A 64,175-nucleotide genomic window follows, 5' to 3' on the forward strand; every position below is an offset into this window, starting at 1 on the left:
ATAATTACAGCAATTAGCATGATTATAAAAGATTTGTGTAGTATACTTACAGTAATTAGCATGATTATAGGAGATTTGTGTAGCATAATTACAGCAATTAGCATGATTATAGGAGATTTATATAGTATAATTACAGTAATTATTATTCTTGTCTAAATTAGCTCATATTCTCATGTCTAAATAAATGTAATATCTCTGTAAATAAGATACAGATAAATAAACAATCATTTTGTTCATTACTTATATTCTTTTTTCTAACAAAATATATATTCGATTTATGATGAATCATATTTAAATAAATTTATTTAAAAAAAATTAAATACAACTCAATAAATAAGATAAAATATGTTCATTAAATTATATATTAACATAAAGAATTATTGAATTATTGCATATAGTGATTAGGCTAATGATTTGGTAAATCCAACAATGAAAATCTAAAAAAGAAAATATTTTAGGTTTGGGTCGATTGATTGTGGATGCAATCCCTACGCATGCATCACAAGATATGGCGGACACCATATTCAGCACCATCAACGGTTCAACTTTCACAACACCCTCGAGATTTTATGATGGTAGGGACCACATCCACCATCGGCGTCACGGTATGCTGACAAACCACGTGGACATTTTCTATTGGCTATGCTCATGCAAAACCAAAAGTGGCATTGGCCCACTCTATTTTGTCCCTCGAAGCCCACAATCTCCATGCATGAAGGAAACTTTAAAACAAACGCCTTGTTTCGTCCAGGGATCGTCATGGTGACGGCGAAAGTGTAATTCCATTCCGATGATTATGTCATCAGTAATGAGAGCCAGAGGTCCCACCATGTGTCCATGTCCTAACTACACAGAGTGGGGGTGGTTTTTGGTATGAAGGTTCAATCCTGTGGTTCCACGTAATAAGTCAATGTGACGTAAGCTTCGTTTACTTTGTAAGCAGTTAGTTAATCACCTTCACCACTCCACGCCTCCGGCATCTGTCCTTCATTTCCGAACCACGGTTTTACGTGACGACAAATGTTGCCTTCCTACAACCTGCTTCTCTTCGTGACATTCACGCTCCAATTATTCACGTTTCCCCTCCTATTTTCACCTCTTTATGGGATTGCAATTAAGGATTGCAACGATTGAGGTATTGGGAAGACCACTAAAACCTAAACTTGGGGCCTGTTTAATTTTTTATATTAATAATTTATATAAAAAATTATTTTTTATTAATAATTTATAATTTAAAATTTTAATAAATTTATAAAATATTTAAATTTTATTTTATTTAAATAAAAATATAAAATTTATAAATATTATTATAAAAAAATATATTTTATATTTAATTAAATATTTATATAAATAAATATAAATAATAAATACCTAATATTTAAATTTTTTAATAATTTAAAATTATTTTAAATTTAATTATATTATTTAAATTTATTTTATTAAAATTTAATCAAATTAAATATTTATTTTATCAACTTTCTCTGATCCCTTTCTGATTTAATTTGGAATTCTTATAAATTTTTTCTGCTACGTCTAACTCATCAATTGTACTATATTTTTATGCTGCCTCCAATGAATAAGATAATTTAAAATTTTTATACGGTTGCAATGGCGCGTGGGCAAGAAAAGTGGGAAATAATATTGATCCCAAAAAAGTAAATAAATAAATTTAGTTAAAAAAAAAGTAAATTAAAAAAAAAAAGGGGAAAGTAGTGGAAATGCAACAGTAGTTTGTGATGTAAGCAACCCCACCCTCACCTTCTGCTCTCCTCTCCCTCATTTATAAATAAAAACTCGCTCCTTTCAGTACTCCCCACTTGCCCCCGTTGACATCAACACTCTCTCATCTTTTCACTTTCTCTCTCTACTAGCAAAATCACTCTCTGGAGATGCAAGGACTGCGACGTTGCTCCAACGACGCCGTCCACCTCGACCTCACCCCTCCTTCTCCTCCTCCTCCTCCTCCTCCTCCCCCAACCTCTTCCACTTCTTTATCCTTTGACGCTGTCGAATCTGCTGAGACTCGAATCCAACGCCTTATATCAGAGCATCCGGTCATCATATTCTCTCGATCTTCGTGCTGCATGTGCCACGTCATGAAGAAGTTGCTCGCCACCATCGGTGTCCACCCTACTGTCATCGAGTTAGATGACCATGAGATCTCTGCTCTCCCTCTTCCACCTCCCTCTCACGATAACGATGATGCCCCTCGCAATCTTGCTCCCGCCCTCTTCATTGGTGGAACTTGCGTTGGCGGCCTCGAGTCCCTCGTCGCTCTCCACCTCAGCGGCCACCTCGTCCCAAAGCTCGTCGAAGTTGGAGCTCTGTGGGTATGATGAATATTAATTACAAAGCCAAGTGAAATATGTGATTTTCATGTTAGATTTGGGTTTCTCTATGACTGTTTACTGTTAGTGGACATAAAATTAGCTAGGGCAGGAATAATTTTTCTGTTTAATTATTATTATTATTATGTTCGCTGTTTGTTGGTCAAAATACTGAAAGATAGAGAGATGCGTCCATTTAATTAGCATAAGAAAGTCTGTGATTATATATATATATATATATATATATATATATATATATATATATATATATATATATGTAATTGTTTTGTTTATCTACTTTTGTTGTCAACTTGTAGATTCAAGTTTAAAAAATCCATTTCTTTCTTCTTCCTGGTTTTTTTTTTTTTTTTTTTTTAATTAGCTGGGATTGAAATTCTAATTTCAATATAAATACGACTCCATTACCATTGAGTTAAATTTCAATAGTTGGAATTGGTTGTTCTCAACCGTCAGTACCCATGTGGGGTCTGTACCATTTGTTGAAAGATCAGGGCCATTGAATTTGATGTTGTTGGAGATTGGATAATCGATCTGATTTTGGGGATACAAGTATTGGTGTTACTAGTTGTGACAAATTTTTTTTCAATAAATGGAAGTAATCTTCCAAAATCATGCAAAGGCTTTTCTGCTTCGCCATTTACAATTTTCATGAGCTTACATTACTAGCTACCAAATCCAAATGCATTTCAATTTTCACATGGACTTGTTGTCTATCAGTGGCAAGCAAATATTACCAAAAAGCATAGAATAAGAAATTTAATTCAACTAGAAAACTTAAGGATGATGATATTGATTGAAATCTGAATCAAGAATGTGGAAAGATGAGTAGCATATGGTATCAAAATTTGTATCATCAAGGAAACTTACAAATGGGTGTGTAAAAATTACAAGGTTGGAGGGTACAATTTTGGGAAAGGTGGCAAGAGGGTTGGCCTAAAATTGAAAGGCAAAGAAGGGCCAAAATTGTCACCGTGGCATGAGACATTTTCTGTAACGGGTTGCCATGGCTGTGCCTTCTCTCACCCCCCACGTCATAACAGGCCTTTGCCATATTCATCGGTCTGGCAGAATTGAGCTCTGGTATAAATTTGATTGAATTAATTTCAAGTTGGCAGGAGGGTTTACGTCACAGTACCCTCGTTTTTCCATCCTTGTTATTTGTGGACACCTATTATTTCTTTTTTTATTATATGCAATAATTAAATATTAAATTGGCCTTGGAGTTGATTTTAAAATATCATTGTTTACAATCACTTCACTGATAGCTAAAGAAATTGAGATTCTTGGATCAATAAAACTTGACATAAGAAAAAGCGTAGGCGACAACTCCTACTCTAATTCCTCCATCTATAGACCACTCTTGCTATACTACCTTGAAATTTCTTTGCTAACCATTAATTTCATAACGAAGTACTTTCATTATATTAAGAGTTAACCGTCCCTTTTAATATATAGATAATTCGTATATGTCACTACAATAATGAGATTTTTAATATACTCTGACCCTGTATTGAGGACGTTTTTCTTTAAAAAAAAATTAAATTCATTTATGATATCCCTCGCTCAAAATGTCAGTTAAATGATCAGCGTTTGAATAAAAAATTCAATGTAGCAATCAAAATGTTAGCACACGGTCAAATAGTCAAATCGAGCAGAAAATTGCTTAGGTAGCCCAACCCGAGCAAAAGAGCACTCAAGTAACCCAGACCAAGTAGAAGACTACTAATAAAGAAGAACAGAGTGATAACGTTCGTCCAGTAAGTTAAGCATTAACTCTATCGAGCATCAGCAATGCTAGTTAATGATAAGGCCGGATCTTCAGGAGAGGATCTCATGATATTAACCCAATATCTGAGATTCATGCAATTCATACAGATAGTTATAATGGCTACTTAACCCTTTGATTTATAAATATGAGAAACAAGTATTAATCAGGTACACTTACTTTATCACATTTTCTACAGAAGTTTTAGTTATTCAATCCATATTACTAACTTAAACGTCAGAGTGGCTAGCTAAAAAGGCACTAATCTCATTATTTCTTTCTGTTTACATGCTTACTTGGCGTTTTAACTGATCTTCAGATACTTACAACAACATCGGTTTATAAAAAAAAAAAAAGAAAACCAACTACCAAGGTTCTTGCCTTGCTATTACTTAGAGAGATGCAACATATCAATTATTTTCTTCAGTCACATTTATATCAAATTAAATGAAATTATAAAAATCAATGAGTTTTCATATATAAAAATGTATTATTATTATTACTATTATTATTATGGAATGAAATGAACATTCATCATGCACCTGCAAGCAATATAGGAATTTCCACTAATTAATACAAAAATATATTTAAAAGTCCAAACATATTATCATCAATTAAATTGCTTTAAATATTAAAAAGAAGCAGCTTCAATATCAAAGAAACAATGGGTATCTGCTTAAATAATTCACATAGGTTTTATAGTGCTCGACGAAAGTGAAAATGCTTTTCTTGAGCAGAAATTAAGAGTGTTAATACACTTTGTATTGTGCATTCACAGGCAGATTGAAAACATATCAAATTCAAAAGGTGGTGAGAATGAAGTGCTCTCAAATATGGTTTCCCATTTAGGGAAAAGAAGGGATTCCAGTCATTAAAATTATTAATTTTTTTGAAAAATTATTATTAAAAAATAAATTAATTAAGGTCATGCTAAACATATATTAATGGGACCAATTTCCTTTGGAAGTGGAAAAGACAGCCATAATAAGTGATGATGATGATGACATTAACATAAACCACAACCACAATCCCAATAAACCTAAGAGTGGATTCTTAACTTTATAATAATTTTATTTTCACACGTGGCACCCATGCAATGGTCACTTATGATGGGACCCATCTAGAATCTTTTAGAGCCCAACTTAAAAAGATTCTACTTGTGATTCTCTCTCTAATTAAAATAATACAAATAATAAACAAAATCAGCAAATTTCTTACAATGATTAAAAAAAAAAGAAAAACTATATTTTTAAGAGGGTGAAAAGGGAAGAAGAATTAGGCAAATCCAAAGTACCCCACTAAATGGTAGGGTTTTGAGGTTAGCACTTTGTCTAAAACTCTAGTCTAAAGTTCTAAAAGCATCTTTCCCTTTATTTCTTTATTTTCCTTTTCTTCAATGATGAAGTCTTTGCTTATTTGCTTTCCCTTTTTTTCTTTTTAATTGAGGATGAGGAATGTGGAGGACTTCCCACTTTACTTGCACAATTTTTTTTAATAAAATAATAATTTTCATCTCATATAGAGATAGTAATTTTTACTTCTCATTCTAAAAAGTGAATAATTTTATAATAAATAAATAAAAATACTTAAATTTGAAACTTTTATATTTTTTTATTTTACTTTTAGATGGAAGAAGATTTTTTAAAATAAGGGGAGGTTTTTCAATGTTGAAAATATTCAACATTGAACTTATGTTTAAAAGAGTACAAAATTTTTAAAAATATGATTTTTAGAAATTTTTAAAAATTTTTATTTTTCAATCTATTAAATTCATGAATTATAAAAATTTTCTATTTAAAACTTTTAAATATTTTAAAAAAATCTTCATTTTCTTTCAACGCTAAAACATTATAAAAATTTAAAATTATAAAAAAATTTCTTTAAAAAATTTACTTTATGAAATTTTACTTTACTACACCCTCTCCAAACAGAGCACTAGCTAGGCAATTTTAGCTTAAACCCTAGGCACAAAAACTATTCAAGGCTTCCAATGGCGTCATTTCCACTTTCGAGTTAAAGCCTACCCCAGATAGTTGGCCTAACAATGACCAATTGCCACGTACGGAATAAGACTCAAACCTTACGTCACTCCACATGCACAAACAATAAAAGAGGCACCATTCAACTAAATACCCTAGTCTGGCCCAACCACACAATTGGATGATTGAAAATTGTAAATGTAAATATTTTTCATTTTTAGAGTAAGTGATTTTATTTTATTTAATAAGTTTTCTTAATAGGACGTAAATCATTTACTTTTATAGTAGGACTAAAAAAGATAAGAAAAAAAAAATCCAGCTAGACATTGCAGCAAGAAAGTCCATGGCATATTCTTCTTTCCCTTCTTGTTTTCTTCACTCTAATATGAGCCCACTGCCATTGATACTGAGTACTGACATAAATTTTGTCCAATAATTCAATTGGTTATTGTTGTAGTTATTATAGTTTCCACCATCTTTTCAAATGAAATGAGAGGTTTCACCTCGCTGAAGTTAACTTTTAGTTCTCATCAGTTGCACCATGGATTGAAATTTGCAGCCTGCAATCAAAATTCAGATCCATTGTCTTAAATGCATTATGCTGATGTGAAAGAATGTCTTTATAATCGCCTTATAATCATTGCAAATATATACAAAACAGAATAAAAAAATAGAGATGAGAGTTCAAATACAGCTCAAAAGATCAACAATGAAGATCAATAAACTTTATATCAACCATATTCAACTCTTTATTTGTTAACAAAAAATAAAAAATCAAGGGGCAAATTTCCAGAGCTTCAAAAGTTGACATGGTTAACGAATGGCATCTAGGACGTGTTACACGTTAGCTGCGAAGAACTCATTTCCGCTTTTCTATATTTTCCTTCTGTAATTCTCATTATACTCTAGTCTTCTTGTTTTCAGATGAAAAACTAACAAAAATGACTACCTGCTACAGTCCACCCCATTTCATAAACTTCTTGACCTCATCGTACAAAACCAATACGGCAGCTGCTCCTGTACTCCTAAACATACTTGACAGTGCCCCACGATAAAATGAGGCCACCCCCTCTGTCCTGTGAATTTTCCTCCAGCAATCAAGTGTGCCACGATACATTGGTTGTTCCAGTCCAGCTTGCATCATCATCCGCCTCCGAATTGTGTCCCAACGGATATGACAACAGCCCAGAAGATGTTGTGACTGCTTGTGCCACTACCCAACGTTTCCACAATGCCAATTCAATTTTAGCTTCTGCAGACAAAATCTCCTTCATTGTATCAAAGCCCCTAGCATCCCTTGCAGATGCAGAAAACCCTCTATAAATTTCTGCAATCCCATCTTTCTTGCAGATGATGGTTAGGAAAGGGTAGATACCTTGGAATTGTTGAACATCAGTTCTTCCAATGTCAGCAGTGAGGCGTGTGTGCAATATCAAGTGGATAGATTAAGGTTAATGTTGTGCAGCCAGCTGCAGCCCCTGCAATGAAATTGGCAGATGCACCGGACAGAAAATGAACATCTTGATGAGTGCATTTCTTAGTATGTTTCCATAAAGATCTGCAGCAAAGGAGGTACTTAAGACGATATAATCGTGCAACATAACATAAAATAGAGATGTTTCGGATTTACTTGGAACTAATGAATCAACCATCACAGCATCAAGTGGTTTACAGAACAAATTGATTGTATCAAATTTTATTTAATAATCTTTAATCACATTTCATAGATTTACTAATATCATGACCAGTGACACTTTGGAATTAGCTACTAAGAAAAGCTACTACACTACTCCAAGACACCAACAATAGGCTGGTTTAGCAATAAGCAATTTCAAGCAATGTACATTTGTGTTCTACTTATTATGACCTGGGATTGATTGTACATCTATGTCAAATAACTATGCACATGGAGGCATCCCATGCTTCAGCTCCAATACTTGTAAGGGTCCATTTAGATGTATGTTGGTGCAAAAGGCTAATATTCTTTACCAAAGAGTCTGAGGCACCCTACCTTCCTTCGTTTTATGTAAAAAAATGGACAAATTTCATTTTCAATGTCTTAAGAGTTTAAACTGAAAATGCTATCAGCTGGAGTGCTGGACTAAACCGACTCCCAGTGTCAGATCTTGCAAACGACTGAAATAGCACATAGGATACATGGATTACCTAACTTCATGCCCTAAGAAAAAGGTTCTGCACATTCTTGTGTTCCTGAATCCACAAAAACATCAATGAGACTTGAAAGTTTACTTAGTGAAATAAAAAGTCAAACAATCAACCTGAATAGATGGGTCGAAGGTTTTAGTCTCTTTGTGACATTTAATATCAAAGAATATAAAATTCTTAAGTTCAATCGTATTTCGTTTAAACTCTTTCGCCCTCCCTTTCATGCACAAAAATGATGTCTTTTATTCAAGCTATGCAAGGTAATTATTTGATTTTTATTTATAACATATTTCAAAAATATTGTATAACCTGAATTAAACTCATCCCCCCTACAGCTCCACCTCAGTGGATTGTTCTCATTCATTCCTTGCTAAAACACACATATTGGTGATATTCCCAGAAAGACATTTTGCAGGGCCAGTATTTAACATAATTTTCAATGTAACCGACTATTTTGTAAGAAATAACAATTAAAAAATTTTTAAATTTTTTAAAAGTGAAAACTTAATTGCTTCTAACATTTTAAATTTATTTCCAGAGTGAAAACGCATGCATGTTATTCTCTGTATTTTTCTGTCAACAAATCCTTCCTCGTTCAAATTTAAGAGAACTTTCTTGAATTTCAACAGCTCTGTTAGTTAATAAATTTTGTTAACCTCATTTTTGTATGATTATTCATAAAACCCTTAATTATACTGCCAGTTAAGCAGCAAAGATCTTTTCAAAACAACTTTACTCCATCTCAGACCATGTTTTGCATTAAATGAATAGTTAAATTTCTCCAATTTGTTCCATGATACTCCCAAATAGTCCTTCATTCCATGATAACCAATTGGAGCTCTTTTTTTTTAAAAAACAATTATCCAAGGAAGATATTTTTCTGATGAAATTTCCATAGAAATTTTTCTTGACATTTATTATATGATGCGGTTGACAATTTTATCCCACACCTTCACGAAAATTTTCATGTTCTCTATATTGCTATGACTACAACAAACCAATGCTCCCCATGATATAATACATAGCTACCGAAAATAAAGAAATAAAATTTGCAATTTAGACGCAACGTTCCAATTACTGAAGATCAGCAATGCATTGTCCTTCCAGGTCGAATCCACAAGTTGAGAAGTTTCAGAGCAGCAATAGAATGCTACTTAATAAAACAAACAAGAAACAACAAATAGAAAATATCCTGACAGTAAGTTTTTAAGGGTCTTTCCCACCCCCACCCCCCTGGCCTTTGACAAAGTCCATGTCCATCTAATCTCTTCCTTCTGAGTACCCAAAACCTTGCTGTAAGATTAATCTTGCAAAATTTTGTTGTTTCGTTACTAAGGCTTAGATAGAGCAAAATAAGATTTTAACCGAAAAACCAAAATGATTTAATTAGGTTTTGGTATGTATATATGTATATAAAGACCCTAATTCTCTAAACTCTGTTTTCGCACAGCACTCCTGCCTCCTTTACTCTCAAATCTCAACTTCTCACCTTTTAGGCCTTCTGGATTTTAGTGAAGCCAGAGGCCTAAAACCCAGAAGCTTCTTCTAGTTTGTTTCTCTCTCTCCCACCTCCCTCCTTGTCCCTCTCTCTCTCTCTTTGTCCATAGACCCACCAGACACTGCTCTTCTTTATCCACAGAACCAGGCCCATAGGCTTCGTCCTTCTTCCTATCTTGCGTTGCTTCTGTTATCTTTCTCTTCCCCAATCTGTCTGGGCTCATCATGCTGGCAGCATCTGATCATCAGCATATCATCATCCCGGCGTCGGTTGTTCTTCATATTTGCTCTGTTGGTGCTCACTTTCTGTTGTTCTTCACTTCTTCCTGATGGATTTGTAATGGCACCCAAAATTAGTTAACATGTTTTTTCCTCTAATTGTTTTTGTTATTGTTGCATTGCTTGAATTTTTTGCTCTATGATTTTTCATTGGATTGACGGATTGGGTTTGTTTGCTACGAAATTTCAACAATTGTTGTGTAGGATTAGGTTTGTTTGCTTTGGAATTTATAAATTTGTTTGGAAAAAAAAGGGTAAATTTGATTTTGTTTAGAGTCTGATTTAAATGTTGAGATTCAATCTAAATGTAAGCTAGGAAGAAAAATGAAGGTATTGTAGATGGAAGAACCAATGAACCAAACTGAACCAATTTATTTCGGTTGATCTCTATAGATTGGTTAGGTTTGATTTTTCAGTTTCTTTTTTGGGTTTTTTGGTTTGGTATGGAACTAAATCAGTTGATTGCACACCTCTAACTAAGGCTTCCACATTGTGCTCTGATACCCGAACAGATTGTCAGGTAACACCAAAAAGTTTCCTTTTCTAGAAAATTAATTGTCACACTGTTAAGGATAAATTTTACCCTGGTCTTCAATTAATCTATCGTTATCCTCCAAAAATTCCTTGCCAATATGTTATCCTCTTCTCTACTACCAACTAAGAGCAGGTACCCTAAATATCTTGGTTACAACTAGATAAAATAAAAATGAAACAGCAAAAGATAAAATAAAAATGTCTATACATTGGTGGGAAGAAAATGTCCAAAAGAAAAGTTTTACCAAATGAAGGCAGCAAAAGATCATCTCAAAAGCTTGAAGGAGAATGATAATGGGAAAAAAGTATTGACTCTATTATAGATTTTTACAGGTAAACGCTAAGCAATATATATGCCTAGAAGGTTAAAAGATTTCTACTGTGAATATAAGATTTCCAAGAGTCTGCAGTCAAGGAAAACATTTCCAATTTACTAAATAACACAAGCAAGTGAAATATATCAGGAGGAAAAACCTTACAAATTTGGGCTCACAAAAGTTAACAAGTTCTATGAAAGCGAGCATTTTTTTAACAAGCGAATTGCACAAAACTTTACAAGTCACGCTGTAAATCACAGGAAAACTAGACCCCCATGACATGACAATCAGCAAGAAACAATTGATTAACATAGGAAATTTACAGACAAAAGTAATTAAGCATGCTTGCTTAACCTATTTTCCATCTAATTTTCTGAGTACGTGAATTAAGAAAAAATGACGGATATCTACATCCAAATTGGGGACCGATGAATGGGAATATCACATATTCCTTTCGCATTGACTTTTTATCAATCACCTTACATGCATAACAGAATATAATTTGGCAAGTTACCTTGATCGTGAAATTTAGAGCGACAGAAGGATAGTAGCGAAGAACACTACTGCCATTCTCTTCATAGAGAAAGAAACCCTTCTTCCCTAATGGTACGGACGATACAATCGATCATGCCCTTAAATGTCCTGCGCCCACTGCCCATAATTGCCGGGTTACTCTCCTGGTTTTGTATCAACAGCTTGGCCCTCTCGATTGGGGCGATGATCGTGTGCACCTCTCCTCCCATGAACGCACCCGCCATCAGATCTTTTTGGAATTTGGTCAGCCACATGTAAGGTCGTGATCGTGTAGTAGCTGTGGGTGGTTTTGAGTGGCGCCATTCTCCTGGGTCAACATCATCTCTGCTCATTCCTTGGACTCCTCTAAGAAAAAACCCAAAAGGAGAAATCTTTATCCTCCTATATCCAAAACACACTCATTTTTTGTAGTGTGGTTGAAATGAACAAAAGCCCTTTGATATTTGGGAGCAGCATTACCGTTCTACGACCTTGATTTAATCATTTTATTTGGGGTGGGTTTCAGATTCAGCAAACAAGAGAGTCCTTTCAATGATCGTTTTCTCTCAGAAACTCCCTCTGCATAAATTAAAATTAAATAAATGAAATTTAGAGGCCTTGCGATAAAGCCCCTCTTTGTGTTTCTTTTCTTAATTCTTTTGTATAGTTTTGCCATGTTTTAAGGTCTGTTTGTTACTACCGATGAAATTACTATAAAAAAAAATTACTTTTATATATATATATTTATTAAAAAATATTAAAAAATAATTTAAAATTAAATTTAATAAATTTTAATTATAAGAATACTGAAATAATAAAATAATTTTTTTAAATTACTTTTTTTAATAGTATTTAAAATGATATATTTATCAAAAAAAGTAATTTTAAATCTCTAGAAACAATGCTAAATAAGCACTAAGTCTTTTTTGTGAGAATCGGAAAAAGAAATAAACTTTCACGCTTTGTTGTTTTGAACCGATGAATCGGAGATTTTAAATTGGATCGAATCGATGATTTTGAATTGGATCAAATTAACAATTTAAATATAAAAGAATTTAATAAATATTTCACCATACTCCTAATTCATTTATATAAATCATTAATTCTCTATATAATTATTTTTTACACTTTCTTTAATCGTTAATACTCTTTTAATTTCTCTCAAATTCTCTAAATAATTATTTTCTACATTCCTTTGAATTTCCAACACTCTCTCAATTTTTCTACTTTATTATTTTATATGCTCACTGAAATTTTCAATATTATCTCAATTATTCTGTTATTACTTTTATTAAAAAAAGTAGTTTTGAACCTCCAGATGCAATGCTAAATATGCACTGAGTCTTTTTTGTGAGAATCAGAAAAAGAAACAAACTTTCATGCTTTGCGGTTTTGAACCGATGAATCGAAGATTTTGAATTGGATCGAACCAATGGTTCTGAATCGGACCAAACTGACAATTTAAATACAAAAGAATTTAATAAATATTTCACCATACTCCTAATTCATTTATATAAATCTTTAATTCTCTATATAATTATTTTTTACACTCTCTTTAATTATTAATACTCTTTCAATTTCTCTCAAATTCTCCAAATAATTATTTTTTACATTCCTTTGAATTGCCAACACTCTCTCAATTTTCCTATTTTATTATTTTATATGCTCACTAAAATTTTCAATATTATCTTAATTACTCTATTATTATTTTATATCCTCAATAAAATTTTCAACACCTTCTATTTTAATTTTTTTTTCTCTTTTATACTTTTTAATTATCAATTATCATATAATTTTTGGAAAAAGGGCAAGCAATAGAATTGAAAATTTTGATTCCTCTAAATCCTGAAGGGATACATAAACAAAATTAAGTTCATGCATATTTTTCTAATTTCTTAAAAAAAAATTAATTTCACCTCTAGTTTTTAATAAGTTCAAATCTTTGCTTATTAAATTTTTCTTAAAGATAAATTATTTTCATTTACTCTTTTTTCTTATTTTATTTTAATTGAAAGATTTGTAAGAAAAATTAAAATATTTTTATAAATATAACTTAAATTATACATCAATAAAATTTTTTTCTAATTTTTTTTGTCTAAGTCGCCCTTATATCGCTCCCAAACCGTCCTCCAAACTATTTTGAATTGTTCTTCAACCATTTTAAATTGGGGCTCGAACCAGAACCGGTGGTTCAGGAACTGTATTCCAAACCATCACATGGCCATTTGATTCAAGTTCATGATTTCATTAAACCTGAACCATGAACCTAAACCGGCAGTTCAAAAACCATAACTGACAATTTCTGAACCGTTGCTATCCCTTTTGATTAATATTTTTGAAAATTTTATTTTTTTTAATTTATTCAATTAATTTAATAAAAAAAATAAATAAACTTATACATATTACCTTATGAAACCCTAAATCCTTTCAGCCATTGGCTCTTCTCCCTCCCTCAATTCTCTCCCCCTTGAAGGCTTTCTCCTCTCTGTTTCAAAACTCAATCACAACTTCTCCTCTCTTTTCTCCTTCTGAGTTCTGATTTCTTTGTTTCACAACTTGTTCAATCCTTCCCTCCTTTCTAGTTCACGAGAATCATGACTTCCCTTTCTCCTCTAGATCTTCCAGAACCTATGTTCTCTCTCTCTCCCCCATAGAGTCCATGTTTTCTAAAGTGAGATTAGAGATGCCGAAGCTCTAGCTCTATGGTGAAATGCAATTCTATGATTCTTCTTCATTCTCAGAAAGTTACATGTATTGCAAATGCAATTCCTGAAGTACTCTCATGTGCCTTAAATCTAATTCATTAAAATTCTAGTGACCTGCTATTATAGATTTTTAATCAATTTATGGCTAAATTTCACTTATTATCTTAATACTTATTTTGCATGAATTATAAATTTGATCATATTTAAATTCTCAATACATATGCATATGTATATATGCAAGAGTGTGAAGTGATTAGAGGAAAGGCAAACCTACCAAAAAAAAATAACGATAACAAAACATATCGACAGTGTATTTCCAAAAACAACTGCTCTCTTCTAATTATTTTTAGCTCGACAAGTAGTGTAAGTCCTTTCAAGGTGGGGACGAACCCACGAGGGCTACCTTATGACCAAATATTCTCAGCCTTGCCCAAGTATCATTTCTTTGGATCAAATCAGTCCCTATACTAATTTATTCATTTGTCACGTTCATTAGGGGTTTTTGCTTAGCAGCAATCAACATTAATCCACAAAAATTTTTTTATTAGGTTCAATTTATGGAAATTTCAAGACAAAATATATAATAATACCTATATATAAAAAAAGTGATATTCATATATTTATGTTTTAAATCTAAGATAAATCATATATAAAAAAAATTCCCTTAATCCTAATTAGTTAATTGTAATAAACTAATTAATGAAGGGAGTGGAGATAAGGTAATTTTTGTTATTTGTGACCTTGATATTGAATAAGTTTTTTTTTTAATATTTTTTTATTATACACTTGGGAGAGGAGAGGAAAGAGTTGAACATAAAATTTTCGGATTCAATATATATACAGTTATTGTTAAGGAAGGAATCACTCAACTGAAAAATTTAAATTTGTAGATGAGGGCTCCAAAAATAGTTTTATATCTATCTGTTATACCATTACATGCAAAAGCCCACTAGGGCCACTTTGCCTTATGCTGAGATATTATACTGATAAAAGGGGTGGCTAGGATTCGAATTTAGACCTTTTAGTTTGAGAGACCCTTATACCATATCATATCGAAGAGAGTGTTAGTCAAATTATAATTTAATTCATTTTTATTCGGGCTTCATAAATAATTAAATTGCTTTACATAGTAAAATGACTAGTTAAGTTAATATTGTAATCTAACAATTTATATTTATTGTTTTATATTGATACTTTCCCGATATGAGATTTACAATCCTAACACTCCCCCCTCAAGTGCAATTACATGATTGTCACTTGATAATTAGTTTGTATTTTTAATCTTATGGGCCCAATTAATTTGCTTTAAGGTTTTGGGTTGAATGTGCTGATAAGACCATAAGTGCATTAATAAGAGTTATCACTTGACTATAATATTAATTTTAATATTCCTTCCAAGTAGGGTTATGTTTGATTTATTATTAGCTATGCGTTTTTTGTTATGTGGCTTGAAGTTTTTTTTCAATGTGAATGCTAACTTTATTAGGTCAATTACATGCATCCAATGTGTTAAATGTGATTCAATGTATAGAGTTTACAAGTAGAAAACTTTCATAAAGTTCAAAAGAGAAAAAAAAAATGTGAATTGATACATATTCCTTAGGATTCTTTTTGGTTTTTTTGACTCAAGAAAAAGAAATCTTAACCGACATGTCCCTCATCCTTCTTGCCAAATGACCTATTTTGCCAAGCGCATGCCACATCCTCTCTCTCTCTATATAAATAAAACAATTGGTGATGGGTTGGGCAGCATTGGGGGACCAACTAGCTACTATATAATTTTACCTTTTTGATTGTGAAAACGCATAAAATAACAGGCTTAGATTTTTGTTTTAACGAAAACAAAACATTTATTATTAAAGAATTAATGTTAGTATATATAAACAAGTGTGAAAAGAATTGCAGGAACAAATTCCCAATAGCATGTCTGCTGAAGCTGATCGATCACTAATCATGCTTGTGTAAATGCACAAAAAGGAAAGAGGTTTGCTTTTTTTAAGTCTTTTACCTACCATGTTAATTAAAAGTCTGTTATAATCATATAAATTTCTTGTCATATATGATATATATATCACTTTTTGTGTTACTGTTTAGTTTTTTAAAAGTTCAGTGACTCTCCTTTTACTTGGATAATTTTTATATTCATGGGGAGGGAAAGGTGGTGTGAGTAAAATAAGGTTTTCTTTAAAGTTTTTAAACTTTATAATACAGGAGAAATTATTTGATAAAGCTTACCTACAATAATCACAGAAGAAATTATTTTCTAGTACTACTGGAAAGAAACAAAGGAAACGACAGAAAGTGCATGTCGGATACAAGCACTATTGGCTTTTGTTTTGGTTTTTGAATGGATGGAGGAGAAAGTTGGAAGGAAAGGAATCTCTTCTCATCCGCACCTCTCTCTTTCTCTCTCTCTCGCTCGCTCACTTACTTTCATTATGTAGAATTCAGATTTTAATTGATTTGTACATATTTATGCTACTTTTGTTGAATCTTCTTTGATATTAGAAATAAGGAAGCAGATTCAAGTTACTTTCACGAAGAAGACTAGTAGCTTTAAGGTTTGAGTTTGATGATACTTGATCCATCTAGGAAATTGTTTGTTTTTCTTTTTATAAATTTTCCTTCTTGAGCCTCTTCTATTTTCAAGGGTTTGAAGAATAGACAACCAAGATCATCAAGAAACTAAGGCTAATGAGGGAATTAAGGGAAGTACTACAAATGAAGTGAAATTTGTATGAGGAGCTTAATCCCCATTTAGCTTTATCACTTTCCACTTTTACGAGCCTTGGTAAATTAGGGTTTCTACTTTAGATTCTAGGACATTTTGTCCTAGATGTAAATGTAAAAGTTGATCTGTGGTTCTCATGAAGTTGGTGTCATCATCCACAGTATTGTGAAAAATCACACCCACACAAAATAAAGAATACAAAATTTAACATGGTTCGGTATAAATCTACTCCACCAAACAAATCCACTATCAAGGAAAAATAATTACAACCACTAATTATTTTTCTCACCCTCAAATTTGTTGAAACAAAACTCACGGAATTCAACACATCTCTCCACTTTGTGAGCTCTCTGTAATACATTTCATATAATGGCCAACCAACTATTTATATATACAGACCACTAAAACCTAGTCCTTTTATGACTCTAATTATTAAACTTTATAATTTAAATTTTACTAAACTTCCTAAACTAATTATACTTTCTAAATTAATTATATTTTCTAATTTCAATTGGACTTGGACTCTAACAATCTCCACCTCCAAGTCAAATGGAATTAATCTTTACAATTTCTGCAAAAGTCAATTTTTTATTGGGTATTTCCTTACACTCTTGATTATTGATGTTACTTTTTGCTTTTACTTGTATTTTTTCAATCAATGTGCTTCCTTCCAATTTGTAGAGATTCTTTGTATCAATCTTCTCACTTTCATGATCACAAGAGCACCTTGACTAACTCTCATGACTCCACAATGAATTGAACATTCATAACCCAAAGAATCCAATTTATCTAAGGAAATTAAGTTCCTTTCAAATTTAAGAACATACCTCACTTCATCAAACACTTTTGCTCGATCACAATGCAGCTTGATCTTCACTCTTCCAACACCTTTAACTTCCATTTTGTTCGCATTGGCTAGCTTCACTTTTTCTCCTTTCTTTTCTTCAATTACATCAAACCACTACTTCTTTGAGCAAATATGGAATGAGCAAGCAGAATCCATTAATCAGTCATCTTGTAATGGATCTTTTGCCTTTTCCTTATCATCATCCACATTCAAACATTCACCATCAACACCACCATCCAATGCAATTACAGCAGTTCCTTCTTTTTCTTTTCCATGGCTCTTTTTGAATTGTTTAAACTCTATGAGATCTTCCTTCATCTTCATACAATGGTATTGAATGTGACTCTTCTCATGACAGTAGTAGCATTCTCTATTTTCATGGTCCACTCGTGGTCTCGAGCTTGATCTACTATTGCTTCTCCAATTGTTTCCACGTAGATTGTTTCTACCACAGTTAGAACTAGCAATAAAAGTTCTACCTTCATTGCTACTACCTGTCTTCTTGAATTTCTCATCATCCAGGATAACTGTGGTAACCTTTTTCACCTTCAAATTCTCCTTCTCAACTGTTAGAGCTGTCACCAAGCTTTTATAAGAGTGTGGGAGAGAGGCTAAAAGTAAGAGGGCTTTATCTTCTTCATCAACCTTCACGCCAACACTAGCCAATTGAGTAATTAATTTATTAAAAATATTAAGATGATTTCTCACATCAGTACCTCCATCCATTCTGAGTTGGTACAATTCCTTTTTCAAGTACAAATGATTTGTGAGTGATTTTGACATGTACAAGCTCTCCAATTTCTTCCACAAAACAACTAGCGATGTCTCCTCCAAGACATTGTACTTCACATCTGAAGCTAATGTGAGTCTAATCGTACTCACAGCTCTTTGTTAAAGCTCCTCCCAATCATCATCTTTCATGGTCACCGGTTGCTTCTCGTTCAATGCTTTAATTAATCCCTGTTGTACAAGAACATCCTTCGAGGTGCTTTACAATAAACTGAAATTATTTTTCCCATCGAATGGCTCCACCTTATATTTTGTGCTCTCCATCTTTGACATCTCAAATCACAGCTCTGATACCACTTGTTGTGAAAAATCACATCTACACAAAATAAAGAACACAAAATTTAATGTGGTTCGGCGTAAGCCTACTCCATCAAACAAATCCACTATCAAGGAAAAATAATTATAACCTCTAATTATTTTTCTCACCCTCAAAATCACTCAAACAAAACTCACAGAATTCAATGCTTTAATTAATCCTTGTTATACAAGGACATCCTTCATGGTGCTTTGCTATAAACTGAAATTATTTTTCCCATCAAATGGCTCCACTTTATATTTTGTATTCGCCATCTTTGACATCTCAAATCACAGCTTTGATATCACTTTTTGTGAAAAATCACAGCCACACAAAATAAAGAATACAAAATTTAATATGGTTCGGCGTAAGCCTACTCCATCAAATAAATCCACTATCAAGGAAAAATAATTATAACCTCTAATTATTTCTCACCCTCAAAATCACTCAAATAAAACTCACGGAATTCAGCACACCTCTTCACTTTGTGGGCTGTCTGCAATACATTCCATATAATGGCCAATCAACTATTTATATATATAGGCCACTAAAATCTAGTCCTTTTAGGACTCTAATTATTAAACTTTAGAATTTAAATTCTACTAAACTTCCTAAACTAATTATACTTCCTAAATTAATTATACTTCCTAATTCCAATTGGACTTGGACTCTAACACACAGTCATGTAATTTAATATATGGGAAGATGATGAAAGTCTTGATAATGGATGAGAACTTGTCCAACTTGACATCTGCATTTGGTGATCCAATAAGTGCTTCTTCAGTTAGGACTAAAACTACTAGTACTATGTTCTCACAACGGTCCTTTGATTCAACAAATCAAGCACCACCACCAAAGAAGAAGAGAAGTCTTCTAAGCAACCCGGGTTTCTAATTCACCCCAACATTAGTGTCCTAGCTACAAATTGGTTATAATTTTTTAATTATTCTTAATTTTTATCATCTGGATTTTTTTATTTTTATTGGGTTTTGAAGCAGACCCAGATGCAGAAGTGATAGCTTTGTCTCCCAAAACTCTACTGGCAACCAACAGATTTATATGTGAGATCTGTAATATAGGATTTTAGAGAGATCAGAACCTTCAACTTTGTATAAGAGGACACAATTTGCCATGGAAGTTAAAGCAAAGAGTAAACAAAGAGCCCAGGAGGAAGGCATATGTAACACCCTCACTTTAGATAGTCCGTATGTTCTACTGTTCCGGTGACTAATGTTCATCTAGAGAGCCAGAATGTTTGGAACTATTATTAGACTAGAGTAAGGAGTCATAAATAATTTAAATAAGTGCAAGAAAAATTAAGAAAAAATTTTAGAAATAAAATACAACAAAGTTAAATGAGTCAGTGCCCCAGTGATGGGTGACCCTAATGAGAAGTAGCGGTGAAGATAATTAGTAACTCTAAACCCAAGGGAAATCCCGTGAAATAATTTTTGAGGTGTCAGAGAAGAGTTACGGAGCCCTAGGTAGTATTATAATGCCAAGAAAAGGTTAGGAGAATTTTATCAATCGGTACAGACGATTTTAGCTCCTTAAGCCAAACGAAGGGTATTTTGGTCATTTCGCCTTCAGAGACGATTTTTGATCAATTTTTCCACTTAATTAAGTGAATTATATGACATAAAATATGAATAAATATTGCTAAAAATTAAATTAAAAAGAGTAGAAAAGAAAAGAAAAGAAAACGAATAAAAATTGAAATTATGACATAAGATGATGTCATTTAACATGCCTCCACTAATCACAATGCAATAAGCTTTCTTAAAATAATTAAAAGAGATAAAAATCAAAGAAAAAAAAATCAGATTTTCCTTCTTCTTCTTCAGCTTGCCGAGACACTTCCATGAGCCTTCCACCATTGATGAATTTTTGAGCTTTATTTCCTTCCTTATCTCACCCCAAACCTACTAGTTATCTTCATAAAAATTAATTCTAGAACCTTGAATAACCCCTAGGCAGCAAAAAGGAAGGGAAACCAAGAAGTTTATCAAACTTGGGGTTAGCTTTGAAAGAGGTTAGTGCTATTTCTCTTTACTTTCTCTTTAGATTTCATGTTGGGAGCATGAATTGAGTTAGAAATTTAAGGAATTGAAAGAAAATAATCATGTATGGACCAACTTCAATTTTTGGTAGCCTTGATGATTGAAGTGTTTGTTGAGTTTTGAATGAATTAAAATTGTTTATGGGTGGCTTTGAATGTGAATATGAGACTTATAACATCACTAAGTATGTTGAATTGATGTATGTGCATGAATGGATATTTGAGAATTAGGGTTTGAGGCATGAAGTTAGGTTTTTGCTCATGTGTTGGTGAAAGGAAGTCCTAATGATCAATTATTGATCATTTGGCTATGTTTGATAAGGAATTGAAGTGAATTATGGCTTTGAATTTGAAGTTGGGTATGTTACCTCATAGGACCTGCAGGGCTGGATATGAAACTAGACACATAATGGCACAACTTTGACGAAAAAACCATACCCAGAAAACTAGCCTAAGTTGCTTTAAAAATTAACCTAATCCGGGTAACACACATACTATCCTAAAAAATTGACCAAATGAATAGTATTTATTCATTTGGCCATAACTCAGTGTAGAAATATCCAATTGATCTGAATTTTATATCAATGGAAAGATTAGACAATTTAGAACAACTTTCATGAAGAATACAAACTCAAATTCTGAACCTAACTAATTCAAATTGCTAGTCCAAATTAGGATACCAAATTTGGCAGAACCAAATTTGCCAAGAAAATCTGGGTAAGGATCAATCCGGCCAATTATGGTAAATTGACCATAAATTGAGCTAAAAAAACTCTAAATGGAGTGATTCAAAAAGAAAAATAAGGAAGACACATAAAGGAACAACTTTGATGGAGAGAATTTTGTCAAATTTCCACTGTAACAATGACCAATGGAATAGTAAACTTAAGGCATGAAATCTGAAAATTTTGAATAATATAAAATAAGCTTTGAAATGGTATTGTAAATCAATGCCAACAAATATAAAATGCAAAATGTGGTATCTTGGTGAACTTGGGCTTAACAAATTTATTATGAATTAAAAAGTCAACTTTTATATAGGAATGGTCAAGTGAATAGTAACAACCAAAATTAATGAAGTGAAAGGTACCCCACTTAAATGATTTAATGAATATTTAAATTATGTAAATGTGTAGATGAGGGTTGTATTCTCATCACAAGTAGAACTTAGGGGATATTGTTAATTTAATTTGAAATGTGATTTATAAATGACTATAAATGAAATATTAAAGGTATAAAGGATGTGCAAATAATATTTGAGACTTAGGTTTTTTTTATGAATACAAATGAAAATACTTGAATCTAGGTACATATAAATGAAAATTCTTGAACCTAGGCACTTGTAAATTGGTGTAATAAATTAGCTAAATAATAAATAGATAGTGAGGTTAATATCCATGAAATGTTCATGGATTACTTGATAATTTATATATAAATAGTGTAATGAATAAATGAATTATATTAATGTATTAATGAGACATTAGTTCTCATTATTGTAGAAATGAAAAGTATTTTGAATACAATGGTATATGGGAACCATTGTTGTGAAATGTGATCAACACAAATAATATAATGAATAAATATATGAATTATGATGAAGGTAAAATTTATATAGAAATGTATTTTAAAAATTTATACTTCTGTTAGGAATAGAATTGAAATGTTATAAATTATAATTGGAATTTGTCATGAAATAATGAAGTCATAAAAAAAACAATATATTAACATTTAATGGTACTATGTGCCCATGTATTGCCTAGATACGTGTGTCAGATTGAATAGATTGGCATGCCAATAGGGTATTATTTTAGCAGTATTGCGTAAAGCTTTATGCTTATATTCATGGCTTTATACCCATACTCATGGCTTTATTCCCACACTTATGGCTTTTATGCCCGATTATATGTTATCATGGCTTTTTTAGCCATACTGACTGCATACGTGGTTGACATTCTGTGTCCCATGGTATAACGGCCCAAGGCACCGCGGTGTCCCGTGCTAACGACCCGTTATCCAGTTTATTCAGCCTATCATAGGTTGCCTGGACAGTGTAAATTATTAAAATTATTTAAGAACATTAATAATTAAAAACATTAGAAAGTATTGAATGAAATGAGGAGAAAGATTAGCAATGGAAACATAACTGAATCAAGTAGTACAAATAAAATTTTCAAAATTGTAGGACCAAAAATATAATACTCTTAGAATTAATCTGTATATCGAATATTGTTACTGTATAAACTCAGTACTTCCAAAGAGGGACAAAATAGAATATAAGATAGTTGATATTAAAAATATCATACCAAATTTAATTGATACCGGATGATCTAAATTATACTTTAGAATTATACTTCAGTCTTTCTTATTTGTATATATTATTTTCTTGTTATATTATTGCACCACTAAGCAGAAATGCTTAACGCGATGGATTTGTTTCCTTCGCTCAGGTACTGAAGATAAAGCCCAGTGGATATTAGAGTGGGATTTTGGAGTCCGGATCTGCAGAAGTATCAGAAGTGTTCAAGTTGTCACCTCCTCAGCAATGCATGTAGATAGGGCTCACAAAAGTTATTTTATGTATTTATAATTAGTTATTAATTGTAATGTAAATTATGGTATTGTAATTAATTTGTACATCATGTAAATTGTGAATTTATGAAATTAGCTTATAAATCATGTAAATTATGAAGTTTGAGAATTTTGATACATAAATTGAGTATGAATGGATATGTATGCAAATGAGTTGCAAGAATTGAATGTGTGATGAGATGATTATGAAAATAACTGATGAGTTTTTATTGTGAAAATATTATTGAAATTTCAAGCAGATGAATAGTGAAATACGCCAAATGGTAATAGAAACATGAGAAACTCTGCTGGTTTCTCCATAGAAAAATAATTGATATTAAAATATAACGATAACAAAATTTTTAAAAGAATAAAGTAAGATAAAATAGGGTACTTCGACACCTAATGTAGCACACCTTACTCAGCTACACTGTAAATGGGTGAGGGGTGTTACAGTATATGTGTGTCTAAAATCTACTTGTGTGCACCATGTAACACCCCCGTTTGCATAGCCTGGTATATTTCACTGTTCCGGTGACCGGTGTCAGTCCGGATAATTATTGGGATTAGAGCCACACCTAAGACAATTTGAGAAGCCATAAACACAAATAATTAGTAATGTTTAATTAGTTAACTATAAATAAGAAAAACAGAACATAAGAGGTTAAACGAGAGTCACAAATGATGAGTGACCTCCTGAACGATCGCGAAGTCGCTTTTAAACTCAAATTTCGAACGTAAAAGTGACGCTGCGGTCCTTAGGACCCTTATGAACACAGTGGAAAAGAGAAAATCATGAAAAAGAACTGTTAAGTCAGTCAAATAATTAGGTCAAGGAGCCGGAAGAAATATTGGATTATTTGCAAACCGGGATGAACCGGCGAGGGGCAATTTGGTCAATTGACCCGAGAGTGACTCGACATAATCACAAATAAAATCGTATAAAATAAAATTTCGTAATCGAAAATATAATTAAATAACTAATAGAAAAATAAATAGAAAAAAAAAGTAAAGAGGTTGGAAAAGTCAAAGTTGATAACATCACTAATGATGTCATAAACAAATTAATTAAGTGAATTATTAAATTGGAATTTGTGGTCTTCCATAAGCCAAAAGAGATAAAAGAAAAGAAAAAAAAAATTTTGATTACTTCTCCATTCTCCATTCCCGTCACTCCTTCTCCCTCATTCATCTCATTTCATTTCCACCATTAACACCCTTCTCAAGCTTTCAAAAGCTTGATTTTATGTTATAAACTCCCTAACTCCTTTAAGTAAGTCTTGTTCTTAGACTTTAACAAGCATCTTGACAACAAAAAGAAGAGGAAAGAAAGAAGATTTGAAGAGGGAGAAATTCAACAAAAGAGGTTAGTGGTTAGTTTTTAATATTATGTTTAAATTCATTATTAAGTAGTTGAATTACTTTAGAAATTGTTAAAAAATGAAATGAAATAAATTGTTGAAGGGCCAAACCTAAATTTTAGTCAACTAGGGTTTGAGGATGTGTATGCATGAACTTGGTGAAATTAAAGGTGTATGTGAGCTTATTGGTGTTGAATGATCATGATTAAATGTTTTGAATTATTTAAATGCAACAATTTAGTGTGATTAGGGTTTGGAGGCCTAGGGTTTTGAGGCAAAATTTGGAGAAATGCATAAATGGCATGTTTGAACTATTGTGAAGTGAAATAATGGTCAATTATAACCAAATAACTTGTGTGGGAATGATAGGAATGAAAACTAAATTCGGAGGTAAATGGTCATGCTGCTGGCAGCATGACCAAACCCACTTTGAAGGACCAAAACTCAAATTTTACAAGTCCAATTGATATGTCACCAATTGGAGATGAAAATAGACATAAAAGAGCACAATTTTCATTAAGGAACCATGATAAAAAACTGACCAAAACTTGGTGAAACAATTGACCAAAGTGAATTGATAGCAGGCTGCCTTGCACCAAACTGACCAAATGAACAGTAACTGTTCATTTGGTCATAACTCGAGCTAGGTAGGTCAAATTGACCTGAAATTTTACCAGTAATTAGATATGATATAGACCCAAAACTTTCATGAAGAACACCAACCCAAATTAGGCCATTAACCCTTTCAAAATCATTGAGCAAAATTAAATTACTGTACTGCAACTCTGCAGATTTTCAGTTGAGCAGCAATGTTTGGATAGCTATAACTCCCTCTAGAAAACTCGGATTTAGGCGATTCTTGAACCGATGGAAACGTAAGACATAGTACAACATTTCATATGAAGAAAGTGAGACCAAATTATGAACTTAACTTGATCAAATTATTAACCAAAGTTGGACCAAAAATCTGCCAGCACCAAAATCTCAAGATGAACAAAGACACGTGAACAGTAAACTTATTTTGGCCATAACTTGAGCTACAAAACTCTGATTGAGGTGATCCAAAAATGAGAATACACTTAAGACAATAAGGAACATTTTATATGAAGGAAGTTTTGTCAAATTCCAACAGTAGATCGACCAATGGAATAGTGCAACTTCGGAGCACAAAACCGAAAATTGGCAATTTTGCCTAAACGACCTAAGCTTTGAGTAAACGACCAAAACCAACAAGTTTAGTGACCAAAATGTGGTATGTGGGTGAAGTTGGAGTTCCCATACCTATTAAGTCTTAGAAAGTCAACTATTTGACTTGAATAGTGCAGTGAATAGTAACCCGAAACACAAAATTTTGAGAATGTCGAATTTAACACGTTAGAAATAGGTAAATGCGAAGTTAAAATTTATTTTGGGATTTATGTTAAGTTCTAGTACTGAAACATTGTAAAATTTTGTGTTTCAGTTGAAAAGAATATCGGGAAGGAACCCGAGGAAACGAGTCGAGGCTAAGGGACGACTCGCTTGAGGTTTGTGCACAATAAACCCTATTTAAGCATTTTATCCTTGAAAAATTGATTTATTACGCATTATGAATTTATGAACTTTTGTGTTGCCACCTTGTGATCAAATTGTAACTTTGGAAATGGATTGATTTTTGTATGCAATATTTGAATGAAATGTTTGAAACGAATTTTTGATTCACACTTAGCATGACAGTTACTTATTATTCCTCCTCCATTTATGGGGTTGAGATCGTTTATTTTCCTCCCTCTTTGGCTTGCCAATTGAGGTTGTAGATCGGATGAGTACTCATTAGCTAGCTAGCCACCTCCCTCATTGGTTTCGATTAATGGGGTTGAGATTGCTTTGTCGTGGTGTACAACACGGCATTGATCGGAAATTTTGTGTCATGGCTTAAGTTGTGTACGACTTTGGCAACACTGTGTTTATGCAATTGTTTGACTAAACTGTTGTTTAATATATAGTATTTGACAAAATGAGTTGTTATGAGCTTTGATATTTGCGAAATGTGATTGTGAAGTATTCAAATTATGTTTCATCAATAAATGATTTATGTATCGCATTTTAAATCTTTATTGTGCACCACTGAGTATGTTTATACTCAGCGATAGTTTAATGTACTGTCGCAGATAAAAGCAAGGAGAAAGCAGCAGAGTGAGCTGCGGGATTGACAAGATCTTTTTGATCCCTTTTTGTACGGGTATTGTTTTATACCCTTATGGTTATTTTGATGTAAATACTGTAATGTCATAAGTATCAATGTAAATTGAGCAGTTGTAAATAAATTGTAATAATATTATTTTGGATTTTCTTCTGTAAATTTGATATTGTAGATATGGATTTTCTACCTTATGTTTTGTGAATGGAATTATTGAACCTACTGAGTTGACAAATTTGACTTGGATTGTGAAACTGTTTTGAAATGGATTGACTTGAGTTGAATTGTGAATTATTGGAGGTTGGGAGTTGTAAAATAGTTTTGGAAGTGCTTTTTACAGGTATTTGAAGAACTGGTTTCTCAAAATACAGAGGGAACTCTGTCAAAATTTTTATAAAATTTGCGACAAAATTTGAATGGACAAAAATTTTTACTAGTATTTAAACTTTGAATAAATGGTTTTTAATTCTTACCAAAATGCTCACCACTTCCAAAATGTAAGAAAATTGTTTTAAAATCCCTTGTAGGGTACTTAATGAGTTATCAGTAGGTGAAGTTCGGTAGTTCATTAAGTATTCTACGGGAGCATGCTATGCCTTACGGAGGGATAAGGTGTGACATGTTTTAGTGGTATCAGAGCATGGTTTTGCAATAAATTTTGACTATGTATGTGAATATTTCTTTGATAAGTACAACTGCTCAAGTGTCTTTAATTGATGCATATGACATATTTACATCATGAATATGCACTAACGGAGGTCAACCTCCTTGTGTTTGATCTCAGGAAGTAGAAAATTGTGAAAAACGGAATGGAAGGAGGAGATCATTCCGAAGAACAATCTGTTGAGGCTGAGGTTCAAGGGGAACACCCAAAGACTGCATGTGAGTGGGTCACCACTCAGCCTCCCGCCCAAAGACCGCGATTTCTGCTCAATTTATGCAGCAGATGGCTACCTTCTTTCAAAGAAATGGCGGGTAATGTGCCACCCCAAGCTCAAATGCGATTACTGCAAAGACAACCACGACCCTCACTTTCGGCAAGATGAAAAATTGATGAAATTTGGGGCCACCGAGTTTAAAAACCGTGGATCCACCGGAAGCAGTGGTTGGAAAGAATGGAACGGTTTTTAGAAAACTGCAGTGTCTGTAAGAAATGAAGTTTGAGTATTCTGTCTCCTTATTACAAGGGATGCCTATGAATGGTGGAAGACCATCCCCACACTGGTGGAGCCACTGTGTTAACACGTCGACTTCTTGAGGAGTTCCGGCGTAAATGGGTTCCGATGCATATGTGGACATGAAGTTTCAAGACTTCTTGAGTTTGAAAAAAGGGAACCGAATCAGAAAGAATATGAGAGAGATTTTTCAAGACTAAGCCACTATCTTTGGAAGCTTAGTCTCCACCCCAGACAGGATGCAAGAGGTTTGAGGTCGGGCTAAGACAGAGTCCGAGAATGCAAGTTGTGGGATTGGACATCGAATTTTGCCGAATTGATCTCACAGGCCCTAGAACTAGAAAAGATAGAATCAGAAGGGGCAGTGAAGAAGGGTCCACAAGAGAAAACTGAAAAGACTACTGAACAAGCATCTGGAAGTGGTTCTGGGAAGAGGAAACAGTTTGGGGGATCTAGCTCCCGTAGAGGCCGAGGCAGATTTTCTGGCCAAAGACCACCTCGGTGCAGTCAGACCCAACCACACCCGAGGAGCTCTATCGATGACGGCGGGCGAAACCTGTGGTAGAACTCATGGTGGGGTTTGTTACAGAGCTACTGGTGCGTGTTTTAACTGTGGAGGGAGCGGACATTTCGCTAAGGATTGCACTAGTCCGTGACGGTCTGGGTCTTTCACTACATCTGAAGGATCAGCTCAAGTCTCTGCACCCAGAGGGTCACAATCAGCTGCTAGAGGCAGAGGCAGAGGTAGGGGTCCTGGTAACACCCCTGGAAGTCAGAGCACTGTTAACCAGCCAGCATCCAGTGGCGCACCAGTTAGAGTATATACCATGCGTCAAAGGGAAGAGGCTGAAACATCAGATGTTGTAGCTGGTAATTTCTCCATCCTTGACAAAGATGTGCATGTGTTATTTGATCCTGGCTCCACACATTCGTATGTTAGTGCTAGTGTGATGTGTTCTACTACTATTCCGTGTGTACCAATGGACTATGATGTGTTAGTAACTAGTCCATTAGGCCAGGAGGTCAGGTAAATAGGCTATATAGAGATCGCCCTTTGGTGATCCAAGGACACACTTTTTGTCGATTTAATTGAAATGCCCTTCAGAGATTATGACATTATCTTGGGCATGGATTGGTTAGCTGAGCATCATGCTATGATTGATCAGAGATCAAGACAGTCACTTTTGGTCTTCCTCAGTATGGTGATGTAGTAATACAGGGGGAGAGGCAGTTATTGCCTTCAAACATCATTTCAGCTGCACTGGCTAGAAAAATGATTAGAAAAGGGTGTGAGGCGTACTTGGCACATGTGATAGACACCCAAGTGGGGAGTCCAGCACTGAAGGACATTCTTACTGTATGTGACTTTCCGGATGTGTTTCCTGATGAATTGCCAGGATTACCTCCAGAAAGAGAAGTGCAATTTGAAATTGATGTTATGCCTGGTGTGGACCCAATCTCCATAACGCCATAAAGAATGGCACCAGCGGAACTAAAAGAATTGAAAGTGCAGTTGCAAGAGTTGCTTGATAAGGGCTTCATTCACCCTAGTGTGTCACCTTGGGGAGCGCCAGTATTATTTGTAAAGAAGAAGGATGGCACTCTCCGGCTATGCATTGACTATCGGCAGTTGAATAAGGTGACAATAAAGAACAGATATCCATTACCCCGTATTGATGACTTGTTTGATCAGTTGAGGGGTGCAGCTGTGTTCTCTAAAATTGACCTGAGATCAGGTTATTATCAGCTAAAAGTACAAGAGCAGAGTATTTCTAAAACTGCCTTCAGAACCCGCTATGGCCATTATGAATTCCTAGTCATGCCATTCGGGTTAACCAATGCTCCGGCTGCTTTTATGGATCTGATGAACACTATCTTCAGACCATACCTCGACCAGTTTGTTGTGGTATTTATCGATGATATATTGGTCTATTCGAGGAATGCAGAAGAGCATGATAGACATCTGCGGATTGTACTACAGACTTTGAGGGAGAAACAACTATATGCCAAATTGTCGAAATGTGAATTTTGGCTGAATGAGATATCCTTTTTGGGCATGTAGTATCAGAAGAGGGCATTAAGGTAGATCCTAGCAAGATTGAAGCTGTCCTTAATTGGAAGCCACCTAAATGTCACGTAGATTCGCATTTTACGGGTTAGCTGGATAATACCGTCGATTTGTGAAGTGTTTCTCCATGTTGGCATCTACATTGACCAAGCTGCTTAGAAAGGATGTGAAATTTCGTGACGGACAAATGCCAAAGAAAGTTTTGATGAATTGAAAAGATGTTTGACAGAGGCTCCAGTCCTGACTTTACCTACACCGGGTAAAGAATATACAGTCTACAGCGATGCTTCTCACAACGGGTTAGGTTGTGTGTTGATGCAAGATCGAAATGTCATTGCCTATGCATCACGCCAGCTAAAACCGCATGAGAGGAATTATCCGACACATGATTTGGAGCTTGCAACCATTGTGTTTGCTCTTAAGATCCGAGACATTATTTGTATGGGGAGAAATGTTACATCTACACGCATCATAAGAGTTTGAAGTATTTGGGCACCCGTAAAGAGTTGAATTTGAGACAGAGGAGATGGTTAGAGTTGATAAAGACTATGATTGTCCGATAGACTATCAGCCAGTGGAAAGCTAATGTTGTGGTCGACGCCTAAGTCGCAAGACTATGGCAAGTCTACAGTTACTCCTTTGTCTTTGGTACATGAGTTGAGGTTATTACATGCCGCTTTAGAGATTAATGATGATGGGCAAGCAGCGGTTGCATGGCATGTACAGCCAGGTTGATTGATCGATTAGAATGGCTACTCGAATGATCAAGTATCGTAAGTTGGGAGAAGTCCGCAGGCAAGAAACCGAGTTCTCGATTAGAGATGATGGTTTCTTTGCTACACCAGGCGAGAATATGTGTTCCTATTAATGTTGAATTGAGGAAGTTGATTTTGAAGGAAGCATATGAGTCTCCTTTTGCCATGCACCAGTGGTACAAAAATGTATAGAGGGCTAAAGGAGCATTCTTGGTGGATGGGTATGAAGAGAGATGTGGCGAGTTTGTGTCCAAATGCCTAACTTGTCGCCAAGTAAAGCGAGAGCATAAAGTACCAATCGGGTTGTTACATCCACTACCATCTTAGGAATGGAAATGGGAAAGAATAACAATGGATTTTGTAATGGGACTTCGCGGACACGGAAGAGTCATGATGCGGTATGGGTCATTGTCGGCCAGATCGACTAAGTCTGCTCATTTTACGCGATCCGGATGGACTACTGATTTAAACAGTTGGCTAGGTTGTACATTGATGAGATTGTGAGGCGCATGGAGTGCGGTATCCATTGTATCGACAGAGATCCTAGGTTCACTTCTAGATTCGGGTAGTCTTGAGAGCCACAGGAACTAGATTGAACTTCAAGATCTTGCATTCCACCCACGCATGATGGCCACCCGAGAGGGTAATTCGGATCTTGGAGGACATACTACGGGCTTGTGTGATTGAGTTTGAGGGTAGTTGGGATACACACTTGCCTTTGATTGAGTTTGCTTACAATAACAGCTACCAATCAAGCATTGGGATGCCTCCATATGAAGCTTTGTATGGCAGGAAATGTAGAACCCCATTGTGTTGGGATGACGTGGGTGAAAGAAAAATGATCGGACCTGAAATTGTTCAACAGACTGAAGAGAAAATCAAAGTGATCAAAGATCGACTTAAAACTGCATCAGACCGTCAGAAGTCCTATATTGATTTGAAAAGAAGAGATATTGAGTATGCAGTGGGTGAAAAAGTTTTCCTCAAAGTTTCTCCTTGGAAGAGAATTATGAGATTCGCGAGAAAGGGAAACTAAGTCCTCGTTTCATTGGGCCATATGAGGTTACGGAGAGTGGGTCCTTTGGCTTATCGTTTGGCACTACCTCGAGTTGGAGAAGTTACATAATGTCTTCCTCGTGTATTTTTTGTGGAGGTATCGATCAGACCCATCTCATGTACTACCAAAGAGAGAAATTGAAGTGAATCGGACCTCACATATGAAGAAGAACCCATAGAGATTACGGCATATGAGGTGAAACATTCTGGAACAAGCAGATACCGTTAGTTAAAGTCCTGTGGAACCATCTGTCGGGCTAGGAGGCTACTTGGGAACGTGAGGAGGACATGAGGAGACTGCACCGACAGCTATTTAGAGATTGATACTGGTAAAATTTGAGACGAAATTTATTTTAAGGAGGAGAATTGTAACACCCCGTTTGCATAGCACAGTATATTTCAGCATTACAGTGACGATGTCATCAGGACAATTATTGGGATTAGAGCCACACCTAAGACAATGTGAGAAGCCATAAACACAAATAATTAGTAATGTTTAATAAGTTAACTATAAATAAGAAAAATAGAACATAAGAGGTTAAGCAGTAGAGAGTCACAATGATGAGTGACCTCCTGAACGCAGCTGAAGTCGTTTTAAACTCAAATTTGAACCGTAAAAGTGACGCTGCGGTCCTTAGGACCCTTATGAACACAGTGGAAAAGAGAAAATCACGAAAAAGAACTGTTAAGTCAGTCAAATAATTAGGTCAGGGAGCCGGAAGAAATATTGGATTATTTGCAAACCGGGATGAACCGGCGAGGGGCAATTTGGTCAATTGACCCCGAGAGCTGACTCCTGACATAACTGTCAAATAAAATCGGAGAAAAGAAAATTTCGGAATCGACAATAGAATTAAAGAACTAATAGAAAAATAAATAAAAAAAAAAAGAAAAGGAAAGAGGTTGGAAAAGTCAAAGTTGATGACATCACTAATGATGTCATAAACAAATTAATTAAGTGAATTATTAAATTGGAATTTGTGGTCTTCCATAAGCCAAAAGAGATAAAAGAAAAGAAAAAAAAAATTTTTGATTACTTCTCCATTCTCCATTCCCGTCACTCCTTCTCCCTCATTCATCTCATTTCATTTCCACCATTAACACCCTTCTCAAGCTTTCAAAAGCTTGATTTTATGTTATAAACTCCCTAACTCCTTTAAGTAAGTCTTGTTCTTGGACTTTAACAAGCATCTTGACAACAAAAAGAAGAGGAAAGAAAGAAGATTTGAAGAGGGAGAAATTCAACAAAAGAGGTTAGTGGTTAGTTTTTAATATTATGTTTAAATTCATTATTAAGTAGTTGAATTACTTTAGAAATTGTTGAAAAATGAAATGAAATAAATTGTTGAAGGGCCAAACCTAAATTTTAGTCAACTAGGGTTTGAGGATGTGTATGCATGAACTTGGTGAAATTAAAGGTGTATGTGAGCTTATTGGTGTTGAATGATCATGATTAAATGTTTTGAATTATTTAAATGCAACAATTTAGTGTGATTAGGGTTTGGAGGCCTAGGGTTTTGAGGCAAAATTTGGAGAAATGCATAAATGGCATGTTTGACCTATTGTGAAGTGAAATAATGGTCAATTATAACCAAATAACTTGTGTGAGAATGATAGGAATGAAAACTAAATTCGAAGGTAAATGGTCATCTTGCTAGCGGCATGACCAAACCACTGAAGGACCAAAACTCAAATTTTACAAGTCCAATTGATATGCCACCAATTGGAGATGAAAATAGACATAAAAGAGCACAATTTTCATTAAGGAACCATGATCAAAAACTGACCAAAACTTGGTGAAACAATTGACCAAAGTGAATTGATAGCAGGCTGCCCTACACCAAACTGACCAAATGAACAGTAACTGTTCATTTGGTCATAACTCGAGCTAGGTAGGTCAAATTGACCTAAAATTTTACCAGTAATTAGATATGATATAGACCTAAAACTTTCATGAGGAACACCAACCCAAATTAGGCCATTAACCCTTTCAAAATCATTGAGAAAAATTAAATTACTGTACTGCAACTCTGCAGATTTTCAGTTGAGCAGCAATGTTTGGATAGCTATAACTCCCTCTAGAAAACTCGGATTTAGGCGATTCTTGAACCGATGGAAACGTAAGACATAGTACAACATTTCATATGAAGAAAGTGAGACCAAATTATGAACTTAACTTGATCAAATTATTAACCAAAGTTGGACAAAAAATCTGCCAGCACCAAAATCTCGGTATGAGCGATTACACGTGAGCGATAAACTTATTTTGGCCATAACTTGAGCTACAAAACTCCGATTGAGGTGATCCAAAAATGAGAATACACTTAAGACAATAAGGAACATTTTATATGAAGGAAGTTTTGTCAAATTCCAACAGTAGATCGACCAATGGAATAGTGCAACTTCGGAGCACAAAACCGAAAATTGGCAATTTTGCCTAAACGACCTAAGCTTTGAGTAAACGACCAAAACCAACAAGTTTAGTGACCAAAATGTGGTATGTGGGTGAAGTTGGAGTTCCCATACCTATTAAGCCTTAGAAAGTCAACTATTTGACTTGAATAGTGCAGTGAATAGTAACCCGAAACACAAAACTTTGAGAATGTCGAATTTAACACGTTAGAAATAGGTAAATGCGAAGTTAAAATTTATTTTGGGATTTATGTTAAGTTCTAGTACTGAAACATTGTAAAATTTTGTGTTTCAGTTGAAAAGAATATCGGGAAGGAACCTGAGGAAACGAGTCGAGGCTAAGGGACGACTCGCTTGAGGTTTGTGCACAATAAACCCTATTTAAGCATTTTATCCTTGAAAAATTGATTTATTACGCATTATGAATTTATGAACTTTTGTGTTGCCACCTTGTGATCAAATTGTAACTTTGGAAATGGATTGATTTTTGTATGCAATATTTGAATGAAATGTTTGAAACGAATTTTTGATTCACACTTAGCATGACAGTTACTTATTATTCCTCCTCCATTTATGGGGTTGAGATCGTTTATTTTCCTCCCTCTCTGGCTTGCCAGTTGAGGTTGTAGATCGGATGAGTACTCATTAGCTAGCTAGCCACCTCCCTCATTGGTTTCGATTAATGGGGTTGAGATTGCTTTGTCGTGGTGTACAACATGGCATTGATCGGAAATTTTGTGTCATGGCTTAAGTTGTGTACGACTTTGGCAACACTGTGTTTATGCAATTGTTTGACTAAACTGTTGTTTAATATATAGTATTTGACAAAATGAGTTGTTATGAGCTTTGATATTTGGTAAATGTGATTGTGAAGTATTCAAATTATGTTTCATCAATAAATGATTTATGTATCGCATTTTAAATCTTTATTGTGCACCACTGAGTATGTTTATACTCAGCGATAGTTTAATGTACTGTCGCAGATAAAAGCAAGGAGAAAGCAGCAGAGTGAGCTGCGGGATTGACAAGATCTTTTTGATCCCTTTTTGTACGGGTATTGTTTTATACCCTTATGGTTATTTTGATGTAAATACTGTAATGTCATAAGTATCAATGTAAATTGAGCAGTTGTAAATAAATTGTAATAATATTATTTTGGATTTTCTTCTGTAAATTTGATATTGTAGATATGGATTTTCTACCTTATGTTTTGTGAATGGAATTATTGAACCTACTGAGTTGACAAATTTGACTTGGATTGTGAAACTGTTTTGAAATGGATTGACTTGAGTTGAATTATGAATTATTGGAGGTTGGGAGTTGTAAAATAGTTTTGGAAGTGCTTTTTACAGGTATTTGAAGAACTGGTTTCTCAAAATACAGAGGGAACTCTGTCAAAATTTTTATAAAATTTGCGACAAAATTTGAATGGACAAAAATTTTTACTAGTATTTAAACTTTGAATAAATGGTTTTTAATTCTTACCAAAATGCTCACCACTTCCAAAATGTAAGAAAATTGTTTTAAAATCCCTTGTAGGGTACTTAATGAGTTATCGGTAGGTGAAGTTCGGTAGTTCATTAAGTATTCTACGGGAGCATGCTATGCCTTACGGAGGGATAATGTGTGACACACCATGATCCATCAAGGGCTCTTAGAGACCTTACAGGGATTAAGAAACACTTTTGCAAAAAGCATGGTGAGAAGAAGTGGAAGTGTGAAAAGTGCTCAAAATGGCATGCTGTTCAATTAGACTGGAAAGCTCACTCCTAGATTTGTGGCACAAGAGAGTATAGATGTGATTGTGGAACCCTTTTTTCTAGGTAAGATCATATATATATATATATATATATATATATATATATATATATATATGCATATTCAATTCATTTTCCAACCCAAGAAAGACCTGTGATCAGAAATTTTCTTAGGCTTCCTTTCATTAGTAATAATTCCATGATTAAGTTGATTATTGTCTCCATGATGTTGTTTAAATGCTCCGTGTGACAGAGAGAACAATAGGAGGAGGCCAAAAGAGAAGGTAGAGTATGGCACTAATTTTACTCAATTTTTTGATACTTATCATGAAAAAATTACCTCGTGAAGCACAAGAGGAGCTAGGAAGAGGTATATATATATATATATATATATATATAGAGAGAGAGAGAGAGAGAGAGAGAGAGAGAGAGAGAGAGAGAGAGGGGTGGGTCAGCGCGTAGGGAAAGTTTTATAAGTTGTAAATTTCTTATGGCTATCTTAGAAGGTTAATGTTAATTAGACAAATGATTATTAATGGTTTCTTATCTACTATGTCTTTTTCCTTGAGGATATCGAAAAAAAGAAAATATAAAAATTTAACACGAGAAATTAAGAGAGAAAGATAAGGGTAATTATACACTGTTAGTAGCATTTGATGGTATTGACTGATGAGCATCATGAGGGCAACATGGTTGAACCACTTCCCATGTTCAAAGGAGCAATCTCAAGAGCTAGGGCCAAGGCATTGCAAGGACTAATTTAAGTATATATTAATCAAATATGGTAGCCCAACATGCAAGGAATTCAAAAGGAGCACAAGTGTGGCGTGTTGATGCATTCGGTATTCAAAGTGAATTGAACCATGGTTCAGTAAGTGAGCCGAGCCAAGGTCCAACCAAGTGCACCAAACTGAACCTCTTCCATCCCAAAGAGATTCCAATTTTTTCCATTCAGCAGCCTTGCACCTTGTGAGCTTTATCCAAGTTGCAAAGGAAAGTGGGAGACTCTCTCGTCCAAGATATAAAAGAAAAAGCAAAATTGCCATTTTCAGTTGTAAGACAAAAGAAACTTTTGTGACCAGATTTCAAAATTCAGATTTTAGAATTTAGATTTGGTTTAGACTTATAAATGTGGTTTTTACCTAAAATAGGGGTGAATGTATTTTATCCAACACTTGGAGAAACTCTTGGATAAAGACTCCAATGGGCAACCTTATAAGGCTTTCTTCTTCATTTTGTTAGTTTTAGTTTTAGAATCTGTCATTGTTGAGCTTATAAGCTTAAGAACTCTTTTGAGAGAGTTTTATGTATGTTCTTCTTAAGTTCCATTAAGAACTTAGATTCAATATAAGTTAGTCACTTATATTGTCTCATTATGATATTTGGTGTAATCTGGCACAAGTTACCCTATTTGTATAAGATCCTTGACTTGCTTCTTCTACTAATCAAAGTGGTTATTCATCACATTTAGTGTTTATGTCATCTTATTAGTAAAAGAGTTGTTTAAGTTGTGTTTATTGCTTGGTTTTAGATGTTCCATGGGAAAATCATTTCAACAGAATGTGAGCTTGCTTCCAGCCTAGACGTGAGCTTGCATCATAGACATTTGTTTTTATCTTCTCATTTTATTGGTTTGCTGGAGGGAGAGTTTTATCACCCACAGAGCCTTCTGTGATGCTTTAGCATAATAAAGTGCAAGAGCGATCATGTTAAACCCACTTCTCTCCTCTCATCAACAATTTAGCTCCCTTGCTTCCCCTATGATCAATTTACAAGCCCTATCAGTCAAAAGAGAGCAAGAAAGCCACCATCTTTTAAATCCAAGACTAGATAATAATGCCCCACCATGGTTAGCCTATAAACCAGTAGGGGAAGTTGGTTCAAGTCCACCACTTATCAATCTCTCGTCATCATTATACCCGGTAAATTTAGATCAATCATTTGTACAATATGAAAACCCTAGCCATGATCTTACACTCCAACCTTTCCAGCCCCTCCCAGCTTGTCGCACCTTTCCCCTCTGTAAAGCATAACATGATCTCGTAGTATTCCTAATGAATTATCGTACTTCGCCTACCGATAACCCATTAAATATACTACAAGGGATTTTTAAATAATTTTCTTACTTTTTGAAAGTGGTGAGCATTTTTTGTAGGAATTTAAAACATTTAATTAAGGTTTGAAAGTCATGTACAATTTTTGTCTATTTTCATTTTTCCACAAATTTTAGAAAAATTTCGGCAAAGTGCCGGCAGTATTTGAGAAAACCGAAAAATTTTCACATGTGGAAAACACTTCCAAATATACACTTCATCAAATCACAACCACCATTTCAACTCAAATCATCACAATTTCTCCCAAACTCCATAATTCAAAGTAATTCTCAATTTAAATATTTTTACAATACACAGTCATTGAGGAAAAACTAATTTACATACATCAGTCAATTTTTACAACAGAAAATCTAAAATAATATTATTACAAAATCTGTACAAACTGCTCAAGACCAATTTACACATGTACATACAGTTACATACATCAAACTAAACATTACAATTAGAGTATAAAATTTACACTCGAAAAAATATCCAAAAGTAGCACAGCAGTCCTTAGCAGCTCACTTAGCTGCTCTACCAGTCTTTTTACCTGCGACAGCAATAAAAAGTTATTCCTGAGTACTAAGACTCAGTAGTACACAACATACTAAAATAACATTTTATGCATAATTCAAATCACATTTATTTAAATATGGTACTAAAAATGAAAAACAAATATAAAACATAATTTATCAACTTTTAGTTCAAATAGTTATATTTCGAAAATCTCAAAACAGATTTCATAAAAAAATACAGTTATATCATGCCATCAGAACAATGTTCATCTCAATAGCCGAAGGCTTATGAGGAATCTCAAGGCTAGCTAGCTAAATCTATGGGTATCCATTCAATTTCTTCCTCTACTGGCACACACCTCAATACTTCAGCCAGAGAGGGAATTAAAATTTAAAACTAATTCCTCCCACTAGTCATACTAGTGAGGCATTCAAATATATGGTCATGACACTGTAGTTTCAAAATTGTCTTAGCAATTTACCAAATATTTATTGCCAAATTAAATAGATACAATTAAACTTTATAAACAATTTAGGTCAACACAATTTGTTCATTTCAATCACAAAGTTGCAATCAAAATAAATTAAAATTCATTTTATACAGTTGCAAAAGAAATTTAAAGACAAATTTTGTGTTGTGCACAAACCTTATGCGAGTCGTCTCTTGGCCTTGACTCGATGTCTCGGGTTATTTCTCAGTATTCTTTTCAACTGAAAAACATAATTTTACAGTGATTCAGTATAATTTATAATAAATTCACTAAAGAATTTCATAATTACTTATTTTGAGTTCTAATATACTTAAGTTAACGTTCTTAAAATTTTGCCTTTTGGGGTTACTATTCACGACACTATTCAAGTCAATTTGTTGACTTTCTTATGATTAATAGGTATAGGGATTTTAATTTCACCCACATACCATATTTTGGTTACCAATTTTATTGGTTTTAGTTGGTCCCTAGGTTTTTAGGTTTCCCAGGCACAATTTCAAATTTTCTAGATTTGGTATCCTATTTTGTATTGTTCTATTGGTCATGTTGCTGTTAGAATTTGGCAAAGTTTTCTTCATAGAAGTTGTTTTTTATTGTCTTAATTTTAATTCCCTTTTTGAATCACTCCATTTGGAGTTTTGTAGCCCAAGATATGACTATTTGAATAGGGCTAGCTGGATTTAGTGTTACCCAGAATTCTGGGCATTTTCTGGACACTGGCAGTTTTAGTGTGCAGACTGTAGGTGACTTTTCGGATAGTTCTAGTCAAAATTTGGGTTTATTTGCCTTATGAAAGTTGTAGGTCTATGTCTCAGATTTCCATCGGTATAAGATTCAGGTCATTTGGACCTTCCTAGACCAAGTTATGGTCATTTAAGTTACTACTATTCATTTGGTCATTTTTGTACAGTGACAGTGCATTACACTCGAGTTTGACCTAATTGTTCACTATGTTCTGGTCATTTTCTGGGCACAATTCCTAAATGAAAAATGGTCCATTTTATGTCTAGTTTCATGCCCAATTGACCTCATACCAATTGGGTTAGTAAACTCTAAAAGAGACCTAGGTCAAACCATCAATATATTGACCCTAACCAATCCGAATTGAAACTTGGTTCTAACAATTCACACACACCACAAATGCTCCCAATTGACCATTTCTCAACTCAATTAAGGTCAACTGCATCAATTGACCAATTTTCAACTTTTTTTCCAATTTTTCAAAATGCTAAAAATCCTAATTATACATTTGTGTAATTCAATGCAATCAAAGTGTACATCTAATGTCTATACACCTAATTCACCTTAAACAACCATTTAATTGTACTAATTTCATACACCTCAAACCCTACCTAAGGCTGGACGAAATTCTTCTTTGATCCCCCATAAAAATTTTGTTTTGTTTTTAAGTGAAAATCTAAGTTAATTGAGTCATAAACACAACAAATAAACTTTAATTTCCAAGTAAAAGTGCTTACCTCCACTAAAATTTTCAATTCTTCCCTTTCTTCAATTTCTCCCTTTCTTTCCTTCTTCAATCACTTTCTCAAGTGAGGTTAACAAGGTTTAATGGAATAATTTGGGGCAAAGTAAAGTTAAGTAAGGATTTTAAAGCTTAAACTTAAGCTTTCATGGAGGTGAAGCTATGGAGAAGAAGGAGGAGAGGGGCGGCCGAATTCCTTAAAGAAGAAAGGAAATGATTTTCATTTTAATTGTTTTATGTATTTATGTTTTATTTGAATAAGAATTGACTTAGTCAATTATGTAGGGAAAAATCAAAATGTCATTTATGATGTCACAATAGTGATGTAAGCATGATGTAAATAAAGTTTTCTTTTCTTTTTCTTTTTCAATTATTTTTCCTTATTTCTCTAATTTAATTCCCAATTCTGAAATTTTCTTTTCTCCGATTTTATTGAATAGTTAGGTCAAGAGTCAGCTCTAGGGGTGAATTGACTAAATTGCTCCTCGCTGGTTCAATCCGGTTTGCAAGTTATTCAATATTTTTTCTGGATCCCTGACCTAATTATTTGACCTGCTTAACAATTCTTTTCTATGATTTTCTCTTTTCCACTGTGTTCGCAATAGTCCTAAGGACTACTAGATCACATTTTTCGGTTCAAAATTTGAGTTAAGGCTGACCTCGTAGTCACTTCCCAGGAAGGTCACCCATCGCTGTGACTCCCGGCTCATTTAACTTTTTATGTTCTATTTTTCTCATTTATAGTTAATTGTCTGGCAATTACTAATTATTTGCTTTCAAGGCTTATCTAGGTGTCTTAGACATGATTCTAATCCTCTTAATTGTGAGGACCGACACCGGTCACCGGAACAGTAAAATGTACCAGGTTATACAAATAGGGGTGTTACACAGCTTCCCCTCACACGTTTGCAGCTGCATTGCTGCAAAAAGCACCGCAAATGGGTGTGACTATGAGCAAGCCTTCTCCATCTCCTACTTCTATTTTTGCTGCTGCTATGCTGGGACCTCGCCAAGCTCACATGTTTGAAACCATATCTGGCTTTAGTTCTACATTGATAGCTACGTCTATAGTTGGTTTTGGACTAGGTTTGTCCTTAAGTGAAGACATGGGTAGTGGGTTTGGTCATGGCTTGGCATCACTTGGGAATAAAGTTGTTGCCACCTCTGGTATCATAGGGTAGATGGCTAAAGGAGGGCCTTCTTCTTTGGTAGATGGCTAAAGGAGGGCCTTCTTCTTTTTTCCATGACATAATGAGTTCATTGTCATCCGCTAGTGGGTTTGTTGGGTCATCTTTTAATGAGGATTTCAATGGAATGTTAAATCCGAAAAGAGGCAATAATAATTTTTTAGAAACTCTCTCCTATTCTAAATCAATAGAATCCCAGTTTAGCAGCAGAAGTGATAGTGAAGATAGTGCTACAACTGCTACTACATTTGGTGGTGGCAGTGGCCATGGAGGTGGTAATGATGGCTTGACACAAGATTTCTTGAGTCTCAAAGTGTTTTCCCATAAAGATTTTCTCAATTTAGCTGGGCTAGGCGCCATATAAATTCTTCTTTACCTTAAGGGTAGCAAACCAAAACCAAGCAGTATGGAAAGGTTAGCAATTCATGGATATGGCCTTCTTTTTTCTTCTTCTTTCTAGCAATTGTAAGGATAAGCTGTGATGCCCCTTACTTGTCTACAGTTTAGTCGAGCAAGGCGTGCCATATTCAGTGCCGGAGCACCCTATCTTGTTTTGTCTTATACCGTATTAATTTAAATTCCATTTATTCGTATGTCCATGTGTGGAAATTTTTTTTATCACAATTTTTTTTTGTGGAGAGCTAGATAGAGTCTCCTCTGTTGTATTAGCGTATGGCGGGTTCCACTATTCACCTGTTAAAACAGTTCATGTCCATTTCATTTTTCCATGTATTATATCTTATCATCATAATTCTCATATTCATTTCAAATAAATATATTTCATTCATTCATATAAAATTCACGTACAATAATTTATAATTTATTTATAATCACAAAATAAATTACATCATTTACTTATATACAATGAACAAAATATAAAATCTAGATACACATGGGCCCTACCAAAAAAATGGACTGCTGAGGTAACACCAACACTATAGCAAATCTGATGCAATCCCTATCTGGCACTACTACTGCTGCTGCTGGTCTCCAGTACCTATGTGATAAAAAAACCAACGCACTAAGCATAGCGCTTAGTGGTGCATAAATAGGAGTAAAAATAGCTAAATAATTGAAGATAAATATTCCATGTAAAATTTCATAAATTTTGAGTTAATTACATGTTTGTTGAACTTTGGGAGCAAATAATTTATCAGGATTTTTTTTGGTCATTTATCTCATATTCAGTCTTATTAAATTCATATAAGTGATCTCTTCATGTAATTATTTAATTTTAAAGTTTATTACTCATATCTGTGCCCAAGTAACCTATGACTGACTATAGAGACTGGATACACAGGAGTATACTAGTTAGACATCCGTATATCTATCATGTATACATCAGTTATGTCAGGCACAAGGCCAGCGGGCAGGCATAAAGCCAGAAATCATATCAGGCACAATGGCCAACGGGCAGGCATAAAGCCAGAGGAATAACTATATTAGATAGATATTGTCTATCAATGATCATTCATGTAGGCAGTACTGCAATCTGTAGTCCCTAATTGGTATACCAATCGATCCATGCTATATGCATAAGTCTAGGTATACTTTGGGCAAAGTAGTATTATTAAGTACTTATAGTTTCAATATTTCATGTTATGTACTATTTGTGTTTCATAGCATTTTTATGTTACTTGTGATGGGAAACATAAGTCCCATATACATATTCATGTCACTTTTATGTTTAGCAAATTATTTTAGTTAATTCCACATCATATGACAAATCATTTTATGAACCTTTCTCAAGGTTCAGATTTGGTGTCTTAATTTCACTTAGAAAATTGGATAAGATGTAGCCACTATTTGGCCACACTTCCTCCATGGAAGTTGTTTCTGTATGTCTTATCTTTGTTTTCGTTTTTGAATCATATCATTTGGAGTTTTAGAACTCAAGTTATGGTCAAATTACCAAAACTGGTTCATTGACCGTTTATGGTTCCAGAACCAGGCAGATTTTGGAATCCCAAATTTTTCCAATGATTTAGACATGTTACAGTCATATTTATGCCTAATGACCTTCATATGAGTTGTTCTCCTATATCTTAGATTCACTTAGGTTCAAGAATCATAAACTTTTAGGTTATTTAATGTGAGTTATAGCCAATTAACTTACTTGGACTCCTGAACCCTGTTCCTTCAAGATTTCATGGTTTAGGTCAGTATCTTTGATTCCCATTTTAGGATTCTTAAGCTCAAAATTTGAAGAAAGTTCCTGAATCACAGTTGGAGTCCTGTTTCTTAGGTTTTCAAAACAGTTTGGCTCATCCCAATTGGAGTTTTATAGTGAGAGATATGGTATAAATATTGTTCTAGGGTTAAGTGGCTATTTAGTTCAATTTCAAGATTTGGAATACTGAATTATCCTAACCATTTGTTCAAGTTCCATTAGGTTCTGGGTTTTAGTCAAAACACCAAAATTGTAGTTCTAGGTCTTATGGAAATTTTGGCTTTAGTTTCACTACATTTGCAATTTTGTGGACCAAGTTATGGTATTTTTGCCAAAACTGGTCTGGTAGGTCTAAGTCCAGAATTTCACGACGGTTTTAGTTCTGGTCAGAATTATTAAGCTAATTTGTTCTAGCAATTTGGTTGGGTTAGAGTAAGAATTGGGTTTTGTATTCTTCATGAAAAATGTGCTCCTATGTCTAACCTTTCCAATGATTTAAGAATCAGCTCATTCTGACATTCCTAGAGTAAGTTATGGCCATTTGAACATTTACTGTTTATATGGTCATTCTTCCAGGTCCAGCATATGGTTACCTGGATTTAAGCCAATTTTAGGTCATGTTAGGTTCAGTTTCTAGGTAGGGTCTCTGCATGAGAAATGTAGCCTTATGTCCTAAGTTTCATCTCCAATTGGCCTCACACCAATTGGAGCAATGTGACTCTACTTATGGTATTGGACTCATATGTCTAGAATTCTGCACAGAAATTCAACACTTCCAATCTTAATTCCACCCAACTACCAAACTTCAATCACATTCATGGTACTTCAAATAGTTAACAAATGGTCTCAACAATGTCAATTTGGCATCAATTCACAAAACCCCCAAACTTTGGGTCAAAACCCTAACTTCAATTTCTCAACTCATGCATAACACTTGTAAATAAACATGTTACTCATATCTACTTGTTAATCAATACTAGTAAACATAATTATGCTCTTTAATTCATCAAACTCCCATCACTTCCATAGCTACCGAATTTTAGGGTTCCATTTACTCATGGTATTCTTTTTAATTTCATGAAATTCTAACTTAGTTTAACGTGTTAACAACACTTAAAGAAAGAAGGGAGCTTATATAGTGCACTAACCTCACTTATGACTAACTTGGACTTGCTAGAACTTCAATTTTTCTTCAATTCTTGGCTGCCTAAGGCTTCCTCAAGGTGTAGGAGCAATTTTTAGTGAAGGCAAGTTTGGGTTTTGGGGGAAGAATGGAGAGAAATTCAAGCTTGAAAATGGAGGAAGCACACCATAGAAGTGGTTTGGCCAACCTTGAGAAGAAGAAGAAGATGATAAGCTTTGACGTATTTAAGTTAATTTGTCCCTTTTATATTCAGTTGTTTAGTTGTAATTGGTTAAAAATATTAATGAGGTCATTATGACATCATGCTTAGGTCATAAATACATTTAATTTTCTTTTCTTTAGTTTCTCTTTTCCATAATATAATTCATGATTTTAATCTATTTTAAGGTTTTATTCTCTCTCATTTTGATTAACATTTAGGTCAAAATTCAACAATGAGGGTGAAATGACCAAAATACCCTTTATTGTGTTCATCGAGTTACAATTGTCTGTACCGATCAACATAAATTTTTTTGGTATTCCTTTGACATTTTGATTGTCATTAATCCCCATAAATCTTTCAATTAAGTCCCAATATTTATCTTACAGGGTTTTCCCATAAGTTTGGGGTTGACAACTAGACTCATTGCTGCTTCCCAGTAAGGTCACTCATCGCCGGAACCTTGGCTCCTTTAACCTATTTGCACTTCATTTCTTTTATTTTTTCTTAATTTTACTTGGTCTTTTTTCAGTCAATTTATGTCTCCTCACTCTAGTTTAAGTGTAGTTCCAGACATACTGACTGTTCGAATAGACGTTACTCATCGGAACAGTAGAATATACGGACTACCTAAAGTGAGGGCGTTACATAAGCAAATAGTACTCTATAGTTTTTCCTCGAGTTTTGATTCATCCTTTCCAATTTTCTTGTTCACCTCTCTATAATTAAATAATCAGTGATTGACCACTATGAACCAATAAGTCATTCCTTTTACCAGTTACTACTGCTTGTTTTCTCATGTTTCTACTGGCCTTTTATACACCTTGATGGAAGTAAAAAATTTTTATGTTTCTGGCCTCTTGGTATGATGATGACTCTCCCTTGCTACCAGCTAGCTACTTAATTTTTTCCCCTCGCATTTTTGTTTTTGGCTAAAAGCACTATTTGCATAGACAAAAGTGTAATTACATAATTCTATAATTAGTAAATGTGCGGATGTAATTTGTATACATCTTAACTTTTTATTATACTTATATAATTCAAGGATTTAATAGTTACATGTTTAATATGTTTAAGTGTTTAATAGTTATACTTTTATAAAGTTCAGATATTAAATGTGTATCAACTAAAAATAAAGGTGCAAAGTGACTTTTCATACAAAATAATAAATAAATCATAATAGTTCTAAAATAAATAGATAAGTCATAAATAAGAATACCTTATATAAAAAATTCAAGAGTCAAAAGATATCTTTAGCCTTTATTTTTCGTTGAATCCCATATTTGTTAATAAATATACTTCTCTCATTTGAGTTACGATTGAACTCTTTGAGCAAACAATTAATTAGTGGAAGAAAAATAAGATGATTATATAGTATGATTCATTTTGCCATTGCTAGCACATGTGCTAAACCAATATTAAGAGTGCACTTTATATATGTTTTATTGAAGGAAAGATGAAATAAGGAAGAAAGCACAACCCATGATGACCATCCGACAACACTTCATACAAAGATTTAGTTTAAGAGAGTATTTGATTTAATTACTTACTTTTAATTTTTAACTTAAAATGTATTTTTTAATTTATAAGTCCATTTAAAAATAAGTAGTTAATTGTTTGTTAAAATTACTTAAAATTAATTATTAAAAAATTTAAGTGTTTAGTTGAAAGGTACTTAAAAGTAACTTTCTTTGTTAAAATAACATAAAAGATATGTAATTGTGCACTTTATTTGTTAAAATGAGGATAATTGTAACACCCTCCCTGTAGCAATTCCGTACATTCTACTGTTTCGGTGACCAGTGTCGGTCCGGACAGCTAGAACGTCCGAAAAAATATTTAAACTAAAGTGAGGAACCATAATTAACTCAAATATTAATAAGAAAAATTTAGGAAAAATTTTAAAAATAAAATACAACCAAGTTAAATGAGTTGGTACCCTAGCGATAGGTAACCCAGTGGGAAGTTGCGGTCCTCACAACTAGGAGGACTAAACCCAGGAGAAAATTCATAAAATAATTTATGAAACCCTAGAGAAGAGTCATTGAGGATTCTATGGCATTAGAATCCCAAGAAAAGGCTTAGAAAAATTTTTCAAACGGTACACACAATTTAATTCGTTAAGCCAAACGGAGGGAATTTTGGTCATTTCGTATTCAGAGATGATTTTTGACCAACTTGTCTATTTATGTAAGTGAATTATATGACATAAAATATAAACAAATATTGATGAAAAATTTATTAAAAATGAATAGCAAGAGAAAGGAAAGAAAATGAAAATAAATGGGATTTATTACCTAATGCTTATGTAAGCATGAGGTAATTAAATCCTATGGCCAATCAAAATAAAGAACCACAATTAAAATATATTAAAAATAAAGAAAAGAGGGTAGAAATCTGGAACAAACCAGCAGCCCTCTCTCCCTTCTTCAAAACGTCCCACACCTTCTCCCTCAATCCTCCATTTTTGGTTTACCAAGGCTTCCTTTCCTTAGTCCTCTCTCAACAAAACCCTAAATTAACAACATAAAACCTTGATATTTCAGCTTGGTGAAGCTTTTGGGAGCAAAAAGAAGTGTAAAAGAAGAGTTCTTACAAGCTTGAGATTAGCTCCATTAAAGGTTAGTGACCAAACTTAATCTCTCTCTTTTAATTCATGTTGAAGGAGTGGTGTGCAATGTAAATTTATAAGAAAATTGAAAAAAATATCACATGTATGCCTTTTTTAAAATTTCAGCAGCTTTGGGATAGGTAGGGTTTTGAAGATTTCTTTGAATGGAAGTGGTACTCTAGCTGCCCTTAACACTAATATATTGATTAGGATAGTGAAGTGCAAGTGAATGCAAAACTCTGAAATGGTAGGGCTAGGGTTTAGACCCAAATTGAGACTTTGTTCATGTATTTGGTGAAAGAGAGTTTTAATGGTCAATTACTGACCATTTGGCTGTGTGTGAATAAGAAATGAAGTGGTTTGTTTAGTGGGAATTGAAATTAGTGTTGCTGCCTTGGCTAACCTGCAGGACTTAGCATGGGTTCAGCAGGTTTGGGCAGCTATAACTAGAGTTTTGTAGGTTCAATTGGTGTAAGGAAAATTGGATATGAAACTAGAAACATAATGACACAACTTTAGTGAAGAAACCCTACCCAGTAAACCAAACCAAATTGACCTAAAGATTGCCCTAATCTGGGTGACCTGCATTATATCTGGGCAAAATGACTAAATGAACAGTATTTGTTCATTTGGTCATAACTCAATGTAGAAAGGTCAAATTGACCTGAAATTTTACCAGCAGAAAGCTGAGATATAGACCTACAACTTTTATGAAGAAACCTAACCCAAATTTTGATTATAACATATTTAAAAAGTGACCTGTAGTCACTGCACAAAACACTATAGATTTGGTCAGTCCAGAAAATCTGGAAAGTTTGCAATCTGGCCAGTTATGGTGTTTAGGACATAACTTGAGCTACAAAACTCCAAATGGAGTAATTCAAAAAAAAAAATGTAACTAGACACAATAAGGAACAACTTTAATGTTGACAACTTTACCAAATTCCCACTGCAAAAATGACTAATGGAACAGTAAATACAAGGCTTGAAATCTAAAAATTTTGAACAATTAACACCAAGCTTAGAAATGGTATTGGAACCAATACCAACAATTTTAGAATGCAAAATGTGGTATGTTGGGAGTATTAAAACCAATGCACCTATTGTCTATGCAAAAGTCAATATTTTTGTTGACTAATGAAATGAATAGTAATACCTAAACTTAAATTTCAAGAATTGTACAATTTAAGAGTATAACATGCCCTAGTACACCTAACAAGATTGGTTTGGATAGGTTGACATGCCAATAGGGTTCTGTTAGCAATACTGCATATGACTTCATGCCATTCTGTGTTTTATGGCCTCACGTGCCATTCTGTGTTATAATAGCCTTAGGCTATGTTGATTGAGTTGTTATACTTGGGTTTTATCCTTGATAATTATTACAGCTTATTAGCTGTTCTGTTGCACACCGGGAGACACAATGTAACCGATGGTGTGATGGTCCAAGCTACTTGGTACACAGTGCCAGTTTACCTGTTTATCCAGTCCAGTCGACTAGTATGGGTTAATCGGGCAACGAAAATAAATCTTATCAAATTTTAATCGAATAATACTGTAATAAATGCCAAAAATTAAGTCTACCTAAAATATAAACATACATTCTGCATATTTATGTTATTTTATTTTATATTGTCACCACTAAGCAGAATTGCTTAGCACGTCGCTTTTGCCATGCGCAGGTACTGGAGACATAGCTAGGGAGTCCAGCAGACCTCAGACCGGGTGAACTTTTAGATCTGCATACAGAGTCCAGAGTCACCTCACATTTGCAGTGCATTGGTAGGATATTAGGCTGCTTTTGGTAGCTTGTATTTTGTAAACTTTTGTAATCAGACCTTTATTTTTCCACGTATATTATAAACTCATGTAATTATATTTTGATGTAATTATCTATAAATCATGTTTAGTAATAAATTTGAGTATTTCTTATTGAGTTGAGTATGATATGAAATGAATTGAATTTTGAAATATTGAAGTCATTTGAGAAATTGTTGGAAATATGTTGGTGGTTGATTGAGATGGATAATATGATTATATTGGAAGTGTTTTTAACAGATTCAGAAAAACTGTTTTTCCAATTTACAGCCGGCACTCTGCCAAATTTTCTATAAAAATTTGCGAAAAATTCAGATTAATCAAAATTGTAAATAATGAATTAAAAATGGTAAATTATAATGGAAAATATGATTTGGTGCTTCGGCACACTATGTGGCATATTTTACTCGGCTATACTGTAGATGGGTAAGGGGTGTTACATTTAGTGGTATCAGAGCCTGGTTTAGGCGTTTCTGGGCCTAGATAGAGTGCATACCATTGCATTGTATTTGTAATTATTGAGGTAACACTGATGCAGATCTATTTGTTTTCTTATTTTGATTAGGATATGGATCCTGCTTCTCAAAGAGCAGTTGATGAAGAGGTGGAGAGTCGTGTTCTACCAAGGGCTGAATCTGGAGGCAGGGGAGAATCTGCCCCACCAGCAGCTGAGGCACCTGCCCAACCTCAGTTTGCATTATTCTAGCAAATAATCGAATTCTACCGGCAAATGATGGGGGCAATTCCACCACCACAGCCATAGCCACAACCTCCACCAGAACCACAGAAGTCCCATTTAGAGAAACTGCGAAAACATAGGGCTGTGAATTTCTTTGGAAAGAAGGAGGATGACCCTATGACAGCGGAAAATTGGTTAGATAGAACAATCAGAGTGTTGAAACAGCTTCATTGCACCCCCGAGCAGAACCTGGAGGGTACTGTGTCCCTACTTCAAGATGATGCATACCAGTGGTGGGACACAGTCACCAGTGAGGTATAACCGGATCAGATTACCTAGGATTTCTTCCTCACAGAGTTCAGGAATAAGTATGTCAATAAAGTGTATTTAGAAGAGAGAAGAAGAGAATTTATCAGTCTGAGATAGAGGCAATTATCAGTGGTAGAGTATGAGCGTGAATTCATCAAACTGAGCCGGTATGGGAGGGAGATAGTCCCTATAGAGGCAGAGAGGTGCAGAAGGGCTTAATGACAACATCAAAGTCATGATAACAGCATTGGAGATCACAAATTTTGCCAAATTAGTAGATGATGCATCGAAAGTAGAAAGAGTCCGAATAAATGAGCAAAATAGAAGGGAAAGACAGCAGAAGAGGGGTCCAGGTCAGTCCAGTTTATTCTCTGCTCCCAATAAGAAGAGTAAGGGTCCTCCTGCTCAGGGTTTGGGACAACCACAAAGTCGTGGTCACCCTAGGGGCCTGCACCACGATTCACACCTAGGAGAGGCACCCACACCATCGGTGGGCGCTCTCCGTGGACGGTGTTCGAGGACTAGCCCAAAGATCTTTTGCTCGTCTGCATCGCCGTAAGTGGCATAAGGAGGACTGTTGGCGAGTGACTAGTGCATGCTTACGATGTGGATCTACAGAACATCAGATCAAATATTGTCTGAAGAAGACTACTACAGTTGCCCCAACCCAAGCTGATAGGCCTGCCCCTGCACCTCAAAGGGGTAGGAAGCCCGATAAATCTGAGGCAGCTGGTCCATCACTGAGGCCTGCATCTGAGTCAGCTGAGAGGCCAGAGGTTAGAGTACCTGCCAGAGCCTATGCCATAAGAGCTCAGGAGGAGCAAGATGCCTCGGACGTCATCAGGGGTATGTTCTCCCTCTATAACACATCTGTGCATGCATTGGTGGATCTAGGATCCACTCATTTATATATCTGCATCCAACTACCTATAGAGAGGGGAGTTTCAGTAGAGGAGAGTGATCAAGACATTTTGGTCACAAATCCACTAGGCCACAGTGTGGTAGTGAATAAGGTGTATAAAGGTTGCCCGTTGAGGATTCAAGGGTATTAATTCTCAGCAAACCTAATTGAATTACCCTTCCATGAATTTGATGTGATTTTGGGAATGGACTGGTTGTCACGTTATCAGGCAATAGTTGATTGCAAACTGAAGAGGATTTCTCTGAAAACTCCTAAAGGTAATGAGATTTCAGTTGTGGGGGAAAGGACAAATTTCTTGTCCAATGTTATCTTAGCCACAGTTGCAAGAAGATTGATGAGAAAAGGCTGTGAAGCTTACTTAGCACACGTGGTTGATACTAGGCAGGCTAAGCCGAACTTGTATGATATGCCCATAGTAAGAGACTTCCCAGACGTATTTCCTGAAGAATTGCCTGGTTTACCACCAAAAAGGGAAGTCGAATTTGCTATTGAGGTAATGCCGGGTATAGCACCCATTTCTATTGCTCCTTATAGGATGGCACCCACTGAATTGAGAGAGTTGAAAATTGAAGGAACGGAAGCGTGAAAAACACAAGTTTATACCATTGAATTCAAAATTTTTCACCTAGGGTCACATGCATCATGCAAGATTTATTTTTATCTATTTGATTTCAATGATAAACAACATATTAAAACTCTTTTAATATGTTTTTGGATCTGCATTTGCCATTTAAGATTTTAAAATTAATCAGATTAATTTTAGAACCTAAGATTAAATCAAGAACGATTACACTAACCTCTTGATGCACTGCAACGTGTCTGCGCCTTTGAGATTTGTCTTTAGGACACCAGATGTTGTCCCTCTAGCTTGTCCATACCAAGAACACCTATGGCAGCCCTTGAACAGCTTCTAAAGCTTTTTCTATTAATTAGAAATTCAAGTTTTACTTTTTAAGAGATTATAGATGTAAACAGGACACTAGAAACAATTTCTAGTGTTCTTAATTCAAGAGATTGATGGCTAATCTCTTTGAATTGATGAGAGATGAAGAAGAATAGATGAAAAGCCTCAAAGTGGCATGACAAAGGAGAGGAGTGGCTGCTAGTTAATTTTTCTTTTCATAACCACACTTAAATAGCTAGGTTAACACATTAAACCCTTGCCACATGTCACCCTTTGATTAGCTCTAGGTTTAAGTGACCCAATCACATTGTGCCAAGTGTCAAACCTATATTTAATCTTGATTTTAATCATCTTACATGATTAAAAACATTTGGCAAGCTTATGTGTAATCCCATGTGTCACCATCTCATGGTGCCACGTGTCACACTGTGAAATGACCAAAATGCCCCTGTGTCTTAATTTTGAGTTCTTAACTCAAAATAATTATTTTCTTCTTCTAATTAATTTATATCAAAAATAAATTAATTAATTAATCTCTATTAATTAATTTCTCATTAATTAAATTCATATTTAAACACTTTAAATATAAATTTAATTTACACTACACATCCAATAATCTAGATTTGGTTTCAAGTCATGCTAGGGACTTTGCAATTTAATTGTAAACCAGACCTATTTAATTAATCAATTAAACTCTTTAATTAATTAATTAAATCATATTTAAATAGGTGATAACTTGTGTATGTGTGTGACTTATTAGGCTCATCACTAATTGGCAATGAGACATGATATCAACTCTTAATATCATCAGAACTCTTTCTTGCCATAAATAATTTCTCTAAATCATTTTATGAACCTCATAGACCATGGTAAACACCCAGCATAGCATGTCATGGCCACCCAATTAGTAATAAGGTTTATCTTAAATGAAACTATAATCATATGTTACCATGCACTAGAATCTCTCTGCTACAAAATCCCAACTCAAGCTGGAGTCATGGTTTATGTCAAACTCTATTTGCTATGAATATTATGTTCTCTTTTAATTCCAGTTCTTGATTAAAAAGATTTTCTCATCAGAAACTCTTTTCTGAATAAATCTATCTATCCTGGCCAGAAACTTGAAACATCAAGAACAATTAAATGAACATAGGATTTTATCTCTATTTACTTAGAGGAACAGATTCCATCTTGATCAACACCTACCTCCATATATAACTAGTAGGAGCCAACACATGCCTATATACCCATACATAGTACAAGTATGAAAGCAGTATCAAACTCAAACTACCTATATACAAGATAACTGTGCTATCTCAGGTCTAAAGATTATATGCACTGATATGATTTATGACAAAACATTGACAAGAGTAAACTCCATGTGCTTGTCATAAGTGTCACTGGTTCGGCCTACTTATCATTTATAAGTGCCTATCATATTTGTTATATGGTATGAGACTCACCATTCCATCTTATTTATATCTTATATAAATAACTTAGGAACAAATATGAGTACAATCTTTCTGGATAAGTTATGTCCTTATTATGAAGTATCCTCGATTGTGAACCTATTTATGATACTTTGTACTAGAAATATTGTCACTCATATTCTTAACAACTTAAAAATAATATTTCTAACAAAATATCAATGGACCTTTTCTATTACACATAAATATATTATGTAAACGGAAAAGTGGCAATGTCTTTTATTAATAAAAAATATGTACAAGATACATACTAAATGATATGCTCTAGGGCATACTACTAACAAAAATTCAGTTGCAGGAGTTACTCGATAAGGGGTTCACACACCCCAGTGTGTCACCATGGGGAGCTCCGGTGCTGTTTGTGAAGAAGAAGGATGGAACCTTAAGATTGTGTATCGATTATAAGTAGTTGAACAAAGTAACTGTGAAGAATAAATATCTATTGCCCATAATTGATGATTTGTTTGATCAGTTAAAGGGAGCCAGTGTATTTTCAAAAATTGATCTCAGATCAGGGTGTCATCAGTTAAGGTTAAAGGATGCAGATGTGTCAAAAACTGCATTCAGAACCCGATATGGACATTATGAATTCCTAATGATGCCGTTTGGGTTAACAAATGCACCAGCATCATTTATGGACCTTATAAACTGTATCTTCCATCCATATTTAGATCGGTTTGTAATGGTCTTTATTGATAATATTCTGGTGTATTCTAAGACTAGGGAAGAACATGATGAACATCTGAGGATTATTCTGCAAACCCTGCGAGAAAAGAAGCTGCATGCTAAGTTGTCTAAGTGTGACTTCTAGATGATTGAAATCTCTTTCCTTGGACACATAGTATCAGTAGAGGGGATTAGAGTGGATCCCAAAAAGATAGAAGCAGTGATGAAATGGAAGCCTCCCAGAAATACAACTGAGGTCAGAAGTTTCTTGGGACTAGCTGGGTATTACAGAAGATTTGTGAAGCGGTTTTCTCTTATAGCTGCTCCAATGACCAAGTTGTTACACAAGAATGTGAAATTTGGATGGAATAACAAGTGCCAAGCCAATTTTGAGAGGCTAAAGGCTATGTTGACAGAAGCACCAGTGTTAACACAGCCAGTGTCGGGAAAAGACTTTGTGGTCTATATTGATGCCTTGCATAATGGGTTAGGCTGTGTATTGATGCAAGAGGGGAAAGTGATCGCTATGCTTCTAGGCAGTTAAGGCCACATGAACAGAACTACCCTACTCATGATCTGGAGTAAGCAGCAATTATCTTCGCATTGAAGATATGGAGGCATTATTTGTATAGTGAAAAATGCTACATCTATACAGACCACAAAAATTTGAAATACTTGTCAACCCAGAAGGAGCTCAATCTTAGACAGAGGCGATGGATTGAGTTCCTGAAGAACTATGATTGTGTGATAGATTACCATCCTGGGAAGACAAATGTAGTTGCTGATGCCTTGAGCAGAAAGTTATTTCGCTATTTTGGAATTACCGCAAGTGCACGTATCGCTAAAAAGTAATAAAGCGATAAGTAGAGTATCATTCCCATGAGGAATTTTGTTTAGCAAGTACCAATCTACAAAGAAATCTTGACTGTCTAGGCTATCGAACACTTAGGGAATGAAGTTTGTTAACTTTAAACACTAGAATTGTAAACTTAAAACGAAATGACTTATTTGAAGCAATTCTGGAATTAAGATTTCACACTTGAATCATATTAGGAATGTTATCTCATTTATTTACTGAATTAAGGATCATTTTCCTTGATGGAAATCAGTCCTAAGCTATCCTAGATCCTCTCTCAAGGCATCTAGGGTGTATTCTAATTAACTCGAACCCTACTTTCGTGGTGATCAAATCAATTAAAATCCTTTACGACCTTTGACTAATTTTTAGGTTCCACAAAGGTATCAGCCTATGTCTAGGTTAGAATTCCTAGGTTTAAGATCTTGATTTTCTAATATTAATCTTCACCTTTCAGTTCTTCAATTAACATCTATAATCATAACTAAGTGGATATCAACACATAGCATGCATTAAGATCACAAAAAATTAAATCAAGAAACGAATCTCAAATCCAATAAATAAAACTCAATGTTCATCCATAATAATAATTACAAGAGCTAATCTCCCAAATCCAGAATAAGAAAACTACTCACTCATGGTGAGTTCAGCAAATGCCATGATAAAAAGTAAAAACAATAAAAATGGAGAGTTATGCAAAAGAAATAAAGCAATAAAATTCTGTCTAACGAGATGAAATGAAGGAACCAAAAAGAGTTTCAGCTTTGATGTTGTGGAGCTTCAGCTGAAAGACTTCTTTTGGTACTGATGCAGAGCACGACAACAGCAACCTTCAGCAGCATTCCTGACGACAGTGGCCGGCCGCTTTCCTGGTGTTTTCTTTTATATATATATATTGGTTGCCCTAGGGTTAGGTCATTTTGAGTCCAAAAGGCTTTAGGAGTCTCGTTCGAACCAGAAAACAGGCTGTAGCATAGTACACGGCCCGTGTGTCACTACACAGGTCTTGCAAAGTAGGGCTGTGTAACTTGCTGGAGGAGAATTGCGTGGTCTTGTTTTGGCACAGAAAGTTACACGGGTCTATGCCAACTACACGGGCTTGATTACACGGGCTGTGCACTTTTGTTCCCATAAGGTTCTTCAAGCTTGTGCCCGGCAGAGACTTACACGGGTCCCTGTAGATTACACGGGTCTACTAAGCGACCCGTGTACTTATGTTTCTCATTGATTCTCTTGGCTTTCTTCTGGCAGGGAATTACATGGGTCTGGTGCTTGGTTTACACGACCCGTGTACTTTGTATCAGCAGCAATTCTTTATCTTTTTACCTCTCAAGGCTTTCCTATGCACATTCATCCTTTGGGGATTCATCAAAACACCTGAAATAATGCAGAAAACATGGAATTAAGGGCTTGGCAATAGAATTTATGAAAACTAATGAAATCAACTATTATGCATGAAAATACTTGTCTAAATGCTATGATTTAGAATACAAATGTGCTTAAAAATATCTATACAATTCAAGTGTATCAAATACCCCCAAACTCAAACTTTTGCTTGTCCTCAAGCAAAACGAAACTCTGGTTTAAAGCATATTTCAGGGGATACTTAGGAATACAACCATCAATTTGATAAGCATAGAATTGAACTCCTCCAACCTTCATACCTATTTCCCTCTTTCAAGGCATAAGGGTTCTAACAGCTGCCTGTTTGGAACTTCACCTCGTTTTATGGTGTTTCGACTAATTATTCCTCTATACAAGACCATTAATAAGCCACAAACAATCTGTTTTATCGGGATAGAATTAAGAAACACTAACTCCCCCAATTCTGTCTCTTTCGTAAGTAATTGAGATAAAGTGTTTCAATTCTAACTCCATAGGCATATCTCAATTTTCTATCTTCATTAATGTAGCATGCGCTTTTCAAAAGATCAAAAGGTCTTTAAAAGGGTTATGATGGGGCTAAGGGGGTAATGACTTGGCTGCCAATGAAAGAATTTTAGGGAATACAAATATGAGGATAGCATGTGTGCATAAAATCTAAGTATACTGAGTTTATTTCTACATATTTTGAGTGGAAAGGAAGGACTTTTGGATTTTTATACTGTCAAGCATGCTTTCATGACACTTTTCTTGGGACTTCTTTTCTTTTTTTTCCTTTTTGTTTTGTCCTCTTCCCCAAACTCATTGCTTTTGCTGGGTTGGAAAGGCAAATTTTTTTTTTTTTTGGCTTCAATTGCACACTCGCATTCTTTCTTGAGTTCCACATCCTCTCTTCATTTTCTTTATGCATTTTGCTTCCTCAAAAGGGTATGATAGGTGTTTAGGTTAGGGGCTAGGTAAATAATATGGGTAAGCAATAAATTCTAAGTGATAAATATAGGCTTCAAGTTGACTACAAGGTATATATTTTAATTAGGGGTGGCTAAGGCTTAGTGAGGTTATATCAAAGAATGCCTTAATCATCTCTTCATCAAACGCATGCTAGGATTTCGCCTTGATAGGTCCGAGAGATATGTTCTAGAGTTAGTGAAGCAATTCTTGAGTTTGCTTGTATTTCAAAATTTGTTTTCTTAATTTTACAAGTTTAATGTGATAAATTAATAGTTATGAAGAGGTTTAGCCAGTCTAGTTCCATAAAAGAGATTAGCTTCTTCACAAATAACATGTTAGAATCCCTTTTTGCCCATCTAGATACGTTCATTCCTCTTTCTCGTGGAGTCCAATTATTAGCTTACAAAAATTTTGGTTATAGTGCTAAGTTTCACAATTTACAATCCAAAAATTTTCATGTAGCTGAATTTGATACACAAGAATAATGTAGCTGAATTTAAACAATGCAATGATTTACATGTAATGATATGCAAGTGCAAATGTATCCCCGATTTGCATATAATGATATGCAAGTGCAAATGTATCCCCCCCCCCCTAAACTCAAATCATACATTGTCCTCGATGTCAATATAATGTGCAAGATTGGATGATGCGTACAAAAATTTTAAGGAAGCATAATATTTATGAAGCATGGAAAATTTTTGAACATAAAGCAAATAAAAGAGACCTATAGTTTTAAGTTAGGACTAGGGCATGTAAGATATTACAATGAAGATCATATCCTATAGTCCTATCTCTAAAAGGCCTCTGATGATAATGATGGTGATCCTTGCTCCTCTTCCTCCTCATCCTCCTCATTTAGTTTGTCCATTAGAATGTCCAGCTTGTTATGTGCTTCCTGGATGCTGTCCTCGATAGCTCGCATCCTGCCGTATATTGTGTTCTTCATGCGTTGTAGGTATGCAAGAACCGAGTCTGTTGGTGGTGGTGTGTATGGAGGCACTTGGACAAGGGACTCTTCAAACATCCGCTCTTGCCTTTATTCTTGGGGTTGTGAAGTCTCACTGGGTCCCTCCCTTGCCTCGTCTCTCTGAGGGATGGTGTTTCCTTCGGCGTCCACCAAATAGCATTTGTTGCCCACCTTCTTACATATCCCCATGGATATGCAAATAGTCTGATCAATTCTCAATGTTCTAGTAACAAAGCGTAGTCTGTGATGTCCTGGAATAAAGCCGAAGTGGAGGGAAATGGTGGTGATAAGGCCTCCAAGCACTATGTGCCTGGTAGGTTGATGGCAAAGGCGTTGGAGATGGTTGCACAGGAAAAAGCCAGTGCTGCACCGCTGCCCAGTGACCATGCACCATAGGAAAAATAACTCACTGGCGTTGACAACACTGAGGCTATTGCCACGGCCCATTATGGTGTGGGCTGCAAACCGATGCATGCATCGTGATGCTAGACTAGTGATGCCTGTTGATTTGGATTTGCTAGAGTTGTAGGGCTCTGTGTTTGGTGCAATGGAATCCCAAAAGTTGATGTTGTTGTACAGCATGCGGTTCCTTGGGATTTCTTAATGGCCGGTACTATCAAAGCCAAAGATGGCGTCGAACTCGTCCATATTCATTACCCGGTCTACACTAAGTAGGCGAAACTCGATTCTGCCCCTGTCTTCCCTGTCAATGGGCCATAAGTTGGCCTGGAAGCTGTCCAAAAATTCCAGTATTGTTTCTTTGTAGGCCGGAAATTGGAGTTGGGCGAACCTTGTCCACCCAATGCTGTTAAGTAGCCCATTGATTTCTTCTAGCAACCCGATTTGCTCTAAAAGAGGAAAGTGGTGGAGGATATTTTTCGTGAATGAAGTTGGGTACACATTGCTTTGTGGGCGTCATCTCGAAATCCCCAAGGAATAGAGATTTTGGGTTGTGGCTGTGGTTGTGGTGGGGGTGGGGCTTGTTGAGTGGCTTCCCTCGTTCTTGGGTGTTGGGTTGGAGACTGGGGTGGAGAAGGTGAGGATTCTTCTCTTTGTCATGAAGAAGAGCTGATTCTTTTTGCAGATCTCTTTGCAGGAGCCATAGGTGTGTTTTTGGGGAGGAGAAGAGTATGATTTTGGTGAAAGGAGATGAGATTTAAGAGGTTTTTATAGGCTAAGAAGGGAGTAGATGAAGGGTTTTGTGTTTATGCAGGGTTTTAATGCTAGGGATGTATTTAAAGAGCCGTTAGGAATCTTCGTTTCGCGCGTTTCGCGCCCCAGGAGTCGCGTCTGTGATAAGATACATGGGCCGTGTATCACTACACGGGTCCCGACATGTAGGGCCGTGTAAATTTTTGCCTGGATTTTTGAAATCTATCGTAGTACATGGCCCGTGTAAATTAGCTATGGGACCTGTGTAACTTTCTGTCTCTCAGATTTCTTTACTGGATATGTTACACGGCCTGTGTAAAATTCAAGGAGCCCCGTGTAACTTTTGTTTCTCAGTTATTCTGCTAGAGACATTAGACGGTCCATGTAATTTGCTATATAGACCCATGTAATTTTCTGCCTTCCAAAGGGTTGAGATTGCATGGAATTTATAGACTTCCAGAAAGTTACACGGTGTGTGCACTATCAGTACACGACCCATGTAATTTTCTGGTTTCTCAAATCTTTGGCAAATGAAAAGTTTATAATTCTAACACATGAAATGGATGCAAAGATTAGCAGTAGATTTACTTCCCCGGTTTTTGTTCAATTTTCCCTTTTGTGATTTTGACTTGGTGATTCCCTTCCTCTTTTGATCTCTATTCCCCTTTTCAAGAATCCTACAAAATGAAATACTAATGAGTACGAAACAAAAATTTAATATTCAATAAAAAGAAAAGAAGAAAAGTTCATAAAAGTTTTGGATTGCCTCCCAAAGAGTGCTTGTTTATAGTCTTTAGTTAGACTTTGCTTGTTTATGGTTTGTCAGTAGGAGGACTGAGAGTGCAATTTACTCCCGTTTCTATGGGTTCTCCCTGAAAGTAAGGCTTCAGCCTCTGCCAATTGACCTCGAATGCACCTGAGGTTTCACTCCATACCTCTACTGCTCCATGCGAGAAGACTTGGGTGACCTTGAAAGGTCCGGACCATATTGATTTTAGCTTCCCTGGAAAGAGTTTCAATTTAGAGTTGAATAAGAGGACAATATCTCCTTCTTTTATCTCTTTCCTTGCTATGCACTTGTCATGCCATCTTTTGGTTTTATCCTTAAAGATTTTGGCATTTTCGTATGCATCTTGTCGGATTTCTTCCAGCTCATTTAGTTGTAAAAGCCTTTTTTCACCAGCAGCCTTGAGGTCAAAGTTTAGTACCTGAATTGCCCAGTAGGCTTTATGCTCAATTTCAACAGGGAGATGGCATGATTTTCCATAAACCAATCGGAAGGGTGTTATGCCAATTGGGGTTTTATATGCAGTGTGGTATGCCTATAGTGCATTATCTAGCTTCATGCACCAGTCCTTCCTGGATCTGTTTACAGTTTTCTCCAGAATCTGCTTTAGTTCACTGTTTGATATTGCTACTTGACCATTGGTTTGAGGATGATAAGGTGTGGCCACCTTGTGAGTCACTTCATACTTTTTTAGTACTGTTTCGAATTGTTGGTTGCAAAAGTGGCTTCCTCCATCACTGATTATCGCTCGTGGTGTGCCAAATCTTGTGAAGATGTTCTTCTTAAGGAACTTGGTGACCACTCTTGCATCGTTGGTTGGCATTGCAATAGCTTCTACCTATTTTGACACATAATCAACTCCAACCAGGATATACTTGTTTCCATGGGAAGAGGGAAATAGTCCCATGAAGTCTATTCCCCATACATCAAACGATTCTATCTCAAGTATACCATGCAATGGCATTACATTCCTTCTTGAACTATTATCTATTCTTTGGCATTGATCACAAGGTAGCACAAAGGATCTTACTTCCTTAAATAAATGTGGTCGGTAAAACCTTGCTTGTAAAATCTTGGCTGTAGTCTTTGAAGTGCCTAAATGTCCTTCATATAGTGATGAATGGCGGTGATAAATGATACTTTCCATATCTTCCTCTGGTATGCACCATCTTATCAGCCTATCATTACATCTCTTGTACAGTAGTGGTTTTTCCCATAAGTAATATCTCACATCACGTAGGAATTTTTTTCTTTGCTGATAAGTCATGTTTAGAGGTAGTACCTGCATACAAGAAAATTAACAAAGTCAGCGTACCATGGAGCTTTGGAGAATGCAAGTAATTGCTCATCAGGAAATGAATCGTTAATTGTCAAATCTTCGAAATCTTCCATGTACTCCAGTTTTAGTCTAGAAAGATGGTCAGCTACTACATTTTCAGATCCCTTTTTGTCCTTTATTTCAAGATCAAATTCTTACAGGAGTATAATCCATCGAATCAGTCTTGGTTTTGCTTCCTTTTTGTTCATAAGGTACCAGATTGTAGCATGGTCTGTGAATACAATGACTTCTGACCCGATGAGGTAAGATCTGAATTTGTCCATTGCAAATATCACTGCTAGGAATTCCTTTTCTGTGGTAGCATAATTGATTTGTGCATCATCGAGTGTCTTGCTAGCATAATAAATAGCATGGAGCTTTTTATCTTTTCTTTGCCCGAGCACTGCTCCAATTGTAAAATCGCTCGCGTCGCACATAACCTCGAATGGTAGCTCCCAATTCGGTGGCTGCATTATTGGTGCTGATATCAGGTCCTCTTTGATTCTGTTAAAGGAGACAAGGCAATTTTCATCAAAATCAAAGGGAACATCTTGGTTTAACAAGTTAGTAAGTGGCTTAGCTATTTTGGAAAAGTCTTTGATAAATCTTCTATAAAATCCTGCATGTCCCAAAAAGCTTCGCACTCCCTTGACTGACGTTGGTGGTGGCATGTTTTCAATGATCTCAATTTTCGCCTTATCTACTTTAATTCCTCTTTCTGATATTAAATGTCCTAGAACTATACCTTCCCTTATCATAAAGTGGCATTTTTCCCAATTTAGAACTAGGTTTGATTCTTCACATCTTTGCAATACCTTAGATAAATTAGCTAGGCAATCATCAAAAGTAGTTCCATAGATAGAAAAATCAGTCATAAAAACTTCCATAATATCTTCAATATAATCAGAAAAGATAGCTATCATGCATCTTTGAAAGGTAGCAAGGGCATTACAAATACCAAAAGGCATTCTCCTATATATAAATGTTCCATAGGGACAAATGAATGTTGTCTTTTCTTGGTCTTCTGGGTGAATAGGAATTTGAAAGAATCCCGAATACCCATCCAGGTAATAGAAATAAGAGTGTTTTGCTAATCTTTCTGGCATTTGGTCAATGAAGGGGAGGGGGAAATGGTCTTTTCTGGTGGCACCATTCAATTTTCTATAATCTATGCACATTCACCAACCAGTGACTACTCTAGTAAGGATTAGTTCATTGCTTGTATTACGGATAACAGTTGTCCTACCTTTCTTAGGAACTACATGCACTGGACTAACCCATTTACTATCAGAAATTGGGTATATGATACCTACATCTAGAAGTTTTAAAATTTCTTTCTTGACTACCTCTTTCATATTTGGGCGAAGTCTTCTTTGGTGTTCGATTGTGGGTTTACTGTTTTCTTCCATGGGTATCCTATGCATGCAAATCTAAGGGTTGATTCCCTTCAGGTCTTCTATTTTATACCCTAATGCTTTGCTATGGATCCTAAGTTCTCTTAATAATTTTTCCTCTTCTAACCTAGACAGGCTAGCATTGATTATAACAGGATATTTAGAATTTGAGTCCAAAAAGGCATACCTTAACGAAGACGGGAGAGGTTTAAGCTCTACCTGTTCGGCGTTTTCCTGGAGCTTACCTTCGGTTTGTTCCTCCTTCAAATCCTCTCTCTCGGAAGCCTTAGCTAAAGGTAGGGGTGGAGGAGTTGTCAACTGTTGTGCACATGCTGCTATTTCAGTATTTTCATCATCCACTATGTGGCTGCGCACAATACATGCTTTAAAAGGATCTTTAGGATGTGTCTTATGAAATTCATCTTTAACATGTTCGTCAATTATGTCAACCTTGAAGCATTCATCAGGTTCAAATTTGTGTTTCATTATGTCGAACAAGTTGAACTCCACTTCTTCTTCTCCTACCTT

The 64,175-nt window shown here is 34.9% G+C and overlaps 1 protein-coding gene and 2 pseudogenes across 1 annotated transcript; 2 read left to right on the top strand and 1 right to left on the bottom strand.

The window, feature by feature from the left end:
• Positions 1–1,793: 1,793 nt before the first annotated feature.
• LOC110642915 (glutaredoxin-C10) lies at positions 1,794–2,473 on the top strand. Its single transcript, XM_021795112.2, has one exon. The coding sequence runs from the start codon at positions 1,890–1,892 to the stop codon at positions 2,334–2,336; it is 447 nt and encodes a 148-aa protein (XP_021650804.1). The 5' UTR covers positions 1,794–1,889; the 3' UTR covers positions 2,337–2,473.
• Positions 2,474–6,694: 4,221 nt separating this feature from the next.
• Positions 6,695–11,393, bottom strand: LOC110642905 (probable ADP,ATP carrier protein At5g56450; annotated as a pseudogene).
• An 8,095-nt stretch (positions 11,394–19,488) lies between these two features.
• LOC131170206 (protein indeterminate-domain 7-like) lies at positions 19,489–42,291 on the top strand (annotated as a pseudogene).
• Positions 42,292–64,175: the final 21,884 nt, after the last annotated feature.

Source organism: Hevea brasiliensis, chromosome 11, assembly GCF_030052815.1.
Source record: "Hevea brasiliensis isolate MT/VB/25A 57/8 chromosome 11, ASM3005281v1, whole genome shotgun sequence".
NCBI lineage: Eukaryota > Viridiplantae > Streptophyta > Magnoliopsida > Malpighiales > Euphorbiaceae > Hevea > Hevea brasiliensis.

Coding starts and splice junctions, on each gene's coding strand:
- LOC110642915 (XM_021795112.2), top strand. CDS start 1,890: ATGCAAGGACTGCGACGTTGCTCCAACGACGCCGTCCACCTCGACCTC.